This window comes from Sitophilus oryzae, unplaced genomic scaffold (assembly GCF_002938485.1).
Source record: "Sitophilus oryzae breed Bouriz unplaced genomic scaffold, Soryzae_2.0 scaffold_227_pilon_pilon, whole genome shotgun sequence".
Classification (NCBI taxonomy): domain Eukaryota; kingdom Metazoa; phylum Arthropoda; class Insecta; order Coleoptera; family Curculionidae; genus Sitophilus; species Sitophilus oryzae.
The window spans coordinates 63,792-135,880 of NW_022146782.1; the positions used below are offsets into that span (position 1 = coordinate 63,792).

The 72,089-nt window shown below is 34.5% G+C and overlaps 1 protein-coding gene across 1 annotated transcript; it reads right to left on the bottom strand.

The window, feature by feature from the left end:
• Positions 1-3,135: 3,135 nt before the first annotated feature.
• On the bottom strand, positions 3,136-57,943 carry LOC115884347 (homeobox protein HMX3). Its single transcript, XM_030902905.1, has 4 exons — positions 57,489-57,943; positions 25,132-25,280; positions 13,085-13,493; positions 3,136-3,766 (listed from the first exon to the last, which is right to left on the bottom strand). Exons 1-4 carry the CDS (start codon positions 57,824-57,826, stop codon positions 3,373-3,375), a joined length of 1,290 nt encoding a protein of 429 aa, XP_030758765.1. The 5' UTR covers positions 57,827-57,943; the 3' UTR covers positions 3,136-3,372.
• Positions 57,944-72,089: the final 14,146 nt, after the last annotated feature.

A 72,089-nucleotide genomic window follows, 5' to 3' on the forward strand; every position in this document is an offset into this window, starting at 1 on the left:
GAACTTTTATTTTTCGAAGATCTTACTCTTCCAAATCACGGTTCCCGATTGCCCTATTAATGGCTTCATTCCATGATCTTCTATTTAGCTCTTAATGACCAACCTTTACGTTCATGTCATCACAGATTCCTCCAGATCACAGATTCCTTCCAGAGATCTGAAGAGACCCCTCTTCACATCTTTTCCAATGTGACGTGTTGTATTAGGTCTTATGTGTCTGTTTCACCAGATGTTATTCAATGGTTCTCTAATCTTTCGTCCTTGTTCTATCCTAGATAACAGTTCTGTTTTTTTTTTCAGTCATGTTCATACTTAAAACACGTGCTTCCTAATATTTAAACCATTCAATCTACTTTTGAGTCATCCGTAATGAAAATATCAAATTTAGCAGCTGAATTGGTCACCAGGTATTCCTTGTATCGCAATCTATGTTGCCTCATTTGTATGCCGAGTTTAATCTACTCAACATGAATTCATAGTCGGAAGCATCCTGAGCACTGATACATACATACAGCCGTTACTCGCTGACGAGTATTCGACACACATAAAGAAGATGGTCACGCAAGGCGTTTTCTTTTATGAGCTTTTCTGTGACTGAAAAGCCTGATACGTGATGTTATCTGCCTACCGCACTCCGGACATTCAAAAATCTAATTGCTTTGTTGCCTCTTTACATTTTGGTTGCCGCTGTTAACTGAGTTTACAACCCTTCTCCATTGAGTTCTATTGTCAGCTGATATTTCCCACTCATTCTGCATATTAATTCCCTTTAAATTTTCGTGGAAAATGTTCTTGTACCTTTTCAGTTGTCCACCCGGCCTCCTCTTACCGTCTACAAGCTCACCGTAAAGCAGAGATTTTGGCATGCGGTTTTCTTGCATTCTGCATACGTGACCAGCCCATCTAACGCGGGATTTTGTGACCATGACTTCAATACTCTCGCAGTTAGCTTTTTCAAGGACCAATACGTTTGAGACATGATGGAACCACCGGACTCTTAAGAGTTGTCTAAGATGTCTCTGTTGCAACTTGTTTAATGCGTTCATGTGTCGGCGGTATGGCACCCAGGTTTGGCTCTCATATAACATGATGGGGTTTATAATTGCTCGGTACACTGCAAGTTTTGTTTTTGTACTCAAGTCATGATTGTAGAAAACCCTGTCTTTTAATTTCCAGAATGGTCTTGAGGCGCTACTAATCCTGTGCTGAATTTCAGAGTCAATATTGGCCCTTTCCGAAATCAAACTGCAAAGGTAATTGAATTCCGCCACATATTCCAATAGTACTTCTCCGATTTTTATAGCATTGTTGTGATCTTCCGGGGGAGTGCACATGATTTTAGTTTTGCCGATGTTCAGCTTAAGGCCCAAAGCCTTGTATGCCCAGGTATATGTGTTTAACATTTCTTGTAATTCTTGGACCGTGTTTGCAGCTAGAGCACAGTCGTCAGCGTATTGAAGTTCTGTGATAAATTTTGTACGTGTTTTTGCCCTGAGTCTCTTTATGTTGAACAGACCGAATTTGTATCTAATGCCCAATCCTCTCTCCTGCAATTTACTGTCCACTATAATGGAGAGCGCTGCCATGAATATGTTGAATAGGAGAGGCGCTAAGACACATCCCTGCCTAACTCTTGTATTTGTTAGGAATGGGTCGCTCAGTGATCCATGATGTGACACTCTTGACTTGTTGTTGTTATGGAGGCTTTTACACTCTGTTAGAAATTTGTTGGGTACTCCGAACTTTTTCATAATTGCCCAAAGCGCATCTCTGTTTACAGAGTCGAAGGCTTTTGTTAGATCGATGAATGCAACATAAAGTTTAGACTGCTGCTCTTTTACTTTCTCCTGTAGTTGACGGATGGAAAACATGGAATCGACGGTGCCACGGTTGGTACGAAAACCCGTTTGATTGATCACCACTTAATTGTAATTAAACATTTATTTTCTACAGAGATTCCCATCTCCCATATCTTTTCTTCCAGTCTCTAAGGACCACCTCCAAACATAAATTTCTACATCTTTGTCGAAGGCCTGTAGATGGAAAAATTACCTGAGACAGTGATTTAGCGCAGTGATCATGTGTTTACTGTGTACTTTTATCTCTTTTAGTTGTTGAATAGTAAATAAATTATCTATACATGAACGCCCTGCAATAATACCACTCTGTTCTTCACTAACTTTGTTGTAGGTAGATATTTCCAGATTATATTTTAATTATTTTTGCAAATAGTCTATTGAAGGTGTAATTCACACTCACGCCTTTATAGCTATTCTGATCTTTTCTGTGGCCTTTTAATATACAGGGTGTCAACAAAATAATGTATCTAACTTCGGTGGGTGATTCTATAGATAAAAATAAAACAATAGAAGAAGTTATAGCCCTCGAAAGGGTAAATACAAATAATTTATTTTGATTATTTCTTAAGAATATTGGTTAACATTTTTTTTTGAAATTTGTTATTCTTACACACATTTTAATGCCAAAGCGATTAGCGATAGTGTCAAATTCCTGGTTTCCCGTGCCCTGTAAAGGTACTTTCCATTATGCTAGACAATACTGCTGGTGGTGATTTTTATCTTTATAGTTACTGTAATTATTACTTAGTGTAAAATAAATTGTGTTTAAATAAATTAGACTTTCTATCCACACGGAACCGACGAAACACGTAACAATATAAAATGACTGCAACCTTCTTTTCATAGCCATTGCTGGCGCCGTTTTTTTTTCGATCATTTTGTGTAAGCGTGCGTCACGTGAGCTGTCAATTGCGAAAGATGACGTTTTGAACCTAATTTATTTCATAAATATTTTCTGTATAATTTTTTTGTGATTTTTCCGATATTTTAATAGTTATGAAACGAATCCAATAAATCAGAGAATAAATCGGTCCAACCATTCTTCAGTTATAAATGGTGTAACTAACACGCCATTATTTCATTTATTTAGATATTGGATATTTGGGAATTATATTAAACTCTTCTGAATTTAAATAATTCGTTTCTTCGTTTCGAATTCACGAATAAACATAGAAGTTGATGAATAAAACTCTGACGTATTTTTCTAATAATGATTTATTTGCATTAACAACGATTAGAATTAGCTACACAAGTACATTCAAATATATTTCCTAGATTATTTTTGGCATATCTGGGTAACTACACGGCGACCGCTCGATCACATTATTTACAACAAAAGCTACAATAAATAAATATAGATACAAAAATATGTACACCAAGCTGTCCTTACGTTACTATTTGCACTTGAGGGCGGGACACTTCCGCCAAAAACCCCCAATTCAATCGTTTTCAGGGGCTGTTGTCGCGATCGAGGGCGGCGTCCCAACTGACCACCACCCGGTCACTGTCAATCTCAGACCAGCCCCGACATGGGGGGCCTATTCACCGGACTCGAGGGCAGGCTGTGAACTGCGGCCGCTACGGCCGCCTGGTGGTGGTAGTACAATGAGCTGGAGTACGCTGAAGAGGTAGCTGTGCCAGGGCCTTCTCTGCCTTCTAGCGAGGGATGCAGAGCTAGGCTGTGGTTTTGGTCGAAGGCGTGCCTGATGGGGGAACTGGCAGACTCGTGGTATAGGATGGGGACTCGTACTAGGCGCTGGGCAGCGTGTGCCATGTTGGCAGCTTCCAGTTCGGCGGCTAGTTGACGTTTCCACTTGTTTCGTCGGTTTTGGAACCAGATTTTCACTTGTGTTTCGGTGAGGTGAAGACTGGCCGCTAAACCGGCTCGTTCTGAGGATGAAAGGTACCTGAAACAATGAAATATTTATAAGTCTATGTGAAATTATATTATAAATAGTAGGGATATTATAAAAAGGCCACAAGATAAATAAAACATGTAAAACAAATAATTGTGTAGTTAAGGTGTCTCAGCATTGCAATTATAAACTAGATATTATTTTTTTTTCTCAAATTACCTTTTAAAAAAACTTTACTCAAATTACAAGTAAAAGAGATATGAAAAGAGACACTGAAATATGTAAAAAGACGAATTTTAGACATGTGTATGCATGAAGATTTGAAGGGTTGTATATTAAAGATGAACACAAAGCTAGAAGAAATTAAAGCCGAATATGAGTTGATTACTGGTTATAATGATGAAGACTAACTTATTTTCTTAAATGCTGATAGCCTAAATAATTCAATATCGGCCAATACAGCGTGGCGCACCCCATTCGCCTCGGTTGATTATACGAAAACGAAAAGATGTAGAAACATACTATTTTATGGGTATATGTTGGAAGGCAATGTGCATAATTTAAAATTATCTTGAAATGTACAGGGTGTGTCAGAACTAAGATCCATACCAAAGTTATATTTTTTCTTATGGAACACCCGGTATTTTATTTCATTTTTGGATTCTTGGACATAAAATAAGGCATTTATTATAAGGGTTTGAGATGTCTAAAAGCTTTGGTTTTTGAGATATTTAAAGATATTTAAATATGCATGCTATAATAAAAAGGTTTGTCAACACCTTGTACATTACTTTTCAGAATTAATTCCGGTGCTGACTTTCAAGCCAGAGAAATAAACTTAACTAAAAAATTTGATTGCTTCCTTAAATGTATACAGGGGTATCAAAAATTGCTGGTCTATTTTAACTATTTATTTTACATAAAAACTTCTTTATTTCAAATGCAACACTATGTATTTTTTTAAACAAGTCGAAACAGATTTAAATGCTCTTTCAAACTATATTAGGGTTTCCTATATCTATCTGGCTCAGATTTTGAATAAAAAGCGACTTGCATATGTTACTAGTGATCTTATTTTGTGAGGACAATTGCTTGTTGGCCTGAAGGGCCAACAAGGCCTGAAGGGTTTATATGCTCAAAGATATCCAAATAGGAATCTTCCTAATAAGCGTTCCTTTGAAAAACTACTTTTCCTATTTCGCAGAGCTGATGAAAAACCTATTAGGCAGAAACCTGTCGTTGGAAGTGAAGAAAATTAATTTGCCTTAATTCGTTCTTTTATAGAAAATCCAATATATCTACAAGCTATCGTAATATAAATCAAAGAATTACTTCTTTATTTTTCTTGATAAAGTAAACTAGTGTTACTAGAAAATTGCCATCGCGATACAAGTCATCTTGATTACAGTTTTACTGAAAAATCGTATTTTATTCAAAATCTGAGCTAGATATGTATAGCAAACCCTAATATAGTTTGAAAGAGTATTTAAATCTGCTTCGGCTTATTTAAAAAAATACATAGTGTTGTATTTGAAATAATAAAGTTTTTATGTAGAATAAATCATTAAAATCGATCAGCAATTTTTGATACCCCTTGTAACGTTTTTAGTTCGTTACATGTCTTTTTTATATATAATATAGTGTCTGGCCTATCATCACCGGATTCCCTCTCGTTCAGGCCGGATAGTTTATTTGACGTGTAATTTTTACGTTCTCTAGTCCACAACCTTGTTATCGTTTGACACAACCCTGTTATCGCTCTGTGGAGGCGCTGTCAACATCGCTTCTGTCAACTCTCTATGCTGTCGACTGACTTTTGCTTTTAGCGCTCTGTAGCCTAACCTAACCATCCCGGCTTTTAGAAATGGTGATTATTTAAATCTTGCTGTATAATCTGAATCAGCTGCTATTTCAAAGCAACAGGGTAGAGTTTTGGATGTCCCAACCTAACTTGTATTTGTATTTTGCTGGCACGTTGGCGTCCCTTTTCTTTTGTCCTCCAGAATGTCACATGGAAGAAAGGACATATTCTTTATTATTTAGTGAGCCCTCGGAAGTAATTCGAGGGTCCAAGGTACGGACTATTTACAGGTTTTAGTGTCCCCATATTGTCACAGTATGGACACAGCGTAAGCCCCATGCTGCTTCGTTCCCATTTCTAAGCCTAGTCAGTAGCTACGGCTGTAGTGATTCATGGTGTCCTCATTCTGGCCCCTTTTGTTATTTTGGCCAACAGGATCGCCGACAGACAGTACAGAGATATGAGCCTACCTCACGCTGCTACTCTTCGAAACAGGATTGCCTCAAGAACAGCTAAGTGTAGATTTAGGTTCTGGTTTTCAGTCTTAACTTAACGTACATTTTAAACGATATCGTACAGACTATATTTAGTGGTTAGATTATTAAGAACATTTATGTCGATTTAGTAGTTACAATATGATTTAGATTTTAGGTTTCATTACATTACGCCTTGTAATAGTATTACTTTTTTATAGATATTATTACTGCACTAACATCATATAAAATATATCAAATTAATTAAAGTAATGCTACATTTCATATATTCTCTTAAACGTTACATGTCTTGTATTTTATCATAGTTGTTTTCATAGATATTTAGTACAATTCTTAACACCACTTTCGTTGACATATAACTACTATAATAATTATTAAAATTGTACAATGCTATTTACCATCACAGTCCATCATGAATAAATATAGTCATTAGTTTTAAGTAATATACAACTGTGTTTTCTTTCTCTGTACATGCCTGGCGCCCAATATCTGTATTTTTTTGTTTATTGTTATTAAATAGTTTTCTTTCCAGTGAAATACCTTATCCACGACTGCTCTCCGATGAAAAGCTGCCGTTCGCAGTGGTAGTTGTTATAAAAAACGCTACACCCTGTATACATTTAAGGAAGCAATCAAATTTTTTAATAAAGTTTATTTCTCTGGCTTGAAAGTAGCACCAAAATTAATTCTAAAAAGTAATGTACAAGGTGTTGACAAACCCTTTTATTATAGCATGCATAAAATATCTATCAAAAGATATTTATTAGGTACTTTCAACAAAAAGTGCCTAATTATGTATTTGTAAATTCCCACAATATCCAACAAATATTAGGTAGGTACTATTAATATTCGTGGAATCGATTCTAATAAGATGTGACATTTAAAACGTTTAAAACCAATATAGTATACCTAGTTGATCGATTTTCTACTTAAGCCGCTTGAAAATAAATAGGTGATGACAAATTACAAGCGATTAATGACATTCGATATATTTTTTCTGGTATTAATACTTTAGTAGTTGGGGTAAGGCTTCCTTTAACCGAAGAAGGCGTAGTATAACCCAATGACTGAACTTAAAACAAGTAGTGTTTCATTGATAGGAAGCGAATGATATAGAAAATCAATAAGTAGGCACAATAAATCAAAATAAGAATACTTCAAATTTCAAATCTTTCAAACTTCAAATTTACGTTTTCCGGATTTAAGAAATGCCAGGGTATTTCTCCTTTAAAATTTAGAAAATGCTAGTTAGACCTCTTGGTGAGAACTATAACTTTTTTTATTTTTTCAGATAAAAAAACGAGATTTGGTGTGTTACTATACAGGGTGGCCCATCGAAAACGTTCCGCAAGGCATAACGGCCAGGGTATTTATTTTTTCAAAAAATCCAAAAACACGTCAATTTTGTTTGTGAGGGGGACAACTTTTGCCCCAAAAATGATTGCAAAATATTCAACCCTCTAAGCGGGGGTGTCATCCCCCAACTTTTTTCAAATGGAAAGGCGCCGCAATGAAAAGAGCTTTCTATTCTCTATATTTCCCCGCTTCGTTTTTGAAAATCGGTCAAGTGATTGAGAAAATATGAAGGATTGAAATTTGAAAAGTTTATTTAAGCATTTATCAGAGTAAATGATAATTAAGGATAAATTCGACCAATTTGCTGTTTTTTCTTATTATTTCTAGATGTTTACGCATTTTTTTACTTGCCACAATGTTGAACGATCAGGTGCGGTAGTTGCTAGATAGCTGTTCTGTGACTTGTACGTTGAAGTTCTTCTCAATATCGTTAAACTGACCTACAATAGAATTTCCAAAAATAACAGCCTACACGTTCAATTTCTGAGGGTTTTGTGTGTGCACCTCGTGAAAAACCCTGGGGTTGTCCTCAGCCCAGTACCGACAGTTGTGCCGATTAACTACACCGTTCAAAAAGAAAGTACACTTATCCGAAAAACACACATTAAATAGGAAATTATTATCATTCGCCACTCGTTCACTCACAGCTTCACAAAATTGCAAGCAACGATCAAAATCGTCTTCGTTGAGTTCTTGTACCAACTGAATTTTGTACGGGTGGAACTTGTGTTTTTTTAATATCCTTTGGAAACTTGTACGATTCCCGCCGGTCTCATTGGCTAATTTTCTTGTAGTCAGAATACTGTTCATGGCAACTTGGCCCAATACGAATACCTCCATAACTTCATTTACTACAGGATTTTCCCTCTGCCTCTTTTTATTCATAACGGAACCAGTTTCGCGAAATTTTGCTACTAACTGGCGAACAATTTTGCCATAAAGGTGTTTGTCAGGATGGCGTTCATTGAATATCTGCGCAACCCGATTGCAAACATCTAGAAATACTAAGTAAAAACAGCAAATTCCTCGAAGGAATTTATCCTTATCATTTACTCGGATAAATGTTTAAAAAACTTTTCAAATTTCAATCCTTCATATTTTCCCAACGACTCGACCGATCTTCAAAAACGAAGCAGGAAAGTATAGAGAAGAGAAAGCCCTTTTTATTGCGGTACCACTTGACCCCCCTCCCATTTGAAAAAAATCGGGGGATGACACCCCCGCTTAGAGGTTGAATATTTTTCAATAATTTTTGGGGAAAAAGTTGTGCCCCTCACAAACAAAATTGACGTGTTTTTGAATTTTCTGAAAAAAAAAAATTACCCTGGCCGTTATGCCTTGCGGAACGTTTTCGATGGGCCACCCTGTATAACATAAATTAGGATTGATTGACGTATTCAGTTGTCAGAGCCCGTATTCTGTAACTTTGACATAAAAACGTTACGCTTTCAAAGCGGTGAGCGCAAGTATTCGATCAGCGAAACGCAAGGCAGTCGATTTTGGTATTTTCGTTGCCATGCGAATCGTGTTCTGGATACGCGTTGAGCACATATTTAGCTTTTTCGTTATCCTGTTATTACCGATTCTGAACCGTCCTAGAACTCCTAGAATGAAATAATGTCTTCATATTTCCTTCTGCGCATACGCATCACAGTTCTAGGATGGTTCAGAATCGGTAATAACCTTTGAATAAGACGACTAAGGAAGGAGCATAATATGCTATCCATGTATTCATGCATGGTGGGCGGAAAAAGCACCATAAAAGCACTCTAGGGTGGGGATCCTTGACAGTTTTGTTTGACGATTCATTTGACACATTTGAATTTGATTTGAAATTTTGTGGATTTGTCAGTCTTTACGGAGCTTATTTTATGTTATTTATTGTTTATTCTACTACTGATAGTTGTATAAAGGTAGTAAATCTAGATGGAAATTGTGGCAGCACTTAAATTAACAGTGACACTATCGCGATTTATCGAAAAAGACTCTAAAATAGTTGGTTGTGTAGCGTGCGGTAGATCTCGTTTTCGCTAGTAAGATCTCTTTTCGCTAGTAAGTGACTATATAATATACATACGTGTAGTAAACTGATCATTTATGAAATTCACTTAAATTAACTAAATTATATATTTGTCTTGCATTTTAGCTTTTATTTATTACTTGTCAAAGATTAGATGTCAAATAATTTAGATACGTTAATTTGACTTACCTGCTTCAGTAGCGTATCGGATGTTTGTGGTAATAAATACTTATTATAACTTATCTATTTTTATTAGAATTATATATTTTTATAACAATTTTAATAACTACCAACATTTATTCACAACGTAAAATAAAACAACAAATTATTGAGTCTACCCCACGTCTACTCTACATCATGGTTTTACATTTTTTAAATAAAATTAGAACGACACTGATAAACCGGAATTTAAGTCGGCCATATTTGAGGCCCATCGCGGTGTACCTAAGATTTTTGATATGCTCCTTCCTTAGTCTTCTTATTCAAAGGTAATAACAGGAAAACGACAAAAGCTATGGCAACATCACTTCTAATGTAGGTAATAGTCAAAAGTTGATAACTGACGGATGTAACAATGAAAAATGTCAATGTTACGTGAATTTCATAACCTATTGTTGAGTTATGTCAAGCTATTTTTCTATGGATATGTCATTATTCTTATTATACGAGGGAAGTGTTGAAGACGTTTCTCAGCATTTTCGATGTTTTGAACAATATTTATAGCTGCCAAGTCCTAAATTATCAATTACTTATTGAGGAATTTATAGAAGAAGTAGTAATTTTCACTAAAGAGCAAGATAACGCACAAAATCACAATTTTTTTGCTTTTCACTGACAGTTCGACAAGCAAAACGATCCTTTAAGGCAACCGTTTTCAAAGCGCTCAGCGCAATCAGTAAAGACGCTAAGCGCGTCAGACGAGAATACCGAAATCATTAAGAGCGTGCGCGCTCAACGAAAATTAACGTCGTATACGCTGAGCGTCTAAAAGCGCTTAGCGTTTTCAAACTTACAGAATACGGGCCCAGAACAATCAGTAAAGACGCTAAGCGCGTCAGACGAGAATACCGAAATCGTTAATTAAGTGCGCCCTCAGCGAAAATTAACGTCATATACGCTGAGCGTCTAAAAGCGCTTAGCGTTTTCAAAGTTACAGAATACGGGCCCTGGTCTCTCTTCCTGTTTCACTGTAAATGACTACAAATTTTGATTTTTAAGTATCACCATTGGTACATTTTTAAGCTTAAAAAAATTGAATTTTATCTAGAGTGCCCTGGCTTATTTTCAATCTAGAGTGCCATGGCTGTGTTAAAAACACTAATTATTAATCAAGGAGTCTTGGAAAATTAGATTTGATCGTGTAATATTTTTCGTTCGGGCCGGTTAAAAGATGCCCAAATTGTATTTTTAATCATATCTCATTTTTTTCAAATGGAACAAGGGTGGCTCATTAGCATATTTGGAAAAAGATTTTTTACGAATAATTTGGTACCACACATTTGGTATTTCGAGTCAAATTGTCGTTATGAATCGCATGTTACAATTTCAAATAAACCATATGCGAAAATGTCCAAAGTTGACATATGATATGTCATTTTATATAAAGTGTCATTTTCTATCTAATAAAGTAAAAATATATCGATGGTGCCATTTAGAATCAAGAGTTGTAGTCATTTCCGGTAAAACAGGAAACGATAAAAAACAACTGAATACGTTTTAATTTATGTCTTACATAAATTCGACGGGCCACAGCGGCATCCAAGGCAACAAAAAAGTCGATAAGCTAGCTAGGCAGGGATCATCGGCATCCTATCTTGATCCAGAGCCAGTACTGGGAATACCCAAATGTATGGCCTGTAGTGCACTAAAACTCTGGATCAGGGAAAAGCACAATGTCCATTGGAGAAACAGACAGGGGCACAGGCACAGCAAGGCTTTTATTCAATGGCCTAGCTCTAAAATCGCAAAAGAACTGATAATGCTTAGCAGGAATAAAGTGCGGACTACAGCAGGCCTCTTGACAGGACACATGGCTGTCAAGTGTTACCTGAACAAGTTCAACCTGTATCAAGGAAGTCTTTGCTGCAGACTCTGCGATAAAGATCCTGAAACTGCGGAGCACATAATATGTCATTGCGAGGCTCTGGATCGCAACCGATACTTTTTATTAGGGAAAGCTAGGCTAGAACCGGAGGGACTATGCTCCCATCCTATCAAGGATCTGCATAAGCTTGTGCAGGGTACAGGAATAGGAGAATGGGTGCAGATATAGAAGAGGGACAAACACAATAGGCCTCACAGGTCGCAGTGTTTCCGGCAGAGGACGGCCCCTTGTTATGGAAAAAAAAGAAGACACTTAGAGCAAGCGCACAAAGATTGATATGGCGGGAACAAACTGAAAGAATGGAATAATGAGACGTGAAATAGGTGGAAAGAGTAGAGGTAGACCGAGAACCAGATGGAAAAGGGACGTTGAAAAGGACTTGACAAAAATAAGAGTTAAGATGTGTATACCGGGTGCGTCTCAAAAGTGGCTCACACCTGTAACTTTTTTATTTTTTCAGATAAAAAAACGAGATTTGGTATGTTAGTACATGACATAAATTAGGATTGATTGACGTAAATTGTTTTCAAATTCAATTGTTTTCGGTCACTTCCTGTTCCACCGGATATGACTACAACTTTTGATTTTTAAATGGCACACCCTCGGTATTTTTTTACTTACGACAGAAAATAACACTCTGAATAGAATGACATATCATATGTCAATTTTTAACATTCTCGCATATGGTTTATTTGCAATTTTAACATGTGGTTCATAACGACAATTTGACTCGAAATACCAAGTGTGTGGTATCAAATTATTCGGAAAAAATGCGTTTTCCAAATATGCTAATGAGCCTCCCTCGTTTCATTTCAAAAAATTGAGATATGATTAAAAATACGATTTAGGTATCTTTTAACCGGCCAGCACAAGACATTAAAAATATTAGAGGATCAAATCTATTTTTGCAAGGCTTCTTGATTAAGAATTAGTGTTTTTAACATAGCCATGGCACTCTAGATTGTAATTTAAAATACGGTTTTTTATTAAGCGAAAATTTCAAAAGTTGACATATGATATGTCATTCTATTCAGAATTTAATTTTCTACCGAATAAAGTAAAAAAAAACACCGAGGGTGCCATTTAAAAATCAAAAGTTGTAGTTATTTCCGGTCAAACAGGAAGTGACCAAAAACAATTGAATTCGCCAATCAATCCTAATTTATGTCATATACTAACATACCAAATCTCGTTTTTTTTATCTGAAAAAATAAAAAAGTTATAGGGGTGAGCCACTTTTGAGACGCACCCGGTATTATAAAAAATCGAAATAAAAATGAAATTTATACACCCCGTATCTACGAAATTTTTTTACTTATTTTTACTGCAGAATAAACGGACTTTTTACTAATTTTTATTTGCAGAGTATGCTGCTGAAGCTTTCGGAATACAGTTCGGACCACCCTGTATATTAGGTGGAAAGAGGAGAGGTAGACCGAGAAACAGATGGAAAAGAGATGTTGAAGAGGATTTGAGAAAGATAAGAGGTAATTTGTGGAGATTAAAGGCGAATGACAGAAATAAGTGGAGAAATATTACTAATTAAGTCTTGAGCCTTTTAGAGCTATATTTTATATAAACATTTTCCCCATACCTTTTCATATCGAACGTCGACTCCAGCTGAAACACCTGCGACCGCGAAAACACCGTCCTCGTCTTCTTTTTCCTCTTGTTCGACAGCGAGCTGCCCGGGCTCATGCCCGCGTTCTGCAGCTTCTTCTCCTTCTGATCCGTGTCGTAGTCGCTCTCGTCGTCCTCGATCTCCTCATCTATCACCATGTTCTCCTGCTCCCGGTAAGGGCTCTTGGAGCGGCTGTAGCCCGGCTCGAGGTAGGCGGGATGCGAGCTGGGCAGCAGCGAAGGGTTTGGTGAGCCGGGAGGTGAGCGGTGGGTGTCCGAGGGGGACGAGGGTCGGGAACACCGGCTTTCAAGATGGCTGGAGGTAGGTGGTTGGGTGTCGCGAGGCGAGAGGGGCGGTGAGGGATCGTCGTTGGTGGAACCTCCTGGAAAAGAAGAAAATAACGGTTATTTTTATCAATTAGTAATAATACGATTTTTTAATGAAATTAAAAATCAATTTACGTTCTATTTAGTAGTAGATATACAGGGTGTCCCAGGCTGAGCGTGCAATATGGCGACAGTTCCGGAAATACCGGAAGTTGACTTTTATAATAAATAGGTATATTTCTGAACATGATAAAGTAAAACTATCGTTATAATTTACTAATAACTACGTTTTTGAAAAAAAAAGTTCTGATCGAATAATAAGTGTTGTAATTTATTGCACCAAAGATAAATCGGCAGATGTTTGTTTAAAACCGTGAAGCAATTAAGCGAAACAAAATCGCATTTCTGTTAAACACTGTTGTACTTTTTACGCAGCGAAAAAGCCCCGATTTGTCACTCCTGAATAAATAACAAGATAATCGTCTTTTTACCGGCGCGATAATTAAGGAAACGGCAGCCATTAGCGGTGTCAGCTTCCTTTGGCAGACTCCCCTTTCCCGGTGGAATTTATCCCCTCCAACCTTCGTTTTTTCTTTCTTTTTCCGTTCCAGGTTTAAATACAGTTATTCCTTAATCCTTAAAAGAACTTAAATATTTATAAAAGTCCACTTCTCGACAATAAATTACGGACAAAGATCTTCTGACAGTAACATATTCTATAGAGAGTGCAGACGACCTCATGCATTTTATTTATTATAAAATAGAAAACACATTTCTTGCAGTATAGGTATATAATAAAATTATATAAATATTCTTGCCACTTAACTGCTGATATAGAAATTTAATTCTACGCTGTATTTGTCATAATGTGGATCAACCTGCTCTCACTACCGGTTTCGGAGCCCTACTCCATCATCAGGTGAGCTTGGGCAGATCCACAAAATGGTTGTGAGCAGGTTGATCCACATTATGACAAATACAGCGTAGAATTAAATTTCTATATCAGCAGTTAAGTGGCAAGAATACTTATATAATTTTATTATATACCTATACTGCAAGAAATTTGTTTTCTATTTTATAATTTGGCTTGCCTGAAAAAAAACCTTTTACCATCCTTTACTATCGATAGTTGCGCCTCGGTGGTACGAAAGTACTACCATTGCACGCAGGCCGCTATCTCCCGTTCGGGACTTAATATCTAACCGACACATTCCGACAAGTCGGAATTAACTATCTCTGCGCTGTGGTTGTCATTTTGTGGATCTGCCCAAGCTCACCTGATGATGGAGTAGGGCTCCGAAACCGGTAGTGAGAGCAGGTTGATCCACATTATGACAAATACAGCGTAGAATTAAATTTCTATATCAGCAGTTAAGTGGCAAGAATACTTATATAATTTTATTATTTATTTATTATGTGTCTCACATTGAATAAAAGACTAAGAAATGAATTAAATTCTATTTTTATACTCATGTATTAGACACGGAATCATGAAACATTTTTTGGCACATTTGAATGATATATATCTTGCCTCTTGACTTATAAGTGTTAAGAGTCCATTTCACTAGGTAGTCTGAAAAAGTAGCAAAATAAGCCTACCATACCTACGGCTTCAGTAGTTTTTAAGATACCCAAAGAAAACATCGTAGGAAGCTGTATTACCCCTATATTTTTCGGAAATGACTTTAAAGGGAACCAACTTTTAAAAACTTTTAAGATATTTCAACCACCGAGTTGCTCTTTTCTTCACATACTTACATAGGGTAGCGCGGGACAATAAGAGCCACCTAAGGAAAACCTGAAATAAAATACTACTTATTCCACTGCTGGCAACAATTTTCTTTTTCTAAATAGTTCGTGATGTGTAAAATAAAATATAAGTATCAGTTCTCTGTTTTAGATAAACATTACTGGTATGCAAAAGAAAAACTAAAACTTTGCTAAAACCTATCATTGGCTCTCATTACCCATAACAGTGGGGAAATTGAAGCCACTTTATTTTACATATTTAAATCTGTTAAGAACATTGTCAAACAAAATTTGAATTATTTTAGGTAAAACACAAGAGAAAAATACATATGTCTGAAATATTTTAAAATAAAAATTCAAGTTATTTCAGTTGAAACCAAAATTACAAATATGTTTGGAACATCCTAAAACAAAATATAAATTATTTTAGTTAAAACAAAAGACACAAAATACGTCTGGAATAATGATTCTGAAACAAAATTTATCTTTTTTAAAATAAAATAAGGAAATATGTTTATAACATTCTAAAATAAAATTGAAACACCATGGGGGAAATGAGAGCCACTCTGGCTTCGATTACCCCGTTTGTTTACAAATTTGCAAGTTAAAAATAACAAAATTAAATGCGCTAACAGAAGCAAAACAACTGCACAGATCGAACCTACACTTCAGTAGATTTTGTTTAACACCGCTATTTTGTTCTAAAGCAATATATAAATACAACTTACACTAATTTTTTAAAACGTGCACGCTATAAGAAAGTCCCGTAAACTCGATGCGTTCTCTAACAGACTTTGAATCGTACCAACACAAAGCGGTGGTGGCTTTCGGAAACATTTAATGGGGGATCCCGCGTATCGCAACTGTCAGTGCTCAGATCAGGGCGCATTATTCAAAATTACACAATGGCTCTCAATACTCAATGGCTCCCAATACCCCGCGGTATCCTACATACTGCCATTACTCGCTGACGAGTATTTGACACACATCAAAGGATGGTCACGCAAGGCGTTTCCTTTCATGAGCTTTTCTGTGACTGAAAAGCCCGATACGTGATGTTAACTGCCTACCGCACTCCGGACATTCAAAAATCTCATTGCTTTGTTGCCTTTTGACTTTTTGGTTGTCGCTGTTAACTGAGTTTACAATTCTTCTCCATTGAGTTCTATTGTGAGCTGCTTCTTCCCACTCATTCTGCATGTTAATCCCCTTTAAGTTTTCGTGGAAAATGTCCTTGTACCTTATCAGTTGTCCACCCGGCCTCCTCTTACCGTCGACAAGCTCACCGTAAAGCAGAGATTTTGGTATGCGGTTTTCTTGCATTCTGCATACGTGACCAGCCCATCTTAAGCGGGATTTTGTAACCAATGACTCCAATACTCTCGCAGTTAGCTTTTTCAAGGACCGATACGTTTGAGACATGATGGAACCACCGGATTCTTAAGAGCTGTCTAAGGTGTCTCTGTTGCAACTTGTTTAATGCGTTCATGTGTCGGCGGTACGGCGCGGCGCGGCACCCAGGTTTCGCTCCCATATAACATGGTGGGGATTATAATCGCTCGGTACAATGCAAGTTTCGTTTTTGTACTCAAGTCATGATTGTAGAAAACCCTGTCTTTTAATTTCCAGAATGCTCTTGATGCGTTGCTAATCCTGTGCTGAATTTCAGAGTCAATATTGGCCTTTTCCGAAATCAAACTGCCGAGATAATTGAATTCCGCCACATATTCCAGTAGTTCTTTTCCAATTTTTATAGCATTGTTCTGATCTTCCGAGGGAGTGCACATGATTTTAGTTTTCTCGATGCTTAGCTTAAGGCCCAAATCATCGAATGTCCAGGTATATGTGTTCAATATTTCTTGTAATTGTTGTAACGTGTTTGCAACTAGAGCGCAGTCATCAGCGTATTGAAGTTATGTGATGAATTTTGTACGTGTTTTTGTCCTCAGTCTTTTTATGTTGGACAGACTACAGTCGTATCTGTATCTAATGCCCAATCCTCTCTCCTGCAGTTTGCTGTCCACTATAATGGAGAGCGCTGCCATGAATATGTTGAATAGGAGAGGCGCTAAGACACATCCCTGCATAACTCCTGTATTTGTTAGGAATAAATAAAATAAATAAATAAATAAATAACGTCTTTATTTTTTACTCGGCGAAATTCAGCAGAGCTGTTAAGTTAACCGAGCATATAAAAAAAAGTAAATAATATAATACATTCTTAAAAAATAACATTCAAAGAAAAAAGAATTAGTAAGAAAAATGAAAATTAACAATATACTTTAGATAAAGAAAAATCAACAACTTAATAAGTTAAAGCAAAAACAGTAAAAAATGAAAATTGTTCCGTAAAGGATACAAGAATTAATAAATCAAATTATTGTGTAATTCTATATCCGCTCAACATATAAGTTTTTAATTTTGTTTTGAAAGTGAACGTCTTTAAATCAAGGGAGTATAGATTCAAGTTGGAATTGTACATCTTGGTTGCCAGGTAGGAGAAAGAACGCTGATATAGCGCCGTGCGATGTTTGGGAATTTCCATATTATTACACTGCCTTATAGCATAGTTAGAGTATCGAAATTTAAGTTTATTAGTTAAATACTCAGGAAAACCATTCCGCAAAATTCTGTGTAAAAAACATGCAAAATGTAACTTTTGTCTGTCTTCAACATTTAGCCAATTCAACATATCTAGTTTATATGTAACATGGTCTCTCGATCTTAATCCGTATATTAAGCGAATACATGAATTCTGTACTTTCTGTAACTGTCTCTTAGATTTTTGATCGAGACAAGGCCCGTAAACAAAATTACAATAATTGGACTGTGATAATACAAGAGCCTCACATAATTGCTTTTTTAATTTATAGTTTAGAAAATCTTTGTTTTTGTATAGGTTTCTTAAGGAGATGAACGATGCCCTGGTCACTTTACTCACTTGAGATCTAAACCTCAACTGTGAGTCAAATATAAGTCCTAAATATTTTGATTCCCTTTCTACGGAGATAATCGAATCACACATTTTTATTTTCATGTTCTGGGCCGCCCAGTTATTATTTGGTCCGAAGTAAACGATTACTGACTTTGTCGGATTTAGTTTTAACCCGTTCTTGCTGGAATAAGTGTATATTTTTTCTAAACACTGTTCAACTTTGTTCTGGGCTTCGTATGCTTCTGATTTTCTAAAACTTAAATGTAATTGGGTATCGTCGGCATATCTATGCATTTTGCAGTGGTTATCGTCCACTGCCATGTCCATGGTGTATATAATAAAAAGTAACGGACCGAGAATGGATCCCTGAGGAACGCCCTTAGTAGTAAACTTTGCCTCCGATTGATTACCATTCATCGAAACAAATTGGGACCTATCAACTAAATAGCTGTGAAAGAAATTAACAGCAGCCACAGAGAACCCGTAATACCCAAACAAGCAACATGTGGTCCAACGCGTCAAATGCCTTACTATAATCCAGCATTATCAAAGCAGAAGTTCGGCCTTCATCAGCTGCAGATATAATGTCGTCAAGCACACTTAATAACACAGAAGCTGCGCTATATCCCTTTCGAAAGTCTGACCGAGTGGGCGGTATAAGGTTCGAATCGTTCAGATAACTAACAAGTTGTATGTATATCGCCTTTTCAAATATCTTTGACAAGGTAGGTAAAAGGCTTATGGGTCTTAAATCTGAAAAACTACCAGGATTATTTATTTTAGGAATAGGCGTTACAGTAGCTACCTTCCATTGAGTCGGATAAACTCTGGAAGTTATACATTCATTAAATATGTGGGCTAGAAAAGGAATAATCACTGGAGAGCATAACTTAATCATTTGTAGGGATAACCCATCAAAGCCACAAGAATTTGATTTTAAATTAGATATCGCATTCAACACATCAACTTCCAGTATAGTTCTAAATTGAAAAACATGATTCGAGCCTCGGCCATTTTCGTATTTTTTTACTATGTCAGAATCGACAGTCAGTGCTAGCTTATTAATGGAGTCCAGAAAGAAGTCATTAATAGAATTTGGATTACATAAATGCTTGGGAAGAGTTCTGCTGGTTTTAGCCTTACGGTAAATATTCATACCGTTCAGACTTTTCCACAGAACTCTTCTATCAGTCGACTTACAAATATACTCCAGGTACGACCTTTTCTCATTTCGAACGGCTTGGGTGAAAATATTTCTCATGTTTTTATAAGCGGCCCAGTCACATTCCTTTCTTGTTTTTTTGTACTTAGACATCAGTTTATTACGTTCTTTCTTCATAATCCTTAAGACATCAGTAAACCATGGAGCCTTTTGCTTGGTAATCCGTACAGTGCACAGCGGCGCATGGCGGTCAAACAATTGTCTTACTTTATCAGTAAGCAGCATTACTTTATTTTCCACATTCGGTTCCTCAAGAACATCATACCAGTGAGTGTTTATAAGATCCGCGTGGAACATTTCACTATCAAAATATTTAAAGTTTCTGTATTTAATAATTTTAGGCGCTTCTCGAGGAGCAATACAATTCAAAGTGCAGAAAGTGAGCTGATGATCGGTCTCTTCATGCATATCATGATGTAATACCTTTCCAACAATTAATCTGTCATTAGATGTAATAATGTAATCAATAAGACTATTCTGATTATTTACAATTTGTGTGGGTTCTGCGGTTAATTGTTTAAGTGAGAAAGATGTGAGAAAATCGTTAATCGAAATTGTAGCATTATTATAGTTTAAAAGATTCACATTCATATCGCCCAAAATAAAAATTTCATCGGACATAGGAATAATTGTTGCCAATGCAGTCTCAATATGCTGCAATGCGTCAACTAAATTACTTTTAGGTGGCCTGTAAAATACACCTAAACCTATCTCAATATTATTAACTTTTATTACTAACCACAACTGTTCAATGCTTTCTGAATTCTCAATATCTATTTTTCTGCTCACTATATTATTCTTAATATAAATACCAACTCCACCCCCTCGAGTTTCTCGATCATTTCTAAAAAAATTGTATCCGTCTATTTCTATGCTATTACCAGAAATTCGCTCTGAAAGCCAGGTCTCCGTAACTCCCAATATGTCCAACTCCAACCTATGAACAGAATCACTCACGCTGTCCAGACTAGGCAACAGTGAGCGAATATATATATATATATATATATATATATATATATATATATATATATATATATATATATATATATATATATATATATAGTTAGGAATGGATCGCTTAGTGATCCATGATGTAACACTTTTGACTTGTTGTTGTTATGGAGGCTTTTACACACTGTAAGAAATTTGTTGGGTACTCCAAACTTTTTCATAATTGCCCAAAGCGCATCCCTGTTCACAAGTTCTGAAAGGATTTTTTCTATATATGGGTATGATACAGGCGGTTTGACATAATTTTTGCAAGAATTTTTCCTCCGATAGTCAATGGTGAAATTCCCCGGTAATTTCCGCAGTCTGATGCACTTCCTTTTTTTTTTAAATATATTCACTATATTCGCGTTGCGGAAGTCCTGAGGTACCTCTCCGCTTTCCCATATGACCCCTCTATTCTTCACAATATTTTCCAAACAACCACAAAAAAGCCACGAAAAGCAAGCAGAAGCGAAAGAAAAAGCCGAATAACAATAATGCGATCGGCGACGGCTTAAACAGTGAGGAGGAAAGCGGCTTAGAAACCGCGCGCATTTTTATTGTTTCGTTGCGATTTTCATTTTCAAAGTGAACGCATTTGTGGGGCTTGGGGCTCGATTAGGTGGGGGCGAGAGCCCCCCGTTCGCACTTGCGGGGCTTCGGAAACCGTGCGGGGACGCTTAAACGGCGCCGCGACGCGCGGTGGGTGCCAGAACTAAGCGCTAAGTCCCCGGGAAAATCACGGAAGGAAGCCGGCCAAGTAGGAGTTAAATTGTATTTTGCCGGATCAATCTAAACGAAGTCGATTATTGCAATTATTTTTACCCGTTTTTCCGATAATAGAAAATTATACCAGGTTAAGACATTGGCAGAGACTTGCGTGATCATAGATATAGATATGGTATAACAGATAGATATAATATAGTCCGTCTAGAAAGTACCCGGAATTTTATATTTTTTCTAATTTTAATGTATTTTTTTCTGTAAAACTCTAAGACAACAGTATTCCATCACGTAGGCTGTGCCGATAGTAGGCTATGACCAAAATCGCATGGCAACACCATCTGTCAAATATTGTTGATTGTAAACCGGCTTAAGGTTTGAGAAATAATGTCGCAAGTAAAAAAAAAAGAGAAATGGTGGAATATTTCTATAGAAAAGGTGTTCGAAAAGTTAAAGAATTAGTGCAATTCACTGAACTCGGAAAAAGTGCAGTATATGAGACAATAAAGAGGATAAAAAATGGCACAGATATGAAGCATGGACCAGTTTCAGGAAAACCGCATAAGATTCGCGAAAACAATTTAAACGCTTTAGTGGCATTAGGACGACAGAATCCGCGCCTAGGGTTTCGCAAATTGGCTAACAGATTTGGAAGTCAGCGAAAATTAAAAGTGTGTCCAGAAACCGTCCGCATGTCACTGAAAAGACAAGGCTACATATCCTCGTAACAAACCCTCGAAATTATGCCGTATTTTTTCAGAAAAGAATGCTCAAAAGTTCAGCCACTTATGTAAAACAACCAACTGGGATACTAGCTCTTATGATGTCGACACCGAATTTTCTATTTTCGTAAAAACATTAACCAGTCTAGCGTTCAAATCCTTTCCTCTTAGGCCTATAAAAAATAAGCACAATAAACCTTGGACCACTAGAGGTCTACGCATATCTTCTAAAAACATGCGTTCATTATCTCACTTAAAAAAACAGTCTCTTCTTCCACAATTACGTAAAACTATACAGAAAAATTTATCATAAGGCTATAAGAGCCGCTAAGGACCTTTATTATAATAGGAGAATAGTCAATTCTGGTAATGTTGCTAAAGAAACATGGTCTATTGTGAATGAGTTGAGAAACAAAGTTTCTTCGTCTAGCAATATCTCTACCTCACCTGAGAACCTTAACGATTACTTTGTAAATGTAGCGAAAAACTTAACTAATACCATATGTCCTCCTCATGATCCACTTTCTTAAATCTCTAATGATATTGTAAACTTACACAGTTTCTTTTTTTCGCCCGTAGTTTTAGAAGAGCTTCGCAGTACAATTAATACCATCAAAAATAAATCCTCTTCTGGGACCGACGGGCTAACTTTAAAAATGTTTTCGAATCTGCCAGAAAGCACTCTGAATCACCTAACAACTTTAATAAACATGTCGTTCCAAAATGGTATTTTTCCAAAATGTCTTAAGACGGCAATAATCATTCCTCTGCATAAAGGAGGAGATAAAGATGAAGCTTCTAACTATCGCCCAATTGCACTCCTTCCAACGCTATCTAAGATCATAGAAAGGTTGATTAAAAGAAGGCTGGTATCTTTTCTGCTTAAGTACAAAATACTTACTGAATATCAATTTGGATTTCTAAGCAACAAGTCCACAAATGACGCTATGTTTTCCCTCCTTAATAAAGTTTACTCCAGCCTAAACAACCATCACTCTACAGCAAAAATTTTCTGTAATTTTTCTAAGGCGTTCGATTGTGTAAATCATAAGATCTTAATTAATAAACTGCAGCACTATGGGTTCAGGGGATCATCTCTCGAATGGTTTAAGTCGTATCTGAGCAACAGAAGTCAACTTGTGAGGGTGGATACCACGTGTCTTCTAGCAAGCCAATAGAATGTGAAGTACCACAAGGCTCAGTACTAGGCCCTATTTTGTTTCTTCTTTTTATTAACGACATTGCTAACTTAAATATCAGTGGCAAAATATGTCTTTTTGCGGACGACACTAGCTTCACTTGGAGCAACAAGGACATCACGGCACTTCATAGGATTATATCAAATAACTTAATCACCATTAAATCTTGGTGCGATTCGAACCTCCTGAGTCTCAACATTTCTAAAACTAAAGCTTTGTCGTATAAAAACTCGTTGCAGCCTTTTGTACTTAACAACACCACCATTGACGTCGTCAAGTCTGTAAAATTCTTAGGGCTTGTTGTGGACAATTCTCTGAAATGGGACATACATATCGAAGCTTTGCCGAAAAGATTGAGCTCTGCCTGTTTTGCATTAAGGTCTGTTTCTAAGGAGCTTAACTTGTCAGTGGCTAGAACTGTTTATTATGCACTTTTTGAGTCGCACCTCAGGTATGCCCTTCCATTCTGGGGTACGTGTTGTGCGACTCAATTTGACCGCATTTTCAGGCTCCAGAAGAGAGCTGTTCGATATTCACTGGGACTAAACAGCAGAACTCATTGCCGGGACTTTTTAAAAAATTAAAAATATTGACTCTTCCTTCCTTATTTATATTTGAATCCGTTTGCCTAATACGTAAACATGTATCAGCTTCTCAAGAAAGGCCATCTCACACTTATCCACTCAGGAACGCGGAGCAAGATCTTTATCTACCTACCCCACGCTCAGAGTTAGTTAAAAGTTCAATATTATACAACTCGATAAAAATGCACAATCACCTGCCATTTGAAATCAAATCCATTACATCATTTTTTTCATTTCGCAAAGCATTGAACTCTTATTTACTAGACAAGGCTTTCTACGCCGTAAATGAATTATATTTTGAAAATCAAATTTGATCTTGTAAACACTGGTCTAATGCTTGCTATTGCTATATTTACTAATGACATCGAAATGAATTTATTTAGAGGTCATTGATATTTTACTATAAACTAGCTAAATATTTTTGAATATTATTTTTATTTTTTGTTCTTTGACATTATAAACATTTATAAATTTTTATTTTAACAATAAGACTGACAATATTATTTGTATAATGTTTTGTATTATCTTTTGTTTGTTTGTTTGTGTATCTTGTTTTTTTACTTTGTTTGTTAGTTTACCTTTGTCTACAAATTGAAAATGTTTTTGACAATAAAGGCATTTATTTATTTATTATTTATTTATTTATTTATCAGTATACTACATAAGCGAAAAAAACCCTGCAATAACACCTCTGCAGCGAAGAATGGATTTTTGTCAACGTTTTCAAGAAGATGATTTTAATGTTTTTATTTTTGACGAAAGTTGTTTCCAGCTTGGTGGAAACCACCTAAAAATCCTATCTAAAGAACATGTTACCGTTCAAGTTTCAAAATTTCTCACTAAAATAATGGTCGGTCATAAAGTTATTGGGGCACATATTTCAATACTTCCTTCAATTTTAAGCAATAATCGTAATACACAATGTACATAAATTGAAGAATTGAAATGTTAAACGAAAATTTTGTAATTTCCAGACTTGATATAATCTCATTTCATACATCTCTAAATGCCAACTTGAGAACTAATGTCAAATATTATTAAGTATCTCAGTTTCGGCAGAATGGCATAGTTAAATGAAACTGAACATATCGAAATTAATTAGATCAAATTGTTTAAGTGATATTTTCAAAAGTCAATAACTCGGAAACGGTTGATTTGAGGTACATTGTGGTATTTCGATTTTTGATTAGAATTGAAGGAAGAACCGAAATATGCAATAATATATAGGGGGTTCCATTTAAATAAATGAAACTTTTATGTGCCACGACTTTATGACTGACCCTGTATATTTAAATTTATTACTCGCTAATAGATATTTAAAAATCCTATAACTTTTGTATTTAACTTTTTGCGGTATCTATATTTTACTTAATAATGGACCGTTTTCATACTTTACAGCGACCCGTATAATAAAATTTAAAAAATATGAATAAACAATATATTTAATTTTGAATAATTGCTAATCAACATTATTAACTTCAAAAGAGAAAACTTCGGCAACTTCAAAAGAGAAAAGTGGTTTTGTGTTAATTTAGATATTGGTATAAAGCTATGAAATATTTATTTTTACCTGTTGGGCTAAGTTTATCCGTGGTTACTTGGGAAGGCAAACGGCCCCAGTACCATGGTAACGTCCTTGGGTCTGCGGTGGTACCACAGAGGGCAGCGTATCGGTTGCTGGCGGCAGCCAAAGCACCAAAGTGTGACATGATACCCAACCTGCAATATAAGTAATAGTATTTTTAATTTGTATAAGTTTCTTTCTAACAAGAAACATTATTAGGTGAATAGTTTTTGGTCCCAAATGATGATATAGAAAATAGATACCAAAAGAAAATATGTTTCATGTATAAGTTTCAATAATGGGACTTATACAGGGTGAGTCTTAAATAAGTATCTCGATAAAAGAAACATATTTTCTATACCGTTTTTTAAATAAGTTCAAAATAACCCAGTTATTCAAGTTTGAAAATTGAAAGAAAATTTATTTATTCTTGAAAAATTTTGAGAGCCACCGAATTTTTCCTGTATTCCCATCCCGTTTAGGTTTGGTTGGATACCGTGGAACAATTTGCGGTGAACAGGCAGTTCTAAAAAGTTTTTTTAAAATATAAACTCACCGGCATAAAAAACGGCCATTAAAAACTAGTCCCAATTTCAAAGTTGGATTTCTCGCGAACCACTCATTAGATTTTGATGATTTTTTTTAAATTGTAAATTAATTCCTTCTTAACGGATGCTACGACAGAAATTTTTATTCCGAATTTATTTTGAGCATATACAGGGCACAACAACAAGACGAAGTTTTTTGCCCGTACTTTGTAACACTCTGTAGGGTGCAGCAGCTCTAGTAGCTATTGCTAAATCAAATCACATTGTAGCCTCATCTCGTGAGCATTTTGTTAATCACGACATTATCTCTGTTTGTATTGGAGATACGCTGCTTTAAAACGAACGTCTCGGAAAAATGCTTCACAGGCAGAAAGTTTTATGTGTAAATAATCAAGGCAACATAGGCAAAAACGGATTTATGAGTATTTGCAATATGACAACAATGATTGTCAAATTAAAAAATGCCATTGTCTGTGACGGATGTTGCTCGTATTGTGGCTTTAATTGAGGATGGCCGAAGTCAACATTATCTCTCCGATATCCTGGGTATACTTCGAACAACAGTCCAGGATGTCTGGAATCGGTATATTAAAACGGGAAATTTCACCAGGCGAGTAGATTCCGGAAGGAAACGGAAGACAAATGCAATTGACGACCGCTTTATTGTCCTCAATACTTTACGAAGTCGTAGAATTACAGCGTTTCAGAATCAACATCTGCTACAAGCCGTGCGTAGAGCTCAAGTCAGTGAGAGAACAACTGTCGAAGAAAACCAGCTTTTCTGCAAGGTGGCCTGCCACAGGACCCCAGCTACTTCCAAGACATCGTGGAGCACGTCTTCAGTTTGCGCGTTTACATGTGAATTGGGATATTGAGCAATGGACTAAAGCTTTTTTCGAGGCGTTTGTTTTGAAGCAGCGTATCTCCAATATAAACAGCGATAGTGTCGTGATTAAAAAAACAAAATGCTCACAAAAGATGAGGCTACAACATGATCTGATTTAGCAATAGCTACTACAGCTGCTGCACCCTACAGGGTGTTACAAAGTTCGGGCAAAAAACTTCGTTTTATTGTTGTGCCCGGTAGATGCTCAAAATAAATTCTGTTAAAAATTTCTGACGTAGCATCCGTTATGAAGGAATTAATTTAAAATTTAAAGAAAAAATCATCAACATCTAATGAGTGGTTCGCGAGAACTCCAACTTTGAAATTGGGACTAGTTTTTAGTGGCCGGTTTTTTTGCCGGTGAGTGTACATAAAATTTTAAAAGAAAATGCACGATTTTCAACATAAACCATGAAAAAAACCAATAGACGTGTTCTTGGGGTCGAAATATACCAGCCCTGAAAATATTTCAGAGCTGCAACAAGTTTAAAAAGTTTAAACTTTTTTTAAAAGACTTAAGTCATAAGTAATTTCTAAAATCAAAATGATTAAGGTCTTAAGTCAAATTCATTTTTGTACAGACTTGAATCAATATAACGTTATTTAAGTCGTTTTTATGGCTTAAGTCTATATTTTTAACTTAAATCATGATGATCTGCAAGTTAAGTCAGTAAAATGACCGAAATCAATATATTTACCTTAAAGTCAAGGCAACCAGAATTCAATTTAGGTAGGTAACTTTTTTTAAATGTTAATATTAATTTTCTTGTATTACCAATTAGGCGGTTTTCTTAGTAAGTATTATATTATTAATTTATTGTTGTTTATGAAATAAAACTACATAAAATAAAACGTTTAAATAAATAAAATAAATAAATGCCTTTATTGTCAAAAAATTTTACAATTTGTAGACAAAGGTAAAGTAAACAAAGAGAGTAAACAAACAAGGTACACAAACAAACAAACAAAAGATAATACAAAACATTATACAAATAATATTGTCAGTCTTATTGTTTAAAATAAACATTTATAAATGTTTACAATGTCAAAGAACAAAAAAAAACAATATTCATAAATATTTAGTTAGTTTATAGTAAATATCAGTGACCTCTAAATAAATTTATTTCGGTGTCATTGGTAAATATAGCAATAGCAAACATTAGACCAGTGTTTACAAGATCAAATTCGATTATCAAAATGTAATTCATTTACGGCGTAGAAAGCCTTGTCTAGTAAATAAGAGTTCAATGCTTTGCGAAATGAAGAAAATGATGTTATGGATTTGATTTCAAATGGCAGGTGATTGTGCATTTTTTTCGAGTTGTATAATATTGAACTTTTAACTAACTCTGAGCGTGGGGTAGGTAGACAAAGATCTTGCTGCTCCGCGTTCCTGAGTGGATAAGTGTGAGATGGCTTTTCTTGAGAAGCTGATACATGCTTACGTATTAGGCAAACGGATTCACAAATATAAATAAGGAAGGAAGGGTTAATATTTTTAATTTTTTAAAAAAATTACCTGAGGTGCGACTCAAAAAGTGCACAATAAACAGTTCCAGCAACTGACAAGTTAAGCTCCTTAGAAACAGATCTTAATGCAAAACAGGCAGAGCTCAATTTTTTCGATAAAGCTTCGATATGTATGTCCCATTTCAGAGAATTGTCTAAAACAAGCCCTAAGAATTTTACAGATTTTACAGCGTTAATGGTGGTGTTGTTAAGTATACAAAAGGCAAAGTTTAATTTTCAGAACAACTACACACACAAAAATATTTTTTTTTTATTAAATTCAACCGATTTTCTAGTACTTTATATATATCCGTTACAGTTTAGATGTCATCGAATACATGTCTTTTTAAAAGTGGTAATGTGTTTTGATTACTATATAATATATTGATGACATAAGCTAAGGGCTGGAGGATTTTAAGGTACTCTTCAATATATTCGAGAAAATTTTCTTTCGTTCCTCTTTTGGGCTACATAACGGAGTCGGAGATTCACTTGAAAGACAACAGACTCCCTACGCATGCGTAACACGTCAAATAATTAAAACCGGTTCCGAGAAACTAACATTTTATAAAGACAGTTGTAAATAGAGATTGAAGAAGTTGAAGAAATAAAGAAAATTCAACTTGATTTCCATCTCAAGTCGAATTTTCTAAATACAATAAAATTTAAAAAAATACTACTTTCTGAAAAAATCTAAATCAGCATAAATAATTTTTGATTGTAATAATTCTAATTATACCGTCTGATCGAAAAAAATTGCGCCCAGTTAGCTTAAAAATGACGATCGATAATATTTCCTATATAAGTTTACTTATAAATAACAGCAATCTTCACATCCACATCACCCCTGACGTTTTTTTTATTGTAGGGTATTTACATCTTCAGTAATTTTATTTGTACCATACCATCGAAAAAAAAATGCGTAAAAGGTGACTTGGTTGAACTGCCATTATAATAGTTCCTGTTATCTTTAAGTTGTTTTGTTTAGGTGTATAGGTAAAATTATTTATAAACTGTTATTTTTTAGAAATTTAATATTTAATACTGTATTGTCAAATAATAGATTTTCAATTATTAAATGATCAGCCAGTAATAATTCTTTTTTCAAAATAATTTTTATTCTAAAGATAAAAGATCGATTATAGACCAATTTGATGAAGACAATTTATTTATATTTCTCTCAAATTTTTATAGTAGACACAGAGCGCATGAGACAGCTACTGTTTCTTGTTCTTTCTGCTGCTTTGTGCCGTTTAGGGAATACCGTAAGCTGTTGGTCAGCGAAATTCTACGCTGAATGTCAGCGGCTGTGTTCCCTGAACGCGCCCATTGTTTATTATTCCGCTGCTTGGCTCAGCTAGCCTAACACTTTAAAAAGAAATGCTGCTTTTAAAAATTTATCATAAAAATATATAAAAAACGGAAAAAAAAATTAATAAAAACTTTTTATAAAAAGTCTTTAAATCTTTTTCTATTTCGGAATAAAGATTTAAATCACAAATCATTTTGAAAAAGACTTAAATTTTAAGTCTTAAGTCAGCTTTTTTTAAAGTAAGCTTTTTTTTTTCTTTCTTAAACAGCGTTTCGAAACGTGACTGAAAATCAAATTACTTAAGTCATTAAAATGATTTAAATCAATAAAAGACTTAAGCTTTCTGTGAGCTTGCAGCTCTGAAATATTTGCATTTAAAGCTGTTTTGTTTAGTCAGCAAGAAAGTTAACTCAGCAAATCTTGTAGTCGACACTGTGATGAAGTAGAATTTTTAGATATAATTAGACAATGTAGCAAGTATAACCATCCAGAATTCATAGGTTATTACAATCGCTAACCCTCGAAATGAGACGGCAACAGAAGAAAAAAAAAATTATTTTCAAAAGTTTTGTCATATAAAAGTACTATACAACTTTGGTACTTAATAACACCTCTATTGACGTCGTGGACTCTGTGAATTTCTTAGAACTTGTTGTAGACAACTCGTTAAAATGGGACTTTCACATCGAAGCTCTATCAAAAAAACTAAGCGCTGCCTGTTTTGCGCTAAGATCAGTTTCTAAGGAACTTAACTTATCAACCTCTAGAATCGCCTATTATGCCCTTTTTGAGTCACATCTTTGTTATGCCCTTTCATTCTGGGGTACCTACTTGCTGCACAACAAAATTTGATCGTATTTTTTGGCTTCAACAGTTCGATATTTATTGGGACTGAACAGTAGAACTCACTGCCAGAATTTCTTTAAAAATGTCAAAATACTGACTCTTCCTTCTTTATTCATTTTTGAATCCGTTTGCTTAATCCGCAAGCACATATCTGCTATTCCCGAAAGGCCATCTCATAACTATCCACTTAGGAATGCGGAGCACCATCTTTATCTGCCAACCCCGAGCTCAAAACTAGTTAAAGGTTCAATATAAAGGAAATGAGAATTTACACAGTTTCTTCTTCACGCCCTAGCATTAGATGAGCTCCGTAGTACAATCAATAGTATTAAAAATAAATTCTCATCTGGGACTGATGGGCTTACTCTCAAAATTCCGGAATGCACGTTAATCTATCTTACTATTTTAATTAACGAGTCATTTCAAAAAGGAGAAAAACTCCTTTTGAAATGCCTTTTTAAAACTGCCTTAAGACAGCAATAATTATTCCTCTGCATAAAGGAGGAGATAATGATCAAGCTTCGAACTATCGCCCAATTGCTCTCCTGCCCACATTATCTAAGATCATTGAAAGATTGGCTAAAAAAAGGTTTCTATCTTTTCTCCTTAAATATAAAGTACTTTCTACCCATCAATTTGGATTTCTAAGTAACAGTTGCACAAATGATGCTATGTTCGACCTTTTTAATAATGTATACTCTAACCTGAATAACCATCACTCTACAGCTACAATTTTCTGTGATTTCTCTAAGGCTTTCGACTGTGTAAATCATAAGATCTTAATTAACAAATTGCAATACTATGGATTCAGGGAAGTGCCGCTTGAATGGCTTAAGTCGTATCTTGGCAACAGAAGGCAGCTTGTGAGGATTGATACGTCTATGTCTTCTTGTAAGCCTATAGAATGTCATACAGGTGTCCCTCAGGGTTTAGAACTTGGCCCTATTTTGTTTCTGGTGTTTATCAATGACATTGCAAATCTAGACAAAGCGGTAAAATCTGCCTCTTTGCGGAGGATACTAGTTTCACTTGGAGCGGCCCAGATGTTACGGCACTATATAGTACTATATCCAGTGACTTACGCACCATTAAATCTTGGTGCGATTCTAATTTCCTATGCCTCAACCTTTCAAAAACTAAAGTTTTGTCATATAAAAGTACTATACAATCTTTTGTACTTAATAACACCACTATTGACGACATGGACTCTGTGAAATTCTTAGGACTTGTAGACAACTCGTTAAAATGGGACTTTCACATCGAAGCTCTATCAAAGAAACTAAGCGCTGCCTGTTTTGCGCTAAGATCAGTTTCTAAGGAACTTAACTTATCAACCTCTAGAATAGCCTATTATGCCCTTTTTGAGTCACATCTTCGTTATGCCCATTTTGGGGTACTTGCTGCGCAACAAAATTTGATCGTATTTTTAGACTTCAAAAGAGAGCAGTTCGATATTTATTGGGACTGAAGAGTAGAACTCACTGCCAGAATTTCTTTAAAAATTTCAAAATACTGACTCTTCCTTCTTTATTCATTTTTGAATCCGTTTGCTTAATCCGCAAGCACATATCTGCTATTCCCGAAAGCAGGGGCGGATACAGGAATTTATTTTAGGGGGGGCCCAAAATAAAAAGTAATGTAGAATATGCTTTTTAGGGCGCCATTTTTAACAAAAAAGCTTAATATTTAACACAATTTACAGATTTTAGGGGGGAGCCGAGCCACATGGGCCCCTCTGTATCCGCCACTGCCCGAAAGGCCATCTCATAACTAAATATCAACATCTATCCACTTAGGAATGCCGGAGCACGATCTTTATCTGCCATTCCCGAGCTCCAGAACTAGTTAAAAGTTCAATCACTGTAAAATACCAAAAAATGTACAATCGTCTGCCTTTGAATATGAAGTCGCTTTAATTCTTTCCCGCATTTCCCAAAGCTCTGAAATCATATTTACTGGATAGAGCCCTATATGCGGTAAATGACATTTTTGTTGATGTTTAATCATGAACAATTTTGAATTTTAAAATTTTGATCATCTCACACACTGGTCAAAGGTCAAGTATTTAATATTTTGTAACTCTTAAAATTATATCTATTTACAATCTTCCTATTGTAAAATTTTATTGATACGCCTTTTTTTGTGTTCTGCAATTGTCCATGTATGTTCTATTTGTAATTTTAATGACTTAAATATTTTTGAATTGTATGATTTGTATCTTTGTTTGTTTTGTAAATGCTTTGTCGATGAAGCTATTTCGTCTTTTTGCACAATAAAGCATTATTTGTTGTTGTTATTTATTTAAAACATTGCCTATATTTCATCATTCAGCAGGTTGTTGCACCAAAACCATTAAAAATAGTGGAAAATAGAGAAAACCCCAAGATAAAACGATATATTAGCCGCATTATTTTCGCTCCTTATCCTAAAGCGTCTTAATCTAAAATTTACGCCGTGGAGAAGCAGATTTCCCTCTCCCGGAAGCGATTTTTGCAACAGGGCTGCCGCTCCTCCAACGATAGGGCACTTAAAGCAAGTAGGGGGCAGGGGGGGAGGTTCCTCCCTATAAGCCTCTTAAGGGATCGGGCGGAAGTCTGAACTCGCTTCCGTTCGAGGAGTTCTTCTCTCTTGGCGAAAGTCGATGCAAATTTAATGCGACCTACGATGCGCTGCGTAAAAATATCGATTGGCCGTTGTTCGATAGGCGAGGATAAGGGCCCGTTTACGTCGCAAACCTAGTTTAAATGGTATAAATTTGAAGAACATTTTTGTTAAATTGATATTTTCTACAATCTGTTTAAAGATCGGTTAGAAAAATAATCTTTGAAAGTTTTAGACAATGGCAAATTATAAAATAAAATATATTTTTGGGCTGCCATTTTCTTTAATTTTGGAATTAATTCTAGAACGGTAATGATAGACAGTAGTTGGAGTTGCAGAAACGGTGGGTCCATCTCTGTATACCCTATTGGAAGTCTTGGATCGGTGTTTACATATTTAGGAGTAATGGTTATGGCGATGTATGTGAAGTTTTTAGAACCTGTAGCTACCAGAAGTTGTCTTTGTAGTTCTGGATGAGAAACATTGGGATTTCTACCAGGGGGGTGACAGTAAACCGGAAAATTGGAAACAGTTGTGGCGCGGTTCTACCCAGGCAGAAAGCATTGACTTCTAGACTGTCCTAGACAAAAATCTGAATATTTCTATATGATTTCTGTCAATTTCTGCTACGGAACATTTTTATGCACGTCGGCGTCCTGTTCTTTTGTCTTTTGTCTGTGTGTCAGCGTCAGCTCCCGAGGCCTCTCTGGCAAGGTCGGGCGCCATTTTAATTTTTGCCGTTTAGATTTGATTGGAAGTTTGTTTCTAGGTCTGTTCGTTTTCCTGTTATTATCGATTCTGAATCGTCCTAGAACTCTCCAGCTCATGCGCAAATGAAATAATGTCTTCATATTTCCTTCTGCGCATACGCATCACAATTCTAGGACGGTTCAGAATCGGTAATAACAGGAAAACGAAAAAAGCTTCTGATATTTCGGCTGAACTTTATAAGTACAAAGATGTTTTTTGATATAAAGTTTCTTGTACACTTTGATAAAGTATATATGATATTAATTACATGAAGAAAATGATGAAATCGACGTTTCTCCGTGTAGTAGGTATGGGCCATATTATATGTAAAAATAGGTAATATATTGTCTTTAATAGGTAATACAACTGTTTTTATATTTTTTTAGCTTTAAACCCAAGGATCTTGGGATATTCTTTGCCAAGGATTTTTCCGTATCTCTACTTTAAAGACTGATCGGTGATTTTGAGCAATTGAAAGCAAGTTATACAAGGTAAATTATGATTATTGAACTATTATTAGCCTACATTAATTTTCTACAAGATGAACAAAAATGCGTAATTACATATCACATAGGTACCTATTATGTATTTTCATAGCAATAATGCTATAAATCTATGTATGTAGATTATTAACATTGAAAATGTTTCTGTTATCCTATTATAAGGGAGCCCAAATCGAATTCAAATGCTACATTTGCCACACCATGACGTCATATATACAAGGGCATAGGAAATCTCGGCGCAGCGGCGGCAGTCGGCCAGCGCGCGCAAAAACCATTACATCGCTAATTGTTTATTGATATATCTTTATTAGTTTAAAAAGCAAAAATATGGGGTTTGCTTTGATACCTTTGGCCAATCAAGACACAAGCGAAACTTTTTAAATTGTTTCTTTTTTCATTTAAGCCTTCGTTTTTTTCGTTAAATGAAAGTTATATTAAAAAATCGATTTTAAACCAAATTTTCGCATGGTTGAAATTATTATTCATGTTTAAAAGTTTTTTTGGTCATAAGCGCTAATGGAAATGTTTTTTTGTAAATAATTATAAAAATTACTCCCTACGAAGACTTTATTGTGTACTGGATCAAAAAATAAGTATTTGTTTTCTCTATACGGTGGTATTAATATATCGATTTTTGATGATAGTGCCTTTTTACCCGGTCTAATTTTGTACTATTTTCGGAATAAGGGTCCCCATATCATGTACTGTACTTCCATCCCTGAAAATTCAGCTTGTGACACCGAAGTGAGAGGTAACGTCAAAATAAGCTTTAATCTACCTACATCATAGGTAGGTGTAGGTACTCTAGGTATATTCGGTATATTCTACCTAGACAGTAGCTAAACTAGCTGACAGTAGTAATTAATTTGTTATCAGATAAGTAGTTGTCATTATATAAGTTTAGTCATCTTATACCTCCTATAACGGTAGGTTTTGCATTTTTCCTGATTGGTTTGTTAAACAAAAATATACTGGGCATATAAATGTCTGTTACAGGTTAATTCGATAAAGAAATATGTTACACACATATTATTTTAATAATAATAGTATAATAGTAATGGCTATATTATGTTATAACACATACATATGTATTGAATGTACTTGTTTTAACCAATGCATTGTTTTGTTTTTTTAATCTCACAAATAAGAAATGTTTTATAGTTTTTATTATAAAAAACAGTGATTATACAATTTATTTACACCCCCTTACACTGTTTTCTGTAGGGGTGTAACCAAGAATATATTCGTAACCTCTTACGATATAAGAGCCCCACAAAGTGTTTTATTACTTAATGCTTAAAAATTTAATAATATATTTGTACATAAAATAAAATAGACTAGAAAGTCAATTAATTAATATTGACGTAATTACTAAATAAGTACAAGATTTTTTTTTTCTAATTATTTTAGTGTATTTTGAGTCACCTAATTATAAAGGAGAGATATCCAACCATTGCATTATTTTACTCATAAATAAATGTTTTCTGGTTTTTATTATAAAACAACGATTAATTTATTATACACCTTAACCCCAAACACTCCAAGGAGGATGTTTCGTGACCCACTTATTTAAAGTGGACAAAGCTTTATTAGTCAATGTTTAATTACCCAGCGTCTTTAATAAAAAGAAATATAATGTAATTTTTTTCATAGAAATGATCTGACATAAAAAAGCAAATTTTATCAAAAACTTTTTGATTATCTACAAGGAAAAACCGCTGACAAATGTCTGTATGCTAATGCCAAAGTAATACCAAAATACAAATTAAATACCAAAATTTCTCATATAATGCCCCACTAATGCCAAGCTGATTCAATATAATACCACTAATACCACGAATAATATGTAACACATTTGTTTCACAATTAACCTGTAACAATACTGGTAGGTACGTGCACAGATTTTTTCTAGGTAACAAAAGTCGTTAAAAGTCTAATTATATTTAAAGAGAGATATACTTCCAACAAATTACATTATAAGGCCAATAATGCAAGTAATACCATTAAAATTTTAGCGTTTTTTTAACTTTTGTAACATATTTCTTTAACAAAGATGAACCTGTAACAATGAGTGGTAGGTACGCGCACAAGAATTTTTTCGCTAGGTAACTTATTAAGTCGTTAAACAGGCCTAAAAAGCTATAACAACATAGGTAACTAATATTTATAATCTAATTCGAGTTTAATCTCAAATAATAAATGTTTTTACTGGTGTATTTCTGAAGTGTTCATTATTAAAAGTAGATATTCTTTAAGTTATGCGAAATAATAAGTATAACATGTTTCCGGTGAGACCCGCGTATATGTCACCGGATTCTGGTTAAGTATAAGACTTTTCTATAGAAAGAGTTTTTCTATATTTTCCTTTCAAAATAAGACTAATTTCTTCTTATTCTTTTAAATATTACAGTGTTTCTTTTTCCTAAAATGTTATACTTAATTTTCGCTTAAAATTAAAAAAATCACCAAATGGAGGAAAATATACGTTATTGAATAAAGTTTATACAAATCACTTTACCATAACAAAAAAGTAAAAACATGTCATGGCGGAAGATATTCAGGTGGCATTTCACACATTTATCTATTAAAATCGAGGTTAAAATAATAAACTTGCGTAACATGTGATACACGAGATAGAAAGTTTCAGAATCGATTAATACGCACTACGCTACGCAGTCAACTTATTCCTATGCGCGGATGAGCGTCTTCAAGACTCTTCCTTCGGCCTGGGTCACGACGTACGTTTGGCTAAACAGGCTGGATACGGTGGAGTACGATATTGGCGAGTCTGAATATTTATAAAAATTTGCAAAGTAAAATATGTTGGAAAAATAATTAATCCATACATATATAAAAGCTCAAAGGGTTTTTTTGTTGCATCCATCTCGCCGAAACCGCTTTAGCAATCTTGATGATTCTTTTTTTAAATGAAAGGTATATATGTGTAGATTTGTTATGAAGTATTTTTATAGTGCTTAATGGCTAGAATATTTCTTTGTGTAGAACGACTAAATACTAAAACATACCTGAAAAACACCTACACACAATACCTCCAGAAATAAATTATTTGTCATTGTCAGTGGTGTCAGTTAGATTATATATTACGTTTTTAGATATTTTAGAGTGAGTTCATGCCGCCAGTTTTACATACATAAATATTAGCACAAAGGTTCGTTTAAACGACATTAGTGAATTAGCTACACAAAGCTTGATTTTACCCCAGGGGAATTCATCCTTTTAGAGGGTAAAATTATCTCTCAGGAACAGTTTGTTATGAAAATTCCTTACTATTTGGTCTAGAAGAATGAAATCCTACAAAGAATTAGAAGAAATTTTGAAATTCATCAACCAGCAAAATTTATATAAAACTTTAGTGACCTTTGGATTATACACATAAAAATGGGCACAAAGGTAAAAGCGAATTTATGAAATTTATACCCTTAGGGAGTAGAATAGGGAATGAAAAGTTTGCTGTACGAAAATGCAATATTATAACATTATAAACCAGACAGTATAAAATTTTATACAAGGGTTTATTTAGTGACATCATAACGAAATATATCTTCCTCAATTATCCTTCAAAGAATAAAAAAAGTAACCTATAAAGAGAGTATTAGTGCTCTTAATAAATAAAAAAAGATGATGAAAATAAAAACATCTATGCTCACTAGCTCTCTATAAAGAAGTAAAAAATCATTTAAATCAATGCATGAACGATTCGAAGGTGTAACGCGAACGTAGTCGCGAGAAAAGCTAGTAATTTTTAAATTATTTTATTTAACTCATTAATTTTCATTGAAAGGAATTTTGTAATTCGCCACTATATTAGTTAAAAACTAAGAAACTCATATCAAATTTAAGTTTTGCGATTTGACTTTTACTTTTTACAAAATCTGAACACATTTTAAAAAGAAAAAAGTTTTTGATAATATTTCTGTAGATTGACTACAAGTTGTATAACATAAATTTCTACGACCGGTCTACCTAGTGGTCTGCAGCATCGCCTTGTGGTGCAAACGTGGGCCTGTTAATCTGTGACGTGACACAACAGCCAAGAAAAAACAGAAGCGTGGCTAAGAATTTAGTAATTTAAAAAAAGTCTTTTAGATACAGTAGTAGGTATTAAAAAGTTTTGTGTTTCAATGGGGTTTGCCTTTAACAGTTAAAAAATTATATCGTAAAGTGTAACTTTCCGTAAGAATTCTTTTGCTTGCTTGTTTTATGGATAGGTGCGATCGCATAATTATTATTGATAATGTTTTATTTAATTTTAACATTACTACTTTTTCAGTGAATCTTTAAATCTGTTGTTTTTTGTTAAGTTCGTTATTTAAACATATGTATGTAATACACTCATATTAACACTAATCATATATTTACGTTTTTATTCATCATTTTCAATGCCCCCCCCGGTTGCATCTTTGTAAAGGACTGTGAATTTTTTTAAAATACAAATGAGGTATTAGATGTATATGTATCATATTTTTTATTCATTTTATTTTCATTCAAGTCCTGTTTGATTTAATTCACAAAAGTCTTATGTACCTATATTTATGTTTTTTACATATTTTTTTTTTGATTCCAGGTATTGTGTGGGTTCCGTTTGCCTTTTTTTCCTGCTTCCAGTTATTTAGTTTTATGCCCGTGAAGCTGTGAAAACATTTATTTATCTTCAAGTTTCTGTAGTCGTCAATGCACTGTTACTTTACGTTCACTTTAACACAGCATCTCTGATATTATTTAAATATTTGATATTGATACAGTAGTTTATTGGTTTATAGCTCTTTAATTGTGTTAATTTGCATATTTACATTGTTCTAAATTCCAAATAAATATTTTTTGAGTAATTTTGTTGTATTATTTACTACTAGAAAGAGTAAAAAAGTATATTAACCCTCATTTAAACCTCCTGAACAGCCCGCCATTAAAAACCGGAAACGGAAATAAATTTCATAAAATTGAAATTGTCATGTCTATGTCATGTCAAATGTCCCAGCCGCCATATCTGAAAATTAGTTACCCAGGCAGACACGCTGTTTCCATAATTTAACATTGACTTGACACTTCTTCTTGTATTTATTATTTTATGATTTCTACTAGCACTTTAGCACACAAGGCGGTCTTGTTGTTTAGTTATGACTCTTTGACGACTTTGTCTGGGTCTGTTATTGTGTTCCTAATTCCAAGTACCTTGCATATGTTTTCGATACAATACCCTGGGTAACGCCTACTATCTTTGCTACGTCTCTTTAGTACATTCCTTCTTCAATTAGAGCAATATTTCTTCTCCTCTGTACATCTGTTAATCTAACATAAGGCATTTTTAATTTTTTTAGGTGACATGAAAATTACCGTACAATCGTGATTTTACTACTGAACACAAAATTCAAAAGAAAATAAATCGTAGCAGTCGTTTATTCTTTTTTATCATGTTTATTTACAAAAGAGCCTTATCTTAATGTTGTATACCAATTTTTTTCCTTGCAAGAAATTTAATCAGTAATAAAGAGTGATTCCAAATAAGTTTGGTTGTGTGTACTTGGAAGAAAATTATAACATGGTAGAAGGAAAAGAGTAGTTGCACTCTCCAAAATATTTTCTGCCAGATTTTACAATCTGTCGCAGATTGCAGAGCGTTTCAGTTGAGTTCCGTCCGTCGATCTGCGAAATTCGAGCGTTGCGTTCCAGCATAGAGACGGATTGACAAAAAATGAGTGCCTTACTGTGTGTTGCTATTGGTTGTAGTAATAATTCAAAAAAATTTGCTTTGAGTTTTTGTTTTGAGAGACATTTGTGATCATGTTTCTGTTCAGGTTAACTTTCCCATGACTGATTACTACTAAATAATTTGATATTATTTTCATTTAAACGTCAAATTTTTATCGATTTTACTTTTGACAACCATCCCTTGCTTACTGTTTAACGAATTGCACCATCACTGAACCAAAATTTGCTAGTACCGAAAGTACCGAAAAAAACTGGAAATCCCGGTTCCTTAGAGGCATGGTACCGAAACAGTGAATCGCCGGTTCCGAAAACGCTATAACGTACCATAACCGTGACTGGCCCTATACAGGGTGAGTCTTAAATAAGTGCTAGGGGTAGTATATTTTGGACCCAGAAATATGAAGAATTTTCACTTATAATATCACAAGAGCTTAAATTATTTTCGGAAATTTTTTTGAAGGCACGAATATTTTGAAAATTATCCCGAGTCCGACGAGGGATAAGGGATAAAATGTCGTGCCCGAGCATTCAGAATAATTAAGCACGCGTATTCGGTAAGAAAATTTCACACTAAATTTGAAAAAAAAAAAATATTAATCCAACATGACATTTTAAAATAATTTCAATTTGTTAAGTTGGCCAAGGTATTGATGTTTTGACATATTATGTGTTTGTCATTTTTGTTTGCGATTCTGTCATTAAGCTATTACTAGTTTTAAAACGTCTGTACGTAGAGTAAAAGTGTATAGCGAAATGTCGCGATTTGGAAGAAGTAAACCAACAAGTCATTAAAGAAGAAATTGAAAATATAAAACCAGATAACACCCGAAAATCAAAATCAAGTGTATGGAAACAGTTTGTTTGAATTTTGTGATGAAAAGTCGTATAATATTCATGAGTGTATGAGTGTAGTACAGCTGGCTACTATACTGGAGGACTACACATTTAATATGAAAAGAAAAAATTTTGAAGATTATAAGGAAAGTGTGGTCAAAGTGATGTGGAACTCTACTGCTAAGCAGTTGCAAAAGAAATTTATTACAGAAAAATATAAAATAAAATTTAATCCGTTTTCTGATGTGGAATTTGTGACCGCCAGAGCTGCACGCGATGCTAAGCGCAAAATACTACAGAGATTCAGCAAAAGAAAAGTGAGTGCTTCAGCCTTAACCAGTGACGAATACAAAAAATTATTGAAATGTGGGATGAAAATACTCCAGATGGGTTGCAGCGTAGAATTTTTCACATAGTTTCACATGAGCTGGCATGGAGAGGAGGAAGGACATTCTGCTTGTATCCAATACGCTTCAAAGAAGAAACTGATAATTTCAAACCTTAAAAGGTCGGATAGAATATAATCCAATTTTTCTCTAAACCACACAGGGTGGTTCTAAAAACTGTCCGGATAGTAAATGGTTGATTAGAAATTTCGAAATTCCACAAATGTGTCCGGTTCGCTTGTTTAGAAAGTTGATGGAAAAAAAGGGAAATCTTATTCAAACCGACAGACTATTCTTAACACCAAACCCATACTGGAATCAGCAATTCGAAAGGATGGTACAAGAATAGCCCAGTTGGTAAGAACATTGTATCTTCATGGTTTTTAAATCAGCAGCTTCAGATATAGGAATTGACACTAAAAAGTTAAAATAACCAATCATTCTGCAAGAGCAACAGCTGTTTCGAATTTGGCCAAAGAAAGGAGTTGGTGAACAACAGCTCATTAAAATTACTGGACATAGTAATAGTCAGTCGATCAAACCTTACTTACAGTTGGACGCTGAACATCATCAACAGATGATTGAATCCATGAGAACATTTCATCAAGTTCTAGCCAGTTCAATCATGATCAGAGCACAATGCAAAATAAAACAGAAAATACCCAGATTCAAACCACCAATTCAAGCCAGCCTACAAATATTTACAATAATTGTGTTTTTAATATTAATAAAACCTATAATTACTAAATGTGTTTCGTTATTATTTTGCTATATTAGTCGATATCATTAAAGATTTGGCATTGAAGATAATTCAACATAAAATAAATTCTAAAAAAATCATATAGATATATCCATCATATTTTGTTAAATGAAAAATACCAGCTTTAGTTAAATAAAGGCAGCAGACTATATTTTTTAGAACATGGCAATTTCGAAAGAAATTCATATGTAGGTATATCTAACATATTTCCTTAAATAAAAAATATTACCACCTTATGGATTACATCAAATGCTAAAACTCAAATGGGTAATATTTCAATATATAGACATTGTAGTTCATTACATTATGATTGTAGATCTTATGTTTACCTTTTCAACTGTCAAAAAATTTCCACTAAAGTTTCGTGGCGCCTCGAAAAAATTTCCGGAAATTTTTTCAGTTGCCATGGTAACTAGTCAACATTAAAGCGTGTTATTGGTTGAAAAGTAGAGGTGTGAAATTTTCTACGCAATTTTTTTTTTGAAAAAAAAATCTGAATTTTATTTTAGTTTTTAGTTAAAAAAATAATTTCTTGATAATATGGTAACTAGGGTTCAGAACCGGAAATTATCGGTTCTTTCCATACCTTCGGGACTCGGTAACAATAACTAAAAAATTATTCTTTTATTACGCGAGAAAGTAGTGATGCTATTTCTCATTGTTCTTGCTTCTTTTCTCTTTTGAAATTTCTGTAATGTTTATTAGCAATATTGAAGTTTAAATATGTTATTTTATTATTTAGTACAATGTGTTGTTCAATATATTAGTTATCCAATGAAAATCACCTAACCAATATATTACTACAAAACAAACACATTAATGTTAAAATTAAACTTGTTTTAAATTAAAAAAAATTGCAGAAAATCTTTGAAATATAATAATATAAAAATATGACATTATATATATTTTTCCGCATTTTTTCCCATCAGAAGATTTTCAGATACAGAAAAATTGTACTTTGCCTAGTTATAGACCACGACTATACAGCTACGTCAGTGGTCACGGGATGCGAGAACAAGGTCACATAAAGTGGCAGAAAAAGAACAAAGGATTTGACAAGGAGTAAAGCTACTGGTTTCCTTAAGGTTGTCGCCCACTAGACCGCTGCGCGGCGCGGCGCTGGGAAGAGAACTTTTTCCGGCTGCGAAGGGACTGCGCCCACTATAGCGCGCTTTTGAAACGCGGCAACGCTATTTAGTTATAGTTGAAGTGTTTTTTACTTACAGTAGTTTAGTTTTTAAAGCAATGAGTTCAAGTACTGACGAAAGCGTATTTTTTGTGCTCTTCTAACAGAGGAAGAGGAAGAGGGGAGGTGAGGAAAAGTTTGGACTCATACGATTAACCAAAAAAGAAAAGTTTGGAGAATTTTACCATTTTTCCAGATTTAATAAAAGACAAAATCATTTTTCAGTATTACAAAATATAAAGACATTTGCACTCCTCAATTGAGGGTTTTAAGAAAAACCACCGGGTATATCTACTCATCATATTTTTTCAGAAGAGACAAATTACTAATATTTTTGATGAATTCTTATTTATTCTGATGTGTATATTAGTTATGTGGTCAAAAAACCTGATCTTTTTTATATATTTAGGTAATTAGAATGTAAAAATTGGAGATTGTCACTTTTGTTAAAAGTGGAGATTGCCAGTTTTGCCTCTACACCCCCTCAATTATATTAAATCTTTGATAGAAAGGCATTTCGTCCATCTGTCTCTAGTGAGGAAGACTAAAAAAATATCATATTCCTTTATGAAAATCGGTTGCCTAATTTACCTTTAAAAATACAATTCTGCCATTGATACATATCACTGGTTCCTAGTCAAAAGCCAACTGAAAAGACTCGAATGCAAAATTATTTCCCTTGTGAGTACGCACGCAGCGCCGAAACGCGGGAGACGGAAAAAAGTTGCTAGAGAAGTCTTTCGACTTGTTGACGGAAACCCCGCGGCGCGCTTCTGCGCTGCGCGCTCTAATGTGCGTTGGTCCATTTAAATACATGGCAAGCAGACAAAAGAAATTTCCACATGGCGCCGCGCCGCGTCGCGCCGCGGTCTAGTGGGCGACAACCTTTATACTATGATTATAATAAATCGGAAGATTATTAAGACTTTAACACTCTGTAGCTACGAAACAAAGCAGAATCGGACCTATGTTGATATGAAAAATAAATCTTTTTTTTTACTTGAGGAATCTCCCCACGAGCGATGGCACATGTTTTTTGAAACACCCCGTATAAATAAATACAATAATAAATATCTATAATATCATTTTATGACATTTAATTTTTATCGGTAATTTTATCAATTTAAATTTTAATAGACACATCAAGCGCAAAACTAACGCCAGTCGCTCATTCTCATTTATCCCGGGAAACGAAAAATAATAATTATATTTAATCCGAGACAATTATCGTTTCGAGTTTATTTTAACCGACGGAAACGAAATTAATAGTAATTTAGTGAATTATTTCGCGGATACCGAAGCCATAGTAACATTGTCATTATTAAAAGGGAACGGGGAGGGTAATTGCGAGCGCAAATTTCGGCCGCCCATATTTAAATAAATAACAATTAAATGGTTTCCACGATCGAATATAAATTGAAAGCATTTTACCGAAAAATATATACGATAAGTTTCGGTTATTCGCGTATTAAACTTCAATTTGTATAGTTGTAATGGGTTTTCGGAGTTGATAATTATCAGTAAAATATGTGTACTAGAAGTTTCTATTGGATGAATATTGAGGTTTCTTTTTATTATTTTTATTTACACATTACAATTACAAATCAGTGTTATTGTGAATATATCACATGTTCGGCGTTAATTTCCAGTTGGCCAATTATTATTCAAAATAGTTTTCCTTATATACAGGGTGGTCCGCACTGTATTCCGAAAACTTCGGCAGCATATTCTGCAGACAAAAATAAGTAAAAAAGTTCGTATAAATCTATGTCCTAAAATGCTTAGTTTCGGAGATACAGGGTGTAGAAATTTAATTTTTATTTAGATTTTTTCCCAATAATTTATGAAGTTTTTTTGACATTACAGCGTTTTTTATAAAACATTACCACTGCGAACGGCAGCTTTTCATCGGAGAGCAGTCGTGGATAAGGTATTTCACTAGAGAGAAAAACTAATCAATAACAATAAACAAAAAAAATATAGATATTGGGCGCCAGGCATGTACAGAGAAAGAAAACACAGTTGTATATTACTTAAAACTAATGACTATATTTATTCATGATGGACTGTGATGGTAAATAGCATTGTACAATTTTAATAATTATTATAGTGGTTATATGTCAACGAAAGTGGTGTTAAGAATTGTACTAAATATCTATGAAAACAACTATGATAAAATACAAGACATGTAAAGTTTAAGAGAATATATGAAATGTAGCATTACTTTAATTAATTTGATATATTTTACATGATGTTAGTGCAATAATAATATCTATAAAAAAGTAATACTATTACAAGGCGTAATGTAATGAAACCTAAAATCTAAATCATATTGTAACTACTAAATCGACATAAATGTTCTTAATAATCTAACCACTAAATATAGTCTGTACGATATCGTTTAAAATGTACGTTAAGTTAAGACTGAAAATCGACTGAAAACCAGAACCTAAATCTACACTTAGCTGTTCTTGAGGCAATCCTGTTTCCAAGAGTAGCAGCGTGAGGTAGGCTCATATCTCTGTACTGTCTGTCGGCGATCCTGTTGGCCAAAACAACAAAAGGGGCCAGAATGTGGACACCATGAATCAATACAGCCGTAGCTACTGACTAGGATTAGAAATGGGAGCGAAGCAACATGGAGCTTACGCTATATCCATACTGTGGTAATATGAGGACACTACCCGTACCTGGGAACACTACTAGGACCTTGGATAATGTCCGTAACTTGGACCATAACCTTGACACAGTCCGTCCATAAGATAACGGTACAGGGGAACACTGGTTTAAAAAACCAAACAAGGTCTAATAAACAAAATAAACCTACCTCGAAACACTTCCGAAGGCTCAATAATAAACAAAAGAACTGTCCTTTCTTCCATTTAACATTCTGGAGGACAACAGCAAAAGTACACCAACGTGTCAGCAAAATACAAATACGAGTTATGGTGGGTCAATCCAAAACTCTACCCTAAAAATATTCAATAATAATATCGAATCTATAAAAGATAATAACTCATCTTTACCTGTAGCCTCGAAATGGCAGCTGATTCAGATTTTGCAGCAAGATTTAAATTGCCATTTCTAAAAGCAGGATTTGCAACCGTGCCGCAACCGGCCAAAAACAAAGTGAGGTTAAAACGCAGAGAGACGCCTTGATATATAACAAGGATCTTGACAGCGCGCGCCTCCACAGAACAGTGAAACGATAGCAGGGTTGGCGACTAGGTAACGTAAAAATTACGCCAAGCGTGCCAAATAAATTATCAGGCCTGAACGATACGGAATCCGGTGATACGCCAGACATCATATAAATCATATATAAAAAATACATGTAACGAACTAAAAACGTTACTACATGAGAAATTTGGTTTTCATGTTAATACGACTCCTACTTGTAGAAGGCGCCACCTACGTATCTTTTAACTGGTTTGAAGAGTAATAACTTTTAGTCCGGACCTGTATAAAACTATTGAGTAAAAAAATATACATTTACGACGTTTTTTACGTAAAAAAATCTCTTTGTAAAAATCGCTACGAGTAATGGTTCTCGAGATATTTGGAATCGAAATTATCAATACCTGTCATCATTGACATAAACTAAACATGTCGACTAAATAGTTATTAAACTGAAATCATAAATTTGAAATGTTTTTGTTCCAAAAGTTTAACAGAAACTGTTTTATCATCATTTTTTCGAAGAAAAATTTATGATTAATTTAATAAAATAAAAATTTCCCGAATTTATTATTTCAGTCAAATCTTAGATTAACAGAGTTAAATAACTACATAGGTATATCTACTCAACGTGGGACTGGAAAAATTGGTTCTAGTTTTTAGTGGCCGGTTTTTTTTTGCCGTGCTCTAATAAAATAGCTCTATAAAGAAATACCTTATGATCGAAAAGAAAACGGCGACAGCGATGGCTAAGAAACGAAGAATTTTTTCTTTGCAAAATGCCCAAGCAGTAAATAGTTGTTTCAATTTACGTTCGGCTGCCTTCCCTGACTATAGAGTAAATACACAATAGAGTAACATGAATAAATATATTATAGATTTAAGACTTAAATTATATTTTAGAAGATCCCTGAGAGATTGCTCTATATTGATCTTATACTTATCTGCCTATCGTCTTTCGATCAGATACAAATCACTTTATTACTTTTTATTATAATAATTATTATAAAAATATATGTTTGATAGCAATTATCCGTTTCAATAATAATCCTTTAAATTATTTGCTTGATGGGTAGTGAAACTTAATCAAACGTTATTCGTTAAAAGGGGCGAGCGTGTATAACCGCAGACGCAAATTTCTACCGACCATTTAAATAAATAACAACTAAATGGTCGATGGTCGCGTCAGCTTAAAACGGGAAAACGATTTTTAATTTCGATATTTCCTCCGGTTTCATCGAGTATAAATTGAATGCATTTTTACGCGAAAATATATTCGATATGTTTTGATAATTAGTAAGGGTTAGTAAAGGGTGCATGAATACGTATATTTTTACTGTTTAAAAGTATATATTTAATTTTAAAATAAAAGAGATATTTTTAGGCCGATATCTCTTTTATTTTAAAATGAATTTAATGTAAATCGTTGATAGAATACTCTCGTAAATGTATTTAATTTACGAGAATATTCTAAGTATCTGTAAATTCTAGAAATGGTATATCAAATCTTAAAATATAGCTCCAATACTTGAAGCGGACCTAAAGCGTCCTATTTTCGAATTGAAAACAATACAACAGACTTACCACAGCAAAATAAAACAATAGTTCACCACAATACACCAACATACTGGAACTTTTAATACGTTTTGCTAACCATGTTAGCACAGAAGTTCTTCTTCTGTGATGTTAGCATCATCACCAAATTATTAAAACTAAAAAAAAACACTGTTTAGCTTTAATCATCTGCTGATGATGTAGAATGTAGAATGTAGAATGAGTAAGAAGGGGGGGGGGGTTAATCGCTGCGACCTTAAAGATTTATTGTGCTCCCCTTCTTTGAATCCACACAGACTATATTAGTGATGGGAATAATCGAATTATTTTCACCATCGAATAATTAGTAATAATTCATATTTCACAATCGAATTAATAATTCGAATTATTTAGTAGTATTATAAATTTAACCTAAAAATAAATTCGTCCCAGCTAGTGCTCGTCTAGGGGCTATTTTAAACAAATTCTGAACCATTGCCATACCTATATTCTATCACTGAATAAAAAATATAAAAAATATTCTTTATTCAATGTATTCTATTAACTGTGCCGAAGCCGTTTAATAAATTAAACCATAATTTAAAGTTTTAAATTTAAAAGTGCCGAGTTTATGATTGTTTCAATTCCTATTGAAAAGCTCATATCTAAAATAAAAGCTTCTTCTTAAACGATATAAGTATGTCCTTGTTTACGTGCGGTTCGTATTTCTTTTTATTTTATCAGTTGCAATCAATAATTATTTAGATAAAAGAAGAAAATCAATTTTAGTGTTCGGTGAAATTTGGGTGAGATGGAAATGAACCAAATAATAGTAGTATTCTTTCGTTCTGAACGAAATGAAAATTTTCACTTAAACTGATTTATTCCTACGTGGTATAGGAAATAACAATGATTTCTGGATTTTCTATATCGGATCGTTCCTTTCTTTGCCGATTCCCTTTATAAATCAGTTTAAGTGAAAATTTTCAGTTCGTTCAGAACGAAAGAATACTACTAATAGTACTATACTAATTACTAATATTCGTATTTGTCCATAAGAGGTTATGTTTTATGTTCATTTGTAATTCGGTTACCACAGATATAATATAAAATACCACTCATTTTTATCTCGATATATCGAAAAAGATAATTCGAATTAGTTAGTTTTAATTTACTATCGAATTAGTCGTATTATTTAATTCGAATTTTCCCAACACTAGACTATATCTCATCATACCCCTGTTGTAGAGGGGACGGTTTGGCTCTTCGTGCTGCCCTTCATAGTCGAGGAGCTTTGCCTCCGGCTTAGGAACCCGTGAGGTGGAGGCCGGAGGATCTGTCTCCATTTTCTCCACCTCTTTAACTTGGTCTCTCCTTAGACCTGATACCGGTGTTGTCCCGTACCTAATAGAGGATATGTCCCTCTTTCTCTATTGCCTTCTTAGATTTGAGGTCAATTCCTAATGTGAGGACCTGACCATGACCCTCCTCCCTCGAGTTGATGACTCGCCAACTCGATGTCCTTACATTGAAGTTCTGATCCTGGATAAGGCTCAGCAGGTAGGTGGTGTCTTTCCCCTTGCTCCTCGGCAGAAAGACCGTGATGGCTGAAATCTGCTGATGATACTAATATGGTTAGCGAAATGCGCCTCTAGTATTAAAAGTAAAGTATTTGGGTGTATTGTGGTAATTTAGTGCTTTATTTTGCTGCCAGATTAGATTAGATTTTTCGACGTGGCTATCAGCTTAATCAACTGCCACCTTTCCAGATCTATTGTGGTCCTCTTAAATTCTGATCCTTAGGTTACATTCTCCAGTCCTATTCTTTTCAAAAAGTCTAGCAACTTGAAGACTGAACCCTCTATATAGCTCTTTATATTGTGTGTCTTTATAATTTTTGACAGAACCTGTACATAGTTTCGTCCGTCAATCCGCAAGCTTTATATGCCTATTCATTTTAAAAAATGCCTTGTTAGGACTACGCTTTGACTGTCTTTGCTTATAATAAGGTCTGCTGGGAATGTTGTGGAATGTTCTACTATGAACTTTTTGCTTGTCTCTGCTCTGGTAAATCTCCACCAGTCTAGATATTTGTTGGCCAACCATCGTTTTGTGGCATTTCTCGTGACTGCTTTTGCAACGCCACAGAAGGGCTCTGGGTTTATGAATGGCATTGGTGGGCATTGTTTGGTCATTTTATCTGCCTTTTCGTTATCCTTGTGACCCTCGTGCCCTGAAACCGAGGCTAACGGAACATTGCTACGATCACTCAATGCATTTAAAGCACACACACAATCTTACACTAGTGTAGAATTGATCTCTGCAAAATCGAGTGCCTTCAGCGCTGCTTGGCTGTCTGTGAAGATGGCCACCTAACGATGTGTTCTTTGCTGCCTTTTTATTTCTTCTTTAGGCTTATGTGGAAATATATTCCTTGTTTCGGTCCTATTATTTCAGCTCCTATACGCCTTCCGTCGTTTTTGATCCATCTGTATTTCTGTATATTTTTAGCCGACCATACCAACGGGTATGGTAGGCTATTAAGATCGACAAAAAAAGTTTTTTTAATTTCACTGAAAAAGAGTTATTTGGGTCATAAATGACCTAAATACAAAATATTTTCATGGTGTCTGTCTGTCTGTCCGTCTGTCTGTAACACGATAACTCAAAAATCGCTAAACCGATTTTAACCAAATTTGGTACAAAAATGCTGTGGCACCCGAAAATCTGGTCATTAGTTTTTGGTAAGGGTGGGGTGGTTGGTAAGAGGGTATGGGAGGGGGTTAAAATTTTTAAAAAATCGTAACTCCAAAATTACAGTAGCTAGCGAAAGGCGGTCTTCAATTTAAGATTAGGAATAATATTTGCAACAAAATTTGTAATAACATCAAAATCAGGAAAAGTCGCAGTTTTTGAGATAAAAAAAATTGGAAAAAATTCCTTTACTTTGAAACTAAAAGAACTGCCTACCAACTTTTTATTAATATATTTTAGTATGGGCGGCTATACGTGCCTCCCGGCGCCAATTTTTTCTATTTTGCCTGCTAGTAGTAGGTACATTCAATTTTATTAAATTTTGAAAGTACTTTTAAAATCATTTTCATTAAAATATTATTTATGTTTAATATTAAATTTCTAACAGAATATTCATATTATTATTACGCCCAAAGCTTTTTAGTTCGTTGATTGAAATATTCAATAAAATTTAATTAAACGTCAGTAAACTCCGATAACAAAATGCACAGAAATTACGCAAATACTTTTTTAAATGTTTTAAATTGAAAAGCGTTTCAGTGATTTAAATAAATCTGAACAAATTGGAGTAGCTTATCGAGCAGACCGATATTCCATTTTGTACAGTTGAAAATAAATTGAAACCGTTTTATTTAAAAATATTATAACATTATTTAAAAAGTCTTTATGCATGCGTTTGATGCTAAAATAATTCGATGAATAGAACACTGAAATAAATAAATAAATAACATATATTACATGACTGTGATGATTTGATACTGTAAATAATATAGAAAAATATAGTAATGAAAAATTAAATATTTATGCATAGTTCCTAGAACATATTACGAAAAAATGTTGGTATTCGAGCAATGTGAGTGCTCGTACTGGATATTGCTGGTACTGGGCACTTGCTGCGCAACAAAATTTTATCGTATTTTCAAACTTCAAAAGAGAGCAGTTCGATATTTATTGGGACTGAACAGTAGAACTCACTGCCAGAATTTCTTTAAAAATTTCAAAATACTGACTCTTCCTTCTTTATTCATTTTTGAATCCGTTTGCTTAATCCGCAAGCACATATCTGCTATTCCCGAAAGTCCATCTCATAACTATCCACTTAGGAATGCGGAGCACGATTTTTATCTGGCAACCCCGAGCTTAGAACTAGTTAAAGGTTCAATGCTGTACGATGCCAAAAAAATATACAATCATCTGCCTTTGAATATTAAGTCGCCTTCATTCTTTCCCGCATTTCGCAAAGCTCTGAAATCATACTTACTGGAGAGATGGGGTAAACGACTTTTTGTTGATGTTTAATCATGAACAATTTTGAATTTTAAAATTTTGATCATCTCATACACTGGTCAAGCGTCGAGTATTTAATATTTTATAACTCCTAAAATTATATCTATTTACAATTTTCCTATTGTAAAATTTTATTGATACGCCTTTTTTGTGTTCTGCAATTATTGTCCTGTATAATGTTCTATTTGTAATTTTAATGACTTAAATTTTTTTGAATTGTATGATTTGTATTGTATATTTTTTATTATTTGTATATTTTTTGTGCTTTTCTTTGTTTTTAAATGCTTTGTCGATGAAGCTATTTTGGCTTTTTGCACAATAAAGCGTTATTTGTTGTTTGACGCTGGATGATGCCAGTCGTTTTATCCCTGATTTCTGTGACATGTGAGGTCATTCGCATTCCAAAGTGGTCTTGGTCTTGCGGAAGTCAATCTTGCTCTTGGCCTTTCTTTTTGTGCAAGATCAAGACCAGTCTCGCCCATTACTATATATTACACCAAAACACTTTCTTTAATGCGAAAATTAAAAAAAAATCTTTCGCGCTTTCTTTAATACTCCGAACATACGTTTTTTTTAACCATATTAGATATTCATTATTTATTAAATTTTAAATTACATTTAAGATATGCTTATTTAATTTGTATCAAATAAAAAACATTATATTATTTAGTATTAATTAAATGCTGATGATGCTAACTGCAAAATGGGCTTCAAGAGTGTTGAAATAAAATTTTTGGTGTGTTGTTTGAGCTATATTTTATTGTATCCAATCTAAACGATTATATTACTAAGACTGTGGTATATTTTTCTAAATGAGCCGTACATATCTGTAATTTGTATTTCAGGTAATCTTCGAAAAGTGTAAACAAACATTTATGGAACTTAATTTGGTATTGATATGTCAGAAACGAATAAATATCTTAGAATTATATTAAATGACTTAAACACTATTAAATCTTGATGCGATTCGAACCTCCTGAGTCTCAACATTTCTAAAACTAAAGCTTTGTCGTATAAAAACTCGCTGCAGCCTTTTGTACTTAACAACACCGCCATTGACGTCGTAAAATCTGTAAAATTCTTAGAGGTTGTTGTAGACAATTCTCTGAAATGGGACATGCATATCGACGCTTTGTCGAAAAACTTAAGCTCTGCCTGTTTTGCATTAAGATCTGTTTCTAAGGAGCTTAACTTGTCAGTGGCTAGAACTGTTTATTATGCACTTTTTGAGTCGCACCTCAGATATGTCCTTCCATTCTGGGGTACGTGTTGTGCGACTCAATTTGACCGCATTTTCAAGCTCCAGAAGAGAGCTGTTCGATATTCACTGGGACTAAACAACAGTTCTCATTTCAAACTCATTTCCAGGACTTTTTTAAAAAAATAAAAATATTAACTCTTCCTTCCTTATTTATATTTGAATCCGTTTGCCTAATACGTAAGCATGTATCAGCTTCTCAAGAAATGCCATCTCATACTTATCCACTCAGAAATGCGGAGCAAGATCTTTATCTACCTACCCCACGCTCAGAGTTAGTTAAAAGTTCAATATTATACAACTCGAAAAAAATGCACAATCACCTGCCATTTGAAATCAAATCCATAACATCATTTTCTTCATTTCGCAAAGCATTGAAATCTTATTTATTAGACAAAGCTTTCTACGCCGTAAATGACTTCAAAAGACAAAAGACATAAAGACAAAAACTATAAGACTGACAATGTAATTTGTATACTTGTTTTGTATTCTCTTTTGTTTGTTCACTTTACCTTTGTCTACAAATTGTAAAATTTTTTGACAATAAAGGCATTTATTTATTTATTTATTGAGTTATTTATCTAGTAAGTTTAATTCAAAAATTTAATTCTTTTCTTCTTTTTTTTTTTTTTCTTCATACATTTATAATCATAAATATACGTCATATATTATAATATTATATTTTCTATCTCTAAAGAGACTCTGAATTTATTTTCTTCATATTAAATTCTTACGCTGAACCTCAATATTCGCCACGCTATTGATAGCATTTTACCTTTCACGTACAAGCATTCAAAGAATTTTTCTTTATTTATTACTTTGACTCCGTTTCCATTTGAACAGCAATGTAATTTTCTCTATACAATACTGAATACATTTCCTCCGCCGCAATCTAGAGCCCTTTACCAATTTTCCAAACTTCTAAAGTGTGTAGGTAACCCAATAATTCTATTTTTAGAAAGAAGTCCGTAGATATCAAATAAAGCTCTCTATCTAAAAAATATTTTTTAATATTCCAGGGGTTTATTTTTATTATAATATTTCAGAACTGCTTCTAATTCTTATTAATTCAGTTTAGCAATAGAGCTTTTACCTACATTTTAATAATTTGTGATAAATCAATTCACTAAAACAAATCTGTCAACACAAAATTAAACGATATTGACATAGAAAAAATTTGTGAAATATAAAAATGTACTGTTTATTGTTCTGAACCTTTTCATATTCAAGACATTCTCTAACCACTCTGCTGCTGGTATGGAGAGGTGCATTATCGTGCATGAAAAAAATATTAAAATTAAAATATAACATTAAAATGATCCCCAATTGCAGCTCTTCAAAGCCTAACGATTGGTTCTAGCACTAAATCAACATACTTCCGACCGGTTAAAGTTTGTTGAAGTGGTAATAATGGAGTTTTTGCTTCTAGCATAATACCTCCCCAGAACATTACAGTTCCTCCTTTATATGTTACAGATACAGATTTGGCAGCCTGGAGTCTCGCACTTCTTCTTGGAGCTCAGAGAACCTGAATTCGATGGTTATCTGATCCTAGGCCAATTTTGGTCTCATCCGAAATAAGAACATTTTGCCAATTCTCAAATGTCCAGTTTTGACGTTGAAGGCACCAATTTAGCGGGTCAATTTTATTTTGCCGAGATAAATGTGGGATCCGTAACTCTCTCCTGCTGTAAAACCCTCGAGCACTAAGCCTTTTTCTTATGGTTTCAACTGAAACGTTCACACCTGTAGCTGCCAGAATTTGTCTTTGTAGCTCATGATGAGAAACATTGGGATTTCTTCTAGCAATTTGGCACACAAAACGGTCTTGTTCTTCAGATGTTGCGACTCTTTGACGACGTTGTCTGAGACTGTTCTTGAGAGTTCCTAATTCCAAGTACCTTGCACATGTTTTCGATACAACACCCCGGGTAACGCCTACTATCAATGCTGCGTCTCTTTGGGTCATTCCTTGTTCAGTGGGAGCAATAATTCTTCCTCTCTATACATCTCTTAATCCAATATAAGGCATTTTAATTTTTTTTTTTGGATAGAATGGAAATTACCCGACAATCGTGATTTTACTACTGAACACAAAATTCGCAAGAAAATAAATAGCAGCTGTCGTTTATTCTTTATTATTATTTTTATTTACAACAAAAAAAAGTAATGTAAAGATTTCAGTTAACGTCTCCTTTTTGCTGCCAGGGCTAATCTGAACGGGGTCTACTTTGTTTACGCGGAATCCAAACCGCGATCGTCGGCTATATCATGGTCAATGGCCTACCGACTTAGGAAGTGTCTAAATCAACTCTTACTCACGAGATATCCGATCTCATCCGGCCTCGAACCGGCGTGAACGAGCAGTGTATCAATAGCTTTTACACTTTTGTGTATCATAGCTTTTACACTTTTCCCTTAGACAACAGCACGATACAGAGTTTCGAACCGGTCATCCGTCCATCCACCAGTATCGCCTTACGTCGCTTGACTTCGGTGTTCTAATGGGAACCGGTGTTTCAACGTCAAGCTAGGCCGTTGCCTTTTTTACAACAAAAAGCCTTATCTTAAAGTTCTTTACCATTTTTTTCCTCTGCAAAAAGTTTAGTCAGAAATAAAGAATGATTCCATATAAGTTTGGTTGGATGGCATATACACGCCTTTATTTTGCTTCTCATTTTATTATTTCTCTAGAAACCCTATTGGGTTTATACAACGAGCGATATCTCAATAAAGGCATTTTATTTATCTGGTCGAAACATACCAATCTTCCTAATTTAACTTAATATAGATGAAAGCATGGCATATGTATGTAGAAGAGATAGCACTGTACCTAAAGCAATTCATTATTTATTTAAAAAATCAGAAACGCAACATGAAACTCGGTCTTGTGATGACCAAAAAGATCTGAACCCTAATTGGTAGTATTAATTAGAGTTTCCAGAATCCTACTAAAATATTTTCGTTCAACGATTATGAAAGTTAAACCGATAAAAATTGATTTCCAAATGAAAATAATATCAAATTATTAAGTCATGAGAAAGTAAACATGAACACAAGCGAAAAAAACACATAGGTAGCTTAAAAATTACATCAAACAATATCAACCAGCCTCGAAACTAACTTAACTAAATTAGAAAAAAAAACTTAACATTTTCAATTAAAGATGCAAATGCCTATAAAAACATAAAACACAACAAAATATAACTAATACATTCAGCAATATTATACTAAATAATAAAATAACATATTTAAACTCCAATACCTAATTGCTAATAAACATTATAGAAACTTCAAAATAACTTCAGAAGTAAGAACAGTAAAATATAGCATCGCTACTTATTTAGAAGAGTTTGATTTCGAACGCTAGAAAGTATAAATCGCACGTTATATAAATATGTTTTTAATTGTTATTATTACCGAGTCCCGAAAGTACCGAAAGAATCGGGAATTAATACTTTCGAGTCCCGGTTCTCTGATGTCTCAAAAGAATCGGGAATTCCCGGTACTTTCGGTACCGGGATTCTGAACCCCCGGTCCCTAGTCTTCACGTGGCTGATATTTTACTGGGAATCAGTAGCGGCCTCGCTTTTAATGTTATACTTTGGTTTATCTGTGGTCTCTTCACGCTGAAAATTTTTCCAGTTGATTTGCTCTTTGTCAGAAATATGTAAGTACATACATAGGTATATAGAAAGATTAATTATTGGTTTTCTTTTTGTTAATAATAAATATGTGACAGAATTTTTGGTTATTACATTAACTTAGTGAAAACACTTAAATTTTCTTTCATTTACTTTTTTTTATTCATCAAAATTTTCTTCTTATATTAGATACGTGAATTAGTTTTTACTTTTTGCTAGAATTACTTTTAAAATTTTCCACTTTTCAATTGAAATGGAGTGGAATCAAGTCAAGAATACGTAGGAAAAAAAATAGAAGTAATATATTTAAGATTTAATTCTGGATAAAAAGGTATCTTTAGTTTTTTCGCAAAAAATATACAAACGGAGACATTTGAAAAAAAAATCTAAGATGGCATTTGCTTTTACGAACGACTCGCGACGCCGACGCGAAGAGGAAGAGAGAAGTTTGTACATGTATGCCACAACGGCATAAAATTAAAAAAAAGAATACATACATTTCCCTGCTTTTATTTAAAGATAGTATCCACCATCTCCTGTTACGTCTTTTTTGCTTCTGTTGCAACAGTTTAGCGCAACTTAAAACATCATCATCATATCGGCGGCAATCTCAGCATTTAATCTATTATCCATATCTTCCCAAGCCAAAAAAACTTACGACACTGACTTAACTTCATAAATGTAGCGCCAGGTTTGCGTCCAACGTTGGAAGCATCGTGTAGGAGACACATTTGCAAATAATTGCAACATTGTCGAAAACTGTGTCAAATGTTGGTTCCAACGTTGGACGCATCGTGTAGGACCGTCTTATGGTAACATTTTCCAGATGTTTTCTCGGCTTAGAACAGTAACAAGGTCTTACCTCGACAACATTGCGTTATTCGTCCCCGCCGGATCGAGCAATCCCTGTCCCGGCGTCGTCGACCCCAGGAACACCCCTTTCCTCGTCGGCGGTTCGGTCCTCGACAGTATGCTCGATATAGAGAAATTCGTCGACTTCTGCGTGGCCGTGATCTTCCCCGTCTCCCTCTCGTCCCTCTTCTCGTCATCCTCATCACCAACATTCCTTACACCAGCCGCCGAGTAACACGTAACCGTACCACCAAGTCTGTGCTCCGCCAGCATAGGACTTCCGGTCCTGCTCGACGACTCCGGTGACGACACTACGTTCACCTCGATCTCCCTGACGGGTGAGGCCATATCTCCTCGCACGCGGAAATACCAGCAGCAGATAAAATACAGTTAGGACACCACAAAGACGACAATCAAACAAACGCCGCAGCACCGCGATGATCGGTTCAAAGTCCACACTGGCGCGTCGCGTCCGGGCGAATGTTCGGACGGCATTCGGTGCCGAAAAGAGGGCGTATATGGCAAGGACACACCCCCGAGGGCCGAAACACCCTTGCGTCTTTGGCGGCGTCCTCGTCTGGCCCGAGGGCGAGATAGGGGTGTGGTCTCTGTCTCGCGCCGCCGTAGGGGTGGGTAAATGCTGCGAGATGGGGATGGCGCGAGGGGTGTTTGATGGAACGCGGGCTCGGATTAGCGTTTGTCGATGTTTATGGGGGTAATTTCGGCGGTGGCGGCGAGATCGTTTCTGTTAATTTGTGTGCGGCGAGCCTAATCTAAAACCTTGCACGGGCGAGATTCACGGACGCTATAAAAACTGGGGGTTTGGATGTCGTTGTGTCGAATGTTGGAGTGTTGTTTTGTAGGAATGTAATAAAAGCATAGTATAAGGAAACTAGTAGCTTTACTACTTGTCAAATCCTTTGTTCTTTTTCTGCCACTTTATAACCTTGTTCTCGCGTCCCGTGACCACTGACGTAGCTAGGCAAAGTATAGTCGTGGCACTCGCCATAGTTTCACAGAGATGTAATTCGGAAAATATGAGTTCACAATAAAATTAAATTAAAAAAATTGATCATCGAGTAAAAAATTGCTTCAAAACAGAATATTTTCACATTTCGCTAAGTAACAATTTTTCTGTATCTGAAAATCGTCTGATGGGAAGAAATGCGGAAAAAATATATAATGACATATTTTTATATTATTATCTATTTCAAAGATTTTCTACAACTTTTTTTTAATTTAAAACATGTTTAGTTTTAACATTAATGTGTTTGTTTTGTAGTAATATATTGGTTACGTGATTTTCATTGGATAACTAATAAATCGAACAACACATTGTACTAAATAATAAAATAACATATTGAAACTTCAACAATTGCTAATAAACATTACAGAAATTTCAAAAGAGAAAAGAAGCAAGAACAATGAGAAATAGCATCACTACTTTCTCACGTAATAAAAGACTAATTTTTTAGTTATTGTTACCGAGTCCCGAAGATACCGTAAGACCGGGAATTAATAATTTCTGAACTCTAGTTACCATATTATCAAGAAATTATTTGTTTTTATTTTATGTTTTTTTAACTAAAAACGAAAAAAATTTCTAGATTTTTTTTTCAAATAAAAAATTGCGCAGAAAAATCCTCATATTTCTGGGGTCAAAATATACTACCCTTAAAAATATTTGCACTTATTTAAGACTCACCCTGTATAGGGCGATTCACGGTTATGGTACGTTATTGCGTTTGCAGAACCGGAGCTGTTTTTCGGAACCGGTAATTTCGGTACCATGCCTCTAAGGGACCGGGATTTCTAGTTTTTTTTTCGGTCTTTCGGTACTAGCAAATTTTTGTTCAGTGATGGTGCAGTTCGTTAAACAGTAAGCAAGGGATGGTTGTCAAAAGTAAAATCGATAAAAAAATTGAGGTTTAAATGAAAATAATACCAAATTATTCAGTAGTAATCAGTCATGAGAATTAACCTGAACACAAACAATCACAACTGATCACAAATGACTCACAAAAAAAAAACCTTAAAGAATATTTTTTTGAATTATTACTACAACCAATAGCAGCACACTGTAAGGCACTCATTTTTTGCCAATCCGTTTCTGTGCTGGGACGCAACGCTCGAACTTCGCAGGTAGACGGACGGAACTCAACTGAAACGCTGTGCAATCTGCCGATATTCGACAGATTGTAGAAACTGGCAGAAAATATTTTGGAGAGTGCAACTACTCTTTTCCTTCTACTATGATAAAAGGATTTATAGGAAATTAAATATTCTAAGTGGAAAAACTGAAATAAATAAATTCAAAAATATAAATATAATTTTATTTGTTCTACAGGGAATCTAAGAGCACAGACTTCTCAGTTGTCCTCCACTTATAAAAAAATGTCGAAACAGCAGCAAAATATACATATAAGTGTTTAACTTTAACGTTTTGAGTGACAAAATACCCCGTTTCTCATACTAAGTCGCTCAATTATTTAAATTATGAAATATATGCAATTACAGACTTCACACACAGATGTTCTAAAATACTACATACATAGTGTTCACAGTCAGTAGGTAAGTAGTTTGATTGATATAACACAAAGTACTTTTAGGAGAAAAAAACCAGGGTTGGCACGATTTAAATCAAATGATTTAAATCAAGTGATTTTTTTAATTTTAATCATGTGATTTAAATAAAAAAAAATTATTGAAACTTCATAATAAATCAAAAAATAACTGTAAAAGTTATAAAACTGTGTCCTAGAAAACTAGAAAAAATATTTCTATAACAGATAATAAATCGAAAAATAATTGTAAATGTTATAAAACTATATAAAAATATCTATTCATCAATTTAAATGTTGGACCGATTTTTCAAATACTTTCGTGTGAATCCATTAGACCGCTAAACGCAGGGATTTATTTTAAAATTTATGTACCTATAAGTGACAAAGATTCGCTGTTCAAATACATATCATTCGCAATGTCTAGTGCAGAACTAGGTTCTTCTGATATAGAGACTATGTTATCTTCATTCCCGAGAATCTATACTAATCGTTGTCAGAAAACGAAATGTTTTATTTTTTTTGAAACGGTTGTATGTTTCCAAATTCCTACCGACATTTTGATCTGCAGTAAGTACTTTACACTTTGGCATTAGATAATACATACTAATTTCATTCTCGACTTAAGACTATTTCCGAACAATAGTGTATTGTTTTATTAGGAGTAAAAATTAAACTTTTTTTTGAGGATGCTGTACCTTTGAAGGACCATCATAAAGCCGGGTCCACATATGTAGCACTCTATTGTATCAGGATCATGTATCACGTATCAAGAGCTGGTATCGTAAGTATGGACGTTTATTTGGGCTGTGTCGACTGAATATGCATATCGTGCCAAAGTAAGCGTCCATACTTATAAAATTCATACGTATCAGCGTACAAGCGTGCGTATCAGTGTATGTGGACGGTACAACAAATCACCTTGTATCGTCGTATCGTGTTCATCAATTCTCATTTATATTATCAGGACGGAACCCTCGATGCCCCTTTGATGATCGGAGAAAAACCGCCTCAAGATGGGTCACCGCATATCAAGTCAATTGTATCGTTCTACTGTATCAAAACACGTCCAAATGACAGATCGTGATACGTGTATCCGATACGCAGTGTTAAGATACGCGCCAAAATTCGGATTGGCATGTATCAGATACGGTATCACAAAGGTGTACCATATGATCGCGTTAATTCTGCGTCCAAACTAGCGATCATGATACATGTTGGGGCAACGCGACGGAGATATGATACACCCCCTTTGGAGATTGCTACATATGTGAACCCGGCCTAAAGCTATTCCGATGTTACAGGGAGGCACAAAAAGTACATTTTTACTCCGAATAGAACATACGATTTATTTTAAAACATTACAAATAATTTTTTAATCAATTTCAAACATTGCAAATAATATGAACAGTAATCGAGCAACAATTTATACACTCGTTGAATTTGGCACTTAATATCAGTTTAATAATATATTTTTTTACTTTTGTGCTTAGGCGTAACAATGTTTTACTTTTATGCCTAGGCGTTAAAATGACAAAAGTTAATATCTTTGAGATGTTTGGAAAAAAAAATCCTTCGGATCTGAACCGAGCAACTTTTTTTGCGGAATTATATTGGTGATCGATGTGGAAAAATGACACGCGCCGTAGAATTGTTAATGTTATTGGTATCAGTAGGCAGAGTTATATAACGATTTAGCCATTTAGGATAAGACTAATTGGAAATAAGTCCTAGTCATTTGGAAATCCGATTTAAATAACGTTTTGAATTAAAATCAAAAAAATCTGATTTTTTTGATTTTTTATAAAAAATCATGATTTTTCCCAACCCTGAAAAAAACTAGTACTTTTAGGAGAAGAACTTGAATTTTTGATATATAGGTTATCTACTTTGAAATCCATTTTAAAAGATTTTTTTTAAATTCACCCCCGAGAGGGGTGAAATAAATAAAATTATTTTTTCGAAATTTCGGGGAAACTGTAAGAAATAGGAAAAAAGTTTAAATAAAAGTTGTAGAGCGTCAAATTTTACATAGGACTATGACTTTCTATCTTTTTTTACTCAGATCAAAATTAACCGACATAGGGTGGCTAGAAGCTAGGGGATGATAATTGAATAAACTTATAAAAAAGTATAAGTCGCTGAAAAATTCATATATTTAAAATTTTTATTCGATTTGTTTGGAAAATTATAAATTTCAATTAAGATTTTTTTAAATTCATCCCTAAAAGAGGTGAAAAATATAAATAGTGTTTTTTTTCAAATTTCAGAGAAACGAAGAACGGTAAGGACTTTGAAAAAAATGTTTCAAAAAAAGTTGCCTCCTAGCTTCTAGCCACCCTATCCCGATTAATTTTGATTTGCGCAAAAAAAGTATACTTAGAGATAATTTTTATGTAAAATTGAACGCTGTAAAACTTTTATTTGAACTTTTTTTTCTAGTCTTTACCGTTTCTCCGAAATTTCGAAATAATAATTTTATTTATTTATCTTCCCGGGGTGAATTTAAAAAAAAATCTTACATTTCTTTTGTAGATCTTGCAAAGTAACTTATATCAAAAAATTAAATTTACCAAATCTTGTGTTTAAGTTGTGAAAAAATCGGTTTTAATTTTTTTTCTCTCTCTGTATGTGTTTTTTTGGCAAACTATGTATACCAAAAATTTTAACTAATCAATCTGCATCGATCCACGCCCAAAAATCTTTTTTATTTAAAAGCTTAATTTTTAGTATACATAGTTTGCTAAAAAAATACATACAGGGAGAGAAAAAAAGTAAAAACCGATTTTTTCACCACTTAGCTGATAAATTAAAATCTACTTTAAATCAATAAATCTCTAAAACTACTGAACGAAAGTACATGATAACTTATATCATTAAAAAGGGGATTGAAAGACCTTTCAATTCCCTTTGACATGAGGTATCAATCGGCCACTATTTCTATTAAAGAATTTAGGGGTGGCGCCGCCCCCGCCTTGGGGGTTATAGATGTGAAAGTGAATTTTAAACGAGAAAAATTGGGGTGGAAAGTTTCCATTGGCCCACTCTGTATATAGCATCTTGGTGTATCATATCTCCGTCGCGTTGTACCAACATGTATCATATGGTACACTTTTGTGATACCGGTATTTGATACCTACATGCCAATCCGAATTTTGGTGCGTATCTTAACACTGCGTATCGGATACACGCGTATTACGATCTGTCAAGCCGTGTCCACATATGTAGCACTCTATTGTATCAGGATCATGTATCACGTATCAAGAGTTTATATCGTAAATATGGACGTTTATTTGGGCTGTGTCGACTGAATATGCATATCGTGCAAAAGTAAGCGTCCATACTTATAAAATTCATACGTATCAGCGTACAAGCGTGCGTATCAGTGTATGCGGACGGTACAACAAATCACCTTGTATCGTCGTATCATGTTCATCATTTCTTGTCAGCGAACCCTCGATGCCCCTTTGATGATCGGAGAAAAACCGCCTCAAGACGGGTCGCGGCGTATCAAGTCAATTGTATCGTTATACTGTATCCAAACACGTCCAAATGACAGATCGTGATACGTGTATCCGATGCACAGTAATAAGATACGCGCCAAAATTCGGATTGGCATGTATCAGATACAGTATCACAAAGGTGTACCATATGATCGCGTTAATTCAGCGTCCAAACTAGCGATCATGATACTTGTTGGTACAACGCGACGGAGATATGATACACCAAGATGCTACATATGTGGACCCGGCCTCATTTGGTGTTTGGTATCAAGTGTTTTGATACAGTATAACGATACAATTGACTTGATACGCCGCGACCCGTCTTGAGGCGGTTTTTCTCCGATCATCAAAGGGGCCCTTGACAAAGGTGACACTTTTGATAGGTGACGTCAGAGAGTGCAAAAGTGTAAATTTGAAATTATTAATATTGTTTATTTTTTTCTAAATGGGACGAAATTGAAGTAAAATAAAAAATACTGGTTTCATAAAATTGTGTAAAGATTAATTATTATTTGCAATAAAAAAAACTATGGTTAAACTCCGGATTACAAAGTTGACTTTCTAAATCCACCTCTACAAACAAAAAGAAAACAGCAATTGAGAAAACTATCAAGCTTTAAAAGGAAAACACGCTGTACGTCCGCACGCTGATCACAAAGACGAGAGAGCAAAACGCAACAGTTATAAAGTAACAAATATCGACTTGAAGCGTTCGGAGATGTGATTGGAAGGCAGCCGCTTCGGCCAGAAGGTTAGTCTGGTCCAACCCCCTCAAACATCCACGGTAGGGGGCGCAAGGGAATCGACGAGGGGTGGCGGCGACGGCCGAAAGACATACGAGGGCACGTTTTTCGTAACAGCCATCTCTCTACCTATAAAAGAACGTGGGGAAAATATAGGGTGAATCGAGTTGTCTGGAAGTAATTTTATCAGTATATTATGAGTTCGGTTTGTTTGGCAGGCACGACAGTGTTTGTAAAGAGATTCCAGAGGTAGTTTTAGACTATATTGTGTTTTAGCACGGTATGTGCATTGTTTCCGGTAAAGTTATGTAGTTGGCTTTGGTAGAAGATAAAGCATGTTATGAAAAATATAGTCTTCTGAAAAAATCGATAATATTTTTTAATAGTTATTTTTTATACAAGATCGTGTATAAAATTTTTATTTTTTTCCATAGCGAGTTACGTTTTAAAAAATATTCAGAAATTATTATTTCAAGGAGTTTATTACGAGTAGAAAATGGCTGGGTTGGCGTTGGTTTCTATGTAATTTGACAAATAAACAAAGCTGTCTCTTTAGTTGTCAGTTTTGAGTCAATATTTTTTAATTCTCTTTCGTGTCAATTGCTGATTGAATTGGAGCCAGAAATGGCTCAAAACGAAATAAGTAAATTACCAACACATATTCAGGCTGAGGCGATAAACGCCATATCCAAACTACTTCCATTTAAATCCCGAATAACTTATGAAAAGGAACACAAAAATTTTCAAAAATGGAAGCAATCCATGGCAGCAATATCCTCGCTGTTAAAGTATCATTTAATCTACCCTTGCGGTTAAAGTTCTATTTTATCTACTATTTTTGATAGATATAACGCAATTTTAACAGTTGCTATGGAAAAAAAAACAATTTTTTAAACATACTGTTTAAAAAAACTTTAAATTTCTTTGAATAAGGAACCGAAACCGAACTTTGAAAATAAAAAAAGTTATTTTATGTAAAATGTCACTGGGCAAAATTCCAACCGAGATTAGCTTGTAGATTGGAGATTGGGAGGGGGAGGAAGATAATCATCGCTACCATATTCACTTTTCTGGAGTTATAGCTCATCATACAGTCTCAGGGCTTTCACAAAAGCCAGTATCTGTGACAGTTTTACAAAAGATATGTATTATATATGTATAATATGGTAATTACCATCAGATAAACAAATTAGAATAAAAATGCCCCGAAGAAAAGTAATAGAAACAATTTTACAAGACCTGGTGCATCAGCTTCTGATACTATAAAGAAAATTAGAGATAAAACTCAATAAAAACCACTTTTAGCAAAAAACTACATGTGTTTCTTGATAATGAACACCAGAGAAACATATTACAATAAAAATGCCCCGAAGAAAAGTAATAGAAACAATTTTACAAGACCTGGTGCATCAGCTTCTTATACTATAAAGAAAATTAGAGATAAAACTCAATAAAAACCACTTTTAGCAAAAAACTACATGTGTTTCTTGATAATTAACACCAGAGAAACATATTACAATAAAAATGCCCCGAAGAAAAGTAATAGAAACAATTTTACAAGACCTGGTGCATCAGCTTCGTATACTATAAAGAAAATTAGAGATAAAACTCATTAAAAACCACTTCTAGCAAAGAACAAAATGTGTTTCTTGATAATTAATATCAGATAAACAAATTAGAATAAAAAGGCCCAGAAGAAAAGTAATAGAAACAATTTTACAAGACCTGGTGCATAAGCTCCAATGAAAATGCGAGTTACTAACTCTAAATTCTAATTCTGAGCTGACAAATGACATAGATGCTTTACCTAGACCGTTATTCTGAAGCTGCAAACCATAGAGTTAAAAATTAAAATAGAGAAAACAAGTCATTCATAAACTCCCGATTTGTTTTGCCCAGACATAAACCTTAAACGATACTATACCTTGCAGTTACTATATCTCTAAATATTTAAAGACATTATTTAAAACTTCGTCGAAAAAATATTTCAAATGGCCCTTGAAGGAGAAAGTGGAGGAATTAAGATTAACGGAGTTCCAACTAACAATATAAGATATGCAGATGATACGGCAATACTAGCACCAACTTTAGAGGATCTCTAGCAAATAATAAATAAGATAGGGGACATGGGAAATCGTTTCGGTCTTAAAATCAACGCTGCCAAGATCAAACTTATGGTAATAGGACGCCAGCCTGCAATCAACACCGCATTGACCGTGGATGGATATATTATAGAGGGAGTTACACGATTTAAATATCTGGGTGCCATGATCAATGAACGATGGGACTGCGATGAGGAAGTTAAACTTAGAACGAATTATGCAAAGTCAACATTTTCTAAACTTAAAAACTTCCTGTTAGCACGCAGTCTCCCGCTAACACTTAGACTACGGGTAGTAAAATGCTACATATGGCCCATCTTACTATACGGCGCAGAAACCTGGTCACTCAAGGCTAGAACCCTGAACCGCATCGGGGCTTTCGAAATGTGGACTCTCCGGAGACTCTTACGTGTGCCATGGACCGCACATGCCACCAACGAAGAAGTTTTAAGAACTGCAGGCTATAAACGAGAAATGCTTAATATAGTTAAAGAAAGGAAAGTCTCATACCTCGGCCATATCCTTAGAGGAGACAAATATTACATTCCTAAGCTGATTCTACAAGGAAAAATAGAGGGACGGCGAGGCCCAGGAAGAAAACACCATTCCTGGCTAAGAAACATACGGGATTGGTGTAACATCAGCGACGCAGCCACCATATTTCGAAGAGCCGAAAACGGCACTCTACACATTGTATGAAGAGTACAGACAATCGCCAACGTGCGGCTAAGCACAAGGCACAGGAAGAAGGAGATTTAAAACTTAATGAGACATTTAAATGATAAATTTTAGCTTATAAAATTAGAACACTGTATATTTCAATCTCCTAGTTTTACCGTTAACTATTAACATTCACACGGTCAGCTGAACAGTGGATGTACCTATTTAATAGGGTGTGTCTCTATTGCTCGTTTTGTTCCAGTTTGTTTTTATGTTTTCTGTTCTTTCGTGAGCGCTCGCAAGGAAATAAAGGGTTGTTTAGTTGAGATTATCTTCTGATTTAGGCAGGATTATATAGTAATTATTTTAAAGCGAATATTTGTTTTTATTGTATGTCTTTTTTCTCATTTCCTGTTGTTTGCATAACATTATAATATAAAATAGGTCATGTGATTTTACTGTAGTAACTATAGCGTGTTTTATTTATCTTAATGACTTTAATTTATTTTAGGAAATTAAAAATGTAAATATTTTAATAACTAATATTAAAGATCGTTGAAGGTGTGTCGAGTGTCTTATGGTCTAAAAACGATATATTATAGCTGCGAGTTCTTAGCTTTAAGTAAGCTTTGAAATGGAAACTATAAAATGTAATAATGCTAATAAACATGATGTCATTTGTAAAAGTTAAATCAGTACATTTCAACATTTACAATAAAGAATACAAAATGCATTTGGAAGTATAAGAAGAATATGTTCATAGAGTTATAAATAAGATTGAACGAAAAATAAATATGTGCATCAGGGAGGGTGGTAACCCTTTCGAACATGTAGAGCATTAGAAACTAGGTTGTAGAAGTTGATTTATTTATAATAACTACGATTGATATTTAAATTCATAATGAAAAAAAGTTAAAAATAATATCCTCAAATTGCTGACCTGGATATTATTTATTTGAATCTTTCAATTGGCTCGATTTTTCTTATTCAATGTTAATTAGCGCTGATCAATATTGTTGCGATGAATACAATCAGATTAAATAATAAAAAACAGAGTCGGACTTGAAATTATTTTAAATAATAATTAAATAGTTTTGTTCTTGTTAAGGTATCCAAAACAAAAAAAAAAGTATCAAGTGTGGCATATTATATTACTCAGGAGACCGAGTTCGTTCAAACCTTCAACTAGAAAATGCAGACCCGTAATTAAAAAAATTAAGTTGGCCTCTGTATGTCACAGATTATCAGTTAATTTAAAAATCTAAAAATACTATCAGATAGCCCTAATAAAGTGGCTATGAGAATGTGCGATTAGTTTTTTGGTTATCTACCCAAAACTCAGCAATCCTTTTTAAAAACTTTTTTGGTGGCATCTTGGTGAACATCACAAGGAGGCAACTTTGCCCCAATTTAACCATGTTAGTATCTATCAAGGTTTCCGAGATACCAATGCTCGTGCCTCGAATTTGTAGCACCCTGTATAGTAGTTATACAATTCGGTACAAATAACAGCTTTTTTTTTTTTTTTTTTTTGCGATGAGGAGGGAAAAAATCTTCCATAAGACACCCATAACTGGGTAGTGCCGGATTCCTACCGGCTAAAAAACCCTCCTCGTTCAAGTAAGCACATCACGCCGGAACCGCTTACGCATTACTTCGACGTGGGGGCTGCCTACGCCATGTGGCGTTGTTCCTCTTCTTTTTTACTTAGTATATTATTTATACATTTATTTACTGTTTCCCATAATAATTCACCTCCCTCAAGGCTTCTCATTAAGTTCGTTTCAGTGAAATCCAGTCCACTCTCCTTTTTAAAATGATCTCTCTCATCCTTCCATCTTGGACAGGAGAACACATGTTCAACGTCCTCTATTTGACCACACAATAAACATGATTCAGAGCTTGCCCGCCGCATCTTATAGAGGTATTTTCGGAAGCACCCGTGTCCAGACAGCATTTGTGTCAGGTGGTATCCCACTTCACCATATGGTCTGTCAATCCATTTTTCGATGTTGGGTATAAGTCTCCAGGTCCATCTTCCGTACTTTCCTTTATCCCACTGATCCTGCCACTTCTCCATCATAGTTTTCCTGGCTATTTGTTTGAGCTCTCCCTTGTATGTATCCGCTCGTTCATGAGCTAATAAGTGGATAGGAGGAATGCCCGCAATGACACCAACTGCCTCAATAGATACAGTTCTGTAAGCGCTACAAACTCTAATACATAATTTGCGCTGCAGAGCTGTTATCTTTCGCTTTGTTTTTAGACACAAATAACAGCTACCTAAATTTTAGTTGACCTTGTATAGCCTGATATTTAATTGCAGTAACCATTGTATGTTAAACCAAATTGAAATTTGACCCGAAAAGTTATACAGGGTAAGACAAAATTAATATGGAACATTAGTCACTTTTAAAAGCAAGTTACTCCTTTATTTTAAATGGAACACACAGTATATTTTTCCGGTGTTCAATGGGGAATTTATATATCTTTAAAATATTATTAAGGTTGCCTACCCCTCAGACAAAGATTTTCCTAGATATTTTAATTTTTATGATTTTGCGTCAGAAGATCTTTATTATTTGAAAAAATTCTAGGTAGCTGTGTGATATACCTGTTGTTAATTTAACAAAAATTAAAGATTGTAGAGTAAAATACTCAACGGTAATAAAAAGATACACGTTTAAAACATATTTTAAGAATTAAAACTAGATATAAACCTATAATTATGTGACAAAAAATTAGGTAGATGAAATCAAATGCTCAAAATGCTTCCTTTCCTGTTAACTGCATAAAATGATTGTCTTTTCAAAAGGATCTTTTCATTTTAAAAGGCATATGTGGAGTTCTTCGAAAAGCAGCTACAATAATTTTTCTCATGTTGTCAACAATAGTTGATCGAGTTTTGTAAACACTGTTGTGACACTGTCTTTGACATACCCCATACATATACGCACAAAATTCCATTTCAATACAAACGTCGTTCTCCTTGGAGTCTGCGCGGCGTATGAGAGACGCCACCCTGTATGCTTTAGAAGTGTAGGTATTCTCAGAATATTGCAAATATAATTAAGCTTCTATTCTAATCACATTGTTTAGTGTCTTCTAAACATTATATCAATTACTTAATTTGGTAGGATTTCGAACAACTCTTCCCGCATCCTCACCTCTGCTTCCTTACTAATTGCCGATCAATTACTTAAGGCTAATCGCCTGGTGATTTATCGGGTCCGAATTTCAGTTAATTGGCATCTTCGTGGCGGCACCGGCCTGCGGGAAATCGATGGCCGAACCGGACCGGCAGACTGACCGGTCGATCGTCGTGGTCTTCTTCGATTATCGCCGCTGATTGAACCCACTTGCTGCGGCTCGGCTACAACAGCAGCAGTAGCTGTGGCGGTAAATGAAACTGCAGGCGTATCGTGTTTCCTTGTACCATTAGCAGTAATGAGAGAGGTTTAGAGGAATAGCTCTATTTCTCTATTAAACTCAGGGGTCTAATTGTAAGATTATTTCGATTTGTTTTGTTTGTGAATAGTTATTTGCTATAGAACAGGAAATAAAAGTGTTTATTTGCAACCACATATGTAATACTGACATTACTGACTTTTAAAAAATTTGAAGATGTCAAATTATCTACATTTCTTCCCTCTTTCATTTCCCTCACCCATTTCCCTCACTCGATTTTTCTTATTTCTCGCCTCATTTAATTAAGCAAAATATTCTTGTAATATCTTTATTAAACACTTATCTAACATCAACAAAAGTAACAAGAAGATTTACAATAATAATTGAAGATTTTAATACATTTATTTGTTGAAATTAATGGTCAAATTTGACTTATTGTACGCGTTAATCGATATTGCTGACAAGGGACCGCCCTGATGATGTGTTCCACTCATTGAGGTTTCACTGCTGGAAAAACTTAACTCCGGACATGTGCCAGGTCTTCTAACGTCAACGAAAGAAGGTGAAGAGTTTGAACTGCTAAAGGAAGACGATGGCAACGATATCGTTGAAGATATCATATTTGCGGTGTTAGTTTGGTTGGCTACAGGTGCATTCACATAACGCTCAGCCACAGCACTGGATTTCCATCCCCCTAGACGCTTCAGCTGTAAAATATCAGCTCCGCTATTTACCAGCATCGTAGCCGCTGTTCGTATAAAAGCACGACCTGGTCGCATTGTGAAGTTTCAAGAAGCTAGCAATTTTGTACGGAAATTTAGATATAGAATTGTATCCAAAGGGTTGATTTCGAGCTTTTCCTAATCGATATTGAACAAAAAATCTCTCATTTTCAATATCTTTTTGTAACTTTATAAATTCTTTCATAATTTGTGTCCAACTTGTGTCAGTTTGGTTTCTATTTCTATGCAAATTTTGTTTTCTAAAATATCAATATGCGTAGTTTTCATCTTCATTAGTTCATCACTTCGACATGCCCCAGACACACCTATATACAGGGTGAGTTTTCTACGATGTTCTCTATGGGTGTCTCGGAAACTACTGGAGATAGAGAGTTGGTTAAATGGGGAAAGAATTGCAGTTTTGTGGGGTCATAAATATGCGCCTTTCAGATTTTTGAAAAAGTTCATGGCTTACTAGATATTAAAAAAAACAAATTTCGGCTATTTTAAAAATTGTCCCTAATTCCATTATAAGCTATTTTAGACAAAAAGTTTTCAGATAAAAGTTGTGGATAATCAGATCCTTAATGACACTGTGTCCTCCATATTTTTCTAAAGACTGTCATTTGTGATATATGACACAAACATATGTTTTTTTAAATGGAAACCATAGTTGGCCATGACTTCATAAAAAGTGCCATTTTTTAAGCTTTTCAGCGATATAAGCTATAATATGTTTTCTTCGAAAATTTACGCGAGTTATAGCCAATTCTTATCATTTTTAAACAATTTCACAACCAAAAATCACAGAAAATTGTTGCTGTAGAGTGAAGGTTGTTTAGGCTGGAGTAAACTTTATTAAGGAGGGAAAAAATAGCGTCATTTGTGGAGTTGTTGCTTAGAAATCCAAAT

Excerpts from the sequence above, each read along its gene's own strand:
- LOC115884347 (XM_030902905.1), bottom strand. The coding sequence starts at position 57,826 with ATGGCCTCACCCGTCAGGGAGATCGAGGTGAACGTAGTGTCGTCACCG. Across the intron at positions 25,281-57,488 it reads AATAACGCAATGTTGTCGAG|GTTGGGTATCATGTCACACT; the intron begins GTAAGACCTTGT and ends CTTATATTGCAG. Across the intron at positions 3,767-13,084 it reads TCGACGTTCGATATGAAAAG|GTACCTTTCATCCTCAGAAC; the intron begins GTATGGGGAAAA and ends TCATTGTTTCAG.